This window comes from Ascaphus truei, unplaced genomic scaffold (genome assembly GCF_040206685.1).
Source record: "Ascaphus truei isolate aAscTru1 unplaced genomic scaffold, aAscTru1.hap1 HAP1_SCAFFOLD_1102, whole genome shotgun sequence".
In the NCBI taxonomy this organism is placed as follows: Eukaryota; Metazoa; Chordata; class Amphibia; order Anura; family Ascaphidae; genus Ascaphus; species Ascaphus truei.
The window spans coordinates 18,129-90,217 of NW_027453968.1; the positions used below are offsets into that span (position 1 = coordinate 18,129).

Below are 72,089 nucleotides of genomic sequence, written 5' to 3' on the forward strand. Positions count from 1 at the left end.
CACACACACACACACACACACACACACACACTGCACCTCTATACACACCCACACACACACACAACACTGCACCTCTATACACACACACACACACACACACACACACACACACACACACACACAACACTGCACCTCTATACACACACACACACACAACACTGCACCTCTATACACACACACACACACACACACACACTGCACCTCTATACACACACACACACACACACACACACACAACACTGCACCTCTATACACACACACACACACACACACACACACACTTCTTTGCAGTCTCTCCCCCCCCTCCCCCCCCCCCCCTCCCCCAATTCAACTGAATCTGCTCAGAAAATCTCAGTCAGCTCGGGAGGGGGAGGGGTCAAACCGTGGCTGATACTTTTTGACCAATCCCCTGCCATGTCTCAGAGCTTTTATTTAATTCAAACCAATCCCCTGCCCTGTCTCAGCTGTTCTGAAAGCTGATTGGCTGGAAATAAACAGATTGAACACTGCATTTTGCAAACTGCTGACATTCAGGGCATTACTGATTGGTTAAAATTCCGGGCATTATCCAATCAGAGAGCAGGGTTTTCAATAATGCCCTGAATTTTACTGCTTTAGCCTATAATATATATTATATACCGATATATCCCTGCATTATTATATAATGTGAAGCAATATATCACTGCGTTGTTATTATATTATATATCACTGTGTTATTATATATTATAGAGATATAAAAGGGGAGCACAGATAAAGGGACAAATAAATAAATCACCCCCTAAATGGGTTGGTATATGACCAGTGTACCACTGAGGTCAGACACAGTCAATGCATTCACACAGTGGTATAACGCGGGGTTAAACAGGTGACACGAGCATAGAATATGTGAATAAAAACTACTTACACGGCCATGTGTAAGTAAAGTGCGCTCAATGGTTTCTTGTCTTTGCCCTCTGTATAGAGGGGTGCTTTCCTATGCTCCCTGGCTGCACTGTGCTCCAGTCCCGGCTCAGGAGACTCCCCCAGAAATTAATGGGCAAACGTGGAGAGTGTATTAGGATAAAACACAGAGATTTATTCAATAGAAAATATACATACTCACATAATAATATTCCTCGGCAGTCCTGGCAGGGTTCGTCTTCCCCGCGCCAGACAGGTCCCTGCTACCGTGTCCGGTCTCCAGCTGAAACTACTGCTGGAACGCAAGCGAAACAGACAACTGCGGTGGCCGCCGAGTTCCAAAACTATCCAATGATTACAGCAACGCGTTTCACCGTATCAACGGCTTCCTCAGGCTCATAATGTCCTCCTATAGTCCTTTACTGGGTTTATATACCTTGCAGGAGATGGTGTAGGTAATTGAAACCTCCTCTTTTGGTTTATGGAGGGAAAGTTCATCACACTTCATGTAGCGCACATCGAGTCCGGCATAAATCAATGCACACCACAATGACTACGCTAAAAACATATCCTCCTCTGAGAACAGGACCCCAAACTCATACTAAAAACATCCCTGAGGATAAACAGGTGGAATGATAACAGGGATCCCCATAGGAAGGGACAGGGGTGCTGTGAGATGGGATTATATGAGGGGTGTTTTTATAACAGGGATCCCCCATAGGAAGGGACAGGGGTGCTGTGAGATGGGATTATATGAGGGGTGTTTTTATAACAGGGATCCCCCATAGGAAGGGACAGGGGTGCTGTGAGATGGGATTATATGAGGGGTGTTTTTATAACAGGGATCCCCCATAGGATGGGACAGGGGGACTGTGATATGGGATTATATGGGGGTGTTCTTAGAACAGGGATCCCCCCAAAGGAAGGGTGTGACGGTGAGTAAAAAAAGTAAAAGTATTCTGCCCGGTTTGGTGCCCCTGAGCTATATTGGGGAATTGCGAGTGTCAGCGCTTCAACCCAATTGTGGTATATGACTGCTTGTATAATAAAGATGTATGTGGTGTTACTGTTCCAGGAGTGCCAGCCAGCGGGATGTGCCAGCCAGCGGGATGTGCCAACCAGCGGGATGTGCCAGCCAGCGGGATGTGCCAACCAGCGGGATGTGCCAGCCAGCGGGATGCGTCAGGGGTGATTTTCCGGGAAAATGTTGTCAGGGTGTGTTTGGGTAGAAGGGGCCCATGTTGCGGGTAGCCCGAAACATGCACTCAGGAATCCCCCCAGATTCCTCAGGACATGAGGAACACAGACCACCGGATAAAATCCCCCCTAGAACGCAGGTTACAACTCACCGCCAAGTCCCCCTGCTTCAGCACAAACCAGAGCAGTACGACCGGGCAGGGAACTGGGTTACATTCCAGGTCCCGGGATATGCCCGAATCCCAGGACCCAGTGAGGGGTTCCGTAACCCTCTCCCCAGGGATAAGGTGGAGAGAGTTGTAGGGGCTAAATTTTAAGTTAAAGCGTAGAGTGTCAGCTCTGCAGCCAACTGCTGGCTGCAGTCCTGTGAAGGTATAAACTGTCTATATGCACCCTGCTATGAATAAGAGGGCCATATCACCGTATTAAGGGTTAATGAATACCCACAACCTACAAGGGGTTAACGTATATCCCCACACTCTACACAGGGTCCCTAGGATAAAGAGACCCGGCCCAAGTAATGCCCAGGTACCCTGAATCCAGTATAGGGGTTCAGGGGAAATCATATCATGTGTTAACTGTATGAATTATGGTAACAATGTTTTCTGAATAAGGGGGAAAAGAGAACAGGTTTTAACCATCCCCCAAGATTGATATGTTTGAAGTAAGGCCAGAGGAAGTCATTGAGCATGGCTAAGAACCCCATCTGTAGAGGAAGCAGAGGGAGCTGCTCCGCCTCTCAGCTTCAAAGAGTCAGTTCAAAGGCAAGGAAGTAGAGGTGTTGAACCTCTTGTTGGCACGCAGGGGTGAAGGAGACTGAGCGGCACCCGGTGAAAGAGCAGGATACCATATGCTAAGTGATAAGTGAGGGAAGATGGAGGTGGTCACCCATGCTCAGTGGCTATACTGAAGCCCTCCGTCAAGTTTTGCAGAGCCTAGCAAAACCTTGCCATAGGTGGGAGGTTTAGTTCCTACGCAGTGATTCGCTGCAGACTGAAAAGATAGGACATGTGAAAGTTTTAAACGTTTGTGCAGCCAGTGAGGAGTTGGTTCCATCAGGTAATAGATTCAGTTCCATCTTGTAAGAAGTTCCATCTGATTTATCTAAGCTACAGCGTGGGGTACAGAGACTATTTCATCGCAACTAAAGATTTGCATCCAGCTTCCAATATTTCTAAGGACTAAGTGTAGAGGGAGAAAGGGGGTGGCCCGGGATTAAAGGGGTTACACCCCATTTGGCCATCCCCTGACCTCACCAGGGAGACAAGGGGTTAACTGGGCTGAGGTCCAGAACTGTGATTTAACCCCTGTTATGACATGTAAATGTGTATTCCCCTGTTCCCCTGTTTTATTATAACATCTGGTTTAATCAGTGTCTGCATCACACACACACTAGGATCCATCCAGGAGCACAAGGGTTAATAGTTGTTTAGTGATTATAGCCCTTTGTGTAATTTTCCCGCCTTTTCAGCCACCATTTTGCAGGCTCCCATAGGCCGCCATTGAGGCTCCATGTGTTTCAATGGCGAATCTTGCTGTTGAGTCCTGTTTCCTGAGAAGACCAGCAGATGGCGTCCGAGAGGAAGAGCGGCGGTTTCCCATTGTAAGTCAATGGGCCCATTGACTTCAATGGAGAATCCTCGAAAGAGCTTTCCAGGAACGAGTTGGCTACCGTCCAAACCGCTTAACCGCAAAGCGGATACATTTTCAATAGGAGAGCTTTGATCACTTACAAGTCAAGTTCAACGACAAGTGGCGTGGGAATAAACAGTTCTAGAGCACCTAGAAATAAAATTCTTACTGCCCCTAGTTCCTAGACCTCCCCCCACTCGACCCCAACCGGGTCCCCGTATCCTGGACCCCCGATAAGGGTCGAACCGAGAAGAGCGGGTCGCGCCATAGGTTCCAATGGCGGCGGCAGAAACGGCTCAGGAAAACGGCTAAGTGTCAAAAGCTGAAATTTGGTAATCCATAGCTCCGGTTCCGGAGGGCCCAGAGGATCAGGGTTTGGGGTATCTGTAGCCACTGCTCCGGCATCGCTGCAGAACCATCCTTGACCCTCTTGGACCAACCCGACGGAGTATGGACCCCCTTGAAAGTTCGGGACTTTTCCCATAGACTCCAATGGCGGCCAATCTCCATTGACCGGCTACGGCGGAAAACCCCCATTGACTTCAACGGCGGCGTTGCCCCGTTGAAAGTCTATGGCGGCGGATTCCCATAGCCGCCAACGGCGGCGGTTTGCCATTGAAAGTCTATGGCGGCGGAGCCCGTTGTTTTCAATGGGGATTTAGTGAAAAACCGTGATTTAATTTACAGCGGAGATTTTTGTATTAAAATGTGAAACGGTTTTAAGTGTATTTGTGTATCTCCGGTTCCGAAGGTCGTTGCAAGTCGCAAATTGGACCATAGGGTGTCCCAGTTCCGGCATTGAGAACTGGGGAGTTTGGACCTGCTGGACCCAACTGAACCGGATATTTTAATATGTTCATGTTTTATCTTTCATACTGTGTTCCAAGGTATGGGTAAAACCCAGAGGAAATTCCTTTGCATACCAGGGTAGCATATGGCCAGAAAGGTGACCCAATGTCTAGGACTTAAGTATGGTTCAAAGGATTTTGTCACCTCCACTGTTTGCATGAGGGCGGAGATTACTCAAACCAGAGCAGTCTTCAAGTGTTCCATTTCACACCTCACAACAAAGAATATCCTGCCAGGAGTCCAATCTGGTAGACTAGCTGGCATTCCTGTTGCAGAGGGGTTACAGAAATGAGACCCCAGAGCTCTACTGCGCATGTACCAACAAGCAGGGGGGCATGTGTCAAAATGTGTTCCCACGTTAATGAGTGGCTAGAGTTAATTGAAGACCAATCCACTGTACTCAATGTTAAGGATAGGGCACAAAAGGTTTATAAACTGTGGTCCACCCTTTATCCTTGGTCTTCTGATATCATCTGAATTGTTACCTGATTGCGAGAGAATTGCTATGCTTCATACTTCTCATCCCCCAACCCCAAAGTAAGTGTACTTCTTGTCCGTTACTGTATTATTCGTGTGTTCACCTATCCAAAGGAATAAATATACTTTATTATATCTCAGCCTCGTTCAGTTCAACCCAGTGATTTGTGTAACCTTAATACCTGTGACAGGCTATCGTCACACTAAGGATTTGCTAGCTAATCCTGCATTGGGGGAACGAAAATATTACCTTCGGTGGATTAAGAGTGGTTGCAGGCAGTGCCACTAGCCAAGGACGGTTACACGGATCTTTTTGCGCATCACCCCGCGTTTGAGAATTGATGCCTAGAGACTTGATTTCTGTGGATTTAATTCCGTGGACATTTCATTTATTTTTGCCCCATCCCAGTAAGTGTTTATTTGTGATAATTTTGTAATTCAAGCTGTGTGTGTTCTTTCGGATAGCAAAACGACCTATAGCGCACAGGAGAGAAGAAAACAGAACACAGTGTCATCTGTAAGCACTAAATGTACATTCCTGCTATAAAGAAATGCACCACAAGATATCAATTTAATTAGGGCAAAAAGAAGATGGTCTCAGCTGGATATGTTCTTAAAATGAATCCACGCTTCCAATCTTCTTGTAAACTGGTGAGCTATGATAAGCTCCCAGATGGATATGATGAGATGGGATAAGGAAAAGAAAAAGAGAGAGAGAGAGACAGTGCTCTCAAGTACAAAACGTTGTACACAACATTTAGTTGTGCCGAGAGTCTTTCCATCAACGTAACATTATTTACTCTTTGAATTACCGTGCTCCTAGGGGGAGGGTTTATGTTTTTCCAAGCAGCTGCTATAGAGCAGCGGGCCACTGTGAATACAAAGGAAATCAGTCTACCCATAGGTGCCTGGAGACCGTCAACCGGTTTAGCTAAAAGATAGGTCAAGGCATCTATTGGTATCCTCAATTCTGTAACCTCAAATATCATGTTTTGTATCATGGTCCAAAACTTCTGTATGTGTGGGCATGCCCACCATATATGGACCCTGTCCCCTCTCATACCACATCCCCCCCAGCAGAGGTCTGGTGTTCCTGGAAAGATCTGGCTCAGCCTTCTCGGTGTTAGGTACCACTGAAATTATAGGATTTTATATATATTTTCTTTTGTGATTGTACAAATTGATGTTTTGGCTGCTGATTCCCAGATATCCCTCCAGTCGTCATTATCTATTTCTATATTGAGGTCTTCAGCCCACGTCAGCATGTAATTATGAGGTTGGGTAGTTGCATGAGATGCTATTCCCGTATATATGCCCAAGATTAAACCCCTCCTGTAGGCACCTTCCATGCACAATTTTTCAAATTTTGAGAGGTCTGTAAATTCTGCGTTTTGTGAGATCGTTTGTAAAAAATGTCGAATCTGAAGATAGCTGAATGTTTGTAAATCCTGTTTTTGTTTTTTTTTGTTTTAATTCCTGAAAGAAGAGGATCCTCCGCCCATCTATTAGATCTAACAGGGATCCCCCAAAGGAAGGGACAGGGGGGCTATGAGATGGGATTATATGGGGGGTGTTCTTATAACAGGGATCCCCCACGGGGTCAAAGCCGCCACGGGCCACAGATGCCACCAGGACACAGCCGCCACGGGGTCACTTCCGTCACAGGGTCACTGCCATTACGGGGTGCACAACTTCTTATTTAGCGCTCTATGGGAAATAGTGGGTCCCGAAACCAGGATAAAATATGGGGTGACGTTGCCCCAGTTCCCCGCCCTGTCTCTCTTCAGACATGATCTGCAGTAATAGGGCGTTTCTATAATCACACCCGCAAGCTGCCCCGGCCGCAGGGGGAGACTCTTCTGCTCCCACCACATTCCTTTTCCTGCATGGATCAGGTTTTACATTCAATGAGACCCCCAGATGAGAGCCTGGGACCTCCCATGTGCGAGAAATAACACTTAAAACTGTGTAACTCGTACCTTGGTGAAACCTCTGACACACGGGGGAATAAGGCCCAGAGGCAGACTATTGAGAATAGGGTGGGCAGTAAATACAGGGGAGTAGACTTGGATTTGGGGGATTCCTGCATTGCAGCAACCCCAGTGTATCTGCTGCTTCACTTGCCCTATACGGCCAACAGCACCCTCTGCAGGAGGCACCAAACCCACCACATTGCTCACAACTTTTCCTGTGCTCCCTGCTCTCCGACTCCCTGCTCTCCGACTCCCTGCTCTCCGACTCCCAGCTCTCCCTGTGCTCCCTGCTCTCTGACTCCCAGCTCTCCCTGTGCTCCCTGCTCTCCCTGTGCTCCCTGCTCTTCGATTCCCAGCTCTCCCTGTGCTCCCTGCTCTCCGACTCCCTGTGCTTCCTGTGCTCCCTGCTCTCCAACTTCCAGCTCGCCCTGTGCTCCCTGCTCTCCGACTCCCAGCTCTCCCTGTGCTCCCTGCTCTCCGATTCCCAGCTCTCCCTGTGCTTCCTGCTCTCCGACTCCCAGCTCTCCCTGTGCTCCCTGCTCTCCGCCTCCCAGCTCTCCCTGCTCTCCGACTCCCTGTGCTCCCTGCTCTCCGACTACCAGCTCTCCCTGTGCTTCCTGCTCTCCAACTTCCAGCTCTCCCTGCCCTATCTCTGTGCTCCCTGCGCTCCCTGCCCTCCGACTCCTAGCTCTCCCTGTGCTTGCTGCTCTCCGACTCCCTGCCCTCCGACTCCAAGCTCTCCCTGTGCTCCCTGCTCTCCAACTTCCAGCTCTCCCTGTGCTCCCTGCTCTCCCTGCCCTCTGACTCCCAGCTCTCCCTGTGCTCCCTGCTCTCCAACTTCCAGCTCTCCCTGCTCTCCCTGTGCTCCCTGCTCTCTGACTCCCATTGCTCCCTGCTCTCCCTGTGCTCCCTGCTCTCCGACTCCCTGCTCTCCCTGTGCTCCCTGCTCTCCAACTTCCAGCTCTCCCTGGGCTCCCTGCTCTCCCTGTGCTCCCTGCTCTCTGACTCCCTGCTCTCCCTGTGCTCCCTGCTCTCTGACTCCCTGCTCTCCCTGTGCTCCCTGCTCTCCGACTCCCTGCTCTCCCTGTGCTCCCTGCTCTCCGACTCCCAGCTCTCCCTGCCATCCGACTCCCAGCTCTCCCTGCCCTCCGACTCCCAGCTCTCTCTGTGCTCCCAGCTCTCCCTGCCCTCCGACTCCCTGCTCTCCCTGTGCTTCCTGCTCTCCCTGTGCTCCCTGCTTTCTGACTCCCTGCTCTCCCTGTGCTTCCTGCTCTCTGACTCCCTGCTCTCCCTGTGCTTCCTGCTCTCTGACTCCCTGCTCTTCCTGCTCTCTGACTCCCTGCTCTCCCTGTGCTTACTGCTCCCTGACTCCCTGCTCTCCCTGTGCTTCCTGCTCTCTGACTCCCTGATCTCTGACTCCCTGTGCTCCCTGCTCTCCGACTCCCTGCTCTCTGACTCCCTGATCTCTGACTCCCTGCTCTCCCTGTGCTTCCTGCTCTCTGACTCCCTGATCTCTGACTCCCTGCTCTCCCTGTGCTCCCTGCTCCCTGACTCCCTAATCTCTGACTCCCTGCTCTCCCTGCTCTCCCTGATCTCTGACTCCCTGATCTCTGACTCCCTGCTCTCCCTGGTCTCTGACTCCCTGATCTCTGACTCCCTGCTCTCCCTGTGCTTCCTGATCTCTGACTCCCTGCTCTCTGACTCCCTGATCTCTGACTCCCTGCTCTCCCTGTGATTCCTGCTCTCTGACTCCCTGATCTCTGACTCCCTGTTCTCTGACTCCCTGCTCTCCCTGTGCTTCCTGCTCTCTGACTCCCTGATCTCTGACTCCCTGATCTCCAACTCCCAGCTCTCCCTGATCTCTGACTCCCTGCTCTCCCTGTGCTCCCTGACTCCCTGCTCTCCCTGTGCTCCCTGCTCTCTGACTCCCTGCTCTCCCTGTGCTTCCTGCTCTCTGACTCCCTGCTCCCTGACTCCCTGCTCTCCCTGTGCTTCCTGCTCTCTGACTCCCTGCTCTCTGACTCCCTGCTCTCCCTGTGCTTCCTGCTCTCTGACTCCCTGCTCCCTGCTCTCCCTGTGCTTCCTGCTCTCTGACTCCCTGCTCCCTGACTCCCTGCTCTCCCTGTGCTTCCTGCTCTCTGACTCCCTGCTCTCTGACTCCCTGCTCTCCCTGTGCTTCCTGCTCTCTGACTCCCTGCTCCCTGCTCTCCCTGTGCATCCTGCTCTCTGACTCCTTGCTCTCCCTGTGCATCCTGCTCTTTGACTCCCTGCTCTCCCTGTGCTTCCTGCTCTCTGACTCCCTGCTCTCTGACTCCCTGCTCCCTGACTCCCTGCTCTCCCTGTGCTTCCTGCTCTCTGACTCCCTGCTCTCCCTGTGCTTCCTGCTCTCTGACTCCCTGCTCCCTGACTCCCTGCTCTCCCTGTGCATCCTGCTCCCTGACTCCCTGCTCTCCCTGTGCTTCCTGCTCTCTGACTCCTTGCTCTCCCTGTGCACTGCTCTCCCTGTGCTTCCTGCTCTCTGACTCCCTGCTCCCTGACTCCCTGCTCTCCCTGTGCTTCCTGCTCTCTGACTCCCTGCTCTCTGACTCCCTGCTCTCCCTGTGCTTCCTGCTCTCTGACTCCCTGCTCCCTGACTCCCTGCTCTCCCTGTGCATCCTGCTCTCTGACTCCCTGCTCTCCCTGTGCACTGCTCTTCTTGAGGAACTCAGCTCTTCTTGCTTACTCAGAATAATGCCCAGGGAGCAGCAGATACCTGCATATCTCTTCTGTGTGAGATCAGAGGTTAGGGTCAGTCAGGGTCTACATGCAGATGTGGTTAATGTTCTTGTGGACCCAACACAAGTTGTGAGAATCTGCAGGGACCCTCAAAACCGAGATTTCCATTAGAACAGTACCAATGCACACCCATCCCACTGCGCGCCCCTCCCACTGCGCGCCCCTCCCACTGCGTGCGCCCCTCCCACCGCGTGCCCTTCCCACCGCGCGCCCTTCCCACCGCGCACCCTTCCCACCACGCACCCTTCCCACCGCGCACCCTTCCCACCGCGCACCCTTCCCACCGCGCACCCCTCCCACTGCGCGCGCCCCTCCCACTGCACGCGCCCCTCCCACTGCGCGCGCCCTTCCCACCGTGCACCCTTCCCACCGCGTACCCTTCCCACCGCGCACCCTTCCCACCGCGCACCCTTCCCACCGCGCGCCCTTCCCACCGCGCGCCCTTCCCACCGCGCACCCTCCCCACCGCGCACCCTTCCCACCGCGCGCCCTTCCCACCGCACGCCCATCCCACTGCGCGCCCCTCCCACTGCGCGCCCCTCCCACTGCATGCGCCCCTCCCACTGCGTGCGCCCTTCCCACCGCGCACCCTTCCCACCACGCACCCTTCCCACCGCGCACCCCTCCCACTGCGCGCGCCCCTCCCACTGCGCGCACCCTTCCCACCGCGCGCCCTTCCCACCGCGCACCCTTCCCACCGCGCACCCTTCCCACCGCGCACCCTTCCCACCGTGCGCCCTTCCCACCGCGTGCCCATCCCACCGCGCGCCCATCCAACCGCGCGCCCATCCCACTGCGCGCCCATCCCACTGCGCGCCCATCCCACTGCGCGCGCCCTTCCCAACTCGCGCCCTTCCCACCGCGCACCCTTCCCACCGCGTACCCTTCCCACCGCGCACCCTTCCCACCGCGCACCCTTCCCACCGCGCACCCTCCCCACCGCGCACCCTTCCCACCGCGCACCCTTCCCACCACGCACCCTTCCCACCGCGCGCCCTTCCCACCGCGCGCCCTTCCCACCGCACGCCCATCCCACCGCGCGTCCATCCCACCGCGCGCCCATCCCACCGCGCACCCATCCCACTGCGCGCCCATCCCACTGCGCGCCCATCCCACTGCGCACCCATCCCACTGCGCGCCCATCCCACTGCGCGCCCATCCCACTGCGCGCGCATCCCACTGCGCGCCCATATAACATTCCAACCCTATTGCACGCACGTCCCTGACTGACTGTGACCATAGAACATCTCTGTGTACCAGCTACAGATAAAGGAGCCGGTCACCCTGGCAACAGTAGCCAGGGAACAGCTACGCATCATTATAGAGACATATATATATATATATAGATGTAGAGGTATCTGTACCGTGTTAGCCGAGCTTCATACACGCACCTTTTGTAAAGTGCTGTATACACTGTGGACACTTTATAAATGTATATTTTCTCTCTCTCTCTCTCATCAGTGTATCTCGAAAGCTCGCACAAATAAAAGCATTTAGTTAGCCACAGAACGGTAGAGTAGTACCCGTTGGTGATTATATATATATATAAAAAACAACATTACCATTCTCTCGTCCGGTGAAGAAAACGGGCACTCGGTTCAGAAATCATGAAAAACTGTATTGGGCATCTGAATAAAAAAGATAAGTCACCCAATCCTGGTGAACCGAGTGCCGTCTTTCTTTACCGGACGAGAGAATGGTAATGTTGTTTTTCTATTATTTGAGACTAGCACCTGTCTATATGAACCAGTACATTGAGTGCAAGCTGTGATGTTTGTTTTTATATATATATGCAAATATAACTGTATGCTCATCTGCATGTCTTAGGCAGGTCTGCAGCCCCTGCCTTTCCCCATTATCACCCAGCATACAGCACTTCCACTGCAGCAAGGGATTCTGGGAAATGACATGCAAATGAGCACACAGTGTCACTTTTGGTTTTACCTATCCCATAGCCTCTCTTGCATTCCCAGTAATATCAACCCCTCACTGATGAGACCCATCAAGGTCGAAACAGCTGTCTGTGGGTGGTTTTCTGGGTATGCACCTTAACCCTGGCTGTGCTCAAAGCTGTGACCATGCAGCAAGCTTAAGCCTATAGGGAACCATGTTAAAAATGGTTATTGAGGCAAAAAGTGACACTGTGTGCTCATTTGCATGTCATTTCCCAGAATCCCTTGCTGCAGTGGAAGTGCACAGTGTGCAAATAGATCAAAACGAACAGGCTAAGCTTACTGCACCATTTTCCTAAATAGGAGTTGGTGCTAGAGATATATTATGCAGACCTAAGGAAAAAGTAATGTCATTTCCCAGAATCCCTTGCTGCAGTGGAAGCACTGTATGCTGGGTGATAATGGTGAAAGGCAGGATGCAGACCTGTCTCTAAGGCCTCGGCCAGGCTCCCCGCTGGCGTGCTGAGGCGCGCTGAGGCTCAGGGAAAGCGGGTGCTTGCCCTGCGCGCTGTCAGTGGGCGGGCCGGGGGCGGGCGCGTTACTGGCCGGGGGCGGGCCAGTGGCGTCACGGAGCTGGTTCGCCCTCATTGGGCAAACCGCTCACGTGACCGGCCCTGCGCCGGCAAGCGGGGGAATTGTAAAATTCCCCTAAAACCTGCGCTTCCGCTCGAATTGCGGCTGTAGGGGCGCAGTGCTGAGCGGGAGCGCGCCTGGGCCCGCAAGCAGGGAACATGGCCGAGGCCTTAGGCATGTGAATGTGCTCACAAGTGATATTCTTTGTTGGATATATATATATATTATTGTAAATATGATCTTTATATATAGATCACAAGTCTTCTCACATATAACAGTTTAGAAATGCGAACTGTCAACTCCCAATATTTAATGTTTTGTCCTAAACCCTGTCCTGGTAGCATGGAGTCACCTCATGGGGTACGTGTCCCTGATGTCTGTGTATTAGGAGGGGGTGAGAGGTATGTGTCCCTGATGTCTGTGTATTAGGAGGGGGTGAGAGGTATGTGTCCCTGATGTCTGTGTATTAGGAGGGGGTGAGAGGTATGTGTCCCTGATGTCTGTGTATTAGGAGGGGGTGAGAGGTATGTGTCCCTGATGTCTGTATTAGGAGGTGGTACGGTATTTGTCCCTGTGTATTAGGAGTGGATGAAAGGTACGTGTTCCTGTGGTCTGTATATTAGGAGAGGAAGAGAGGTACATGTCCCTGATGTCTGTGTATTAGGAGTGGGTGAGGTATGCGTCCCTCATGTCTGTGTAGTAGGAGGGGGAAGGTATGAGTCCCTGTGTATTAGGAGGGGGTACAGTATGTGTCCCTGTGTATTAGGAGGGGGTGAGAGGTACGTGTCCCTGATGTCTGTGTATTAGGCGGGGACGGTACGTGTCCGTGTACACGGTGTGGTATATATGATGCTGTCACATTGCAGTATGGGGGAGGTACGGGTCCCTGTGTATTAGGAGGGGAGGTGCTCTCTGTTTCTCTGTAGAGCTGGGCTTCTCTTGCAGCAGCTTCTCACTCCCGGGCAGCCTCATTCTCCCAGGATGATGGGCCCCTGTGTCCTGCTGATGTCTGTCACCCTCTGTGTGTCTTTCATGAGGACTTTCAGCAAGGTACGTTTCCATCTCTCCATCCTGCATCTCTCTCCCTCTCCCTGTCTCTCTCCCTCTCCCTGTCTCTCCCTCTCCCTGTCTCTCCCTCTCCCTGTGTCTCTCCCTCTCCCTGTCTCTCTCCCTCTCCCTGTCTCTCCCTCTCCCTGTCTCTCTCCCTCTCCCTGTCTCTATCCCTCTCCCTGTCTCTCCCTCTCCCTGTGTCTCTCTCCCTCTCCGTGTCTCTCCCTCTCCCTGTGTCTCTCCCTCTCCCTGTGTCTCTCCCTCTCCCTGTCTCTATCCCTCTCCCTGTGTCTCTCCCTCTCCCTGTCTCTCCCTCTCCCTGTGTCTCTCCCTCTCCCTGTGTCTCTCCCTCTCCCTGTGTCTCTCCCTCTCCCTGTGTCTCTCCCTCTCCCTGTCTCTATCCCTCTCCCTGTGTCTCTCCCTCTCCCTGTGTCTCTCCCTCTCCCTGTGTCTCTCCCTCTCCCTGTGTCTCTCCCTCTCCCTGTGTCTCTCCCTCTCCCTGTCTCTATCCCTCTCCCTGTGTCTCTCCCTGTCTCTCCCTCTCCCTGTGTCTCTCCCTCTCCCTGTGTCTCTCCCTCTCCCTGTGTCTCTCCCTCTCCCTGTCTCTATCCCTCTCCCTGTGTCTCTCCCTCTCCCTGTCTCTCCCTCTCCCTGTGTCTCTCTCCCTCTCCGTGTCTCTCCCTCTCCCTGTGTCTCTCCCTCTCCCTGTGTCTCTCCCTCTCCCTGTCTCTCCCTCTCCCTGTCTCTCTCCCTCTCCCTGTGTCTCTCCCTCTCCCTGTGTCTCTCCCTCTCCCTGTGTCTCTTCCTCTCCCTGTGTCTCTCCCTCTCCCTGTGTCTCTCCCTCTCCCTGTCTCTCTCCCTCTCCCTGTCTCTGTCCCTCTCCCTGTGTCTCTCCCTCTCCCTGTCTCTCCCTCTCCCTGTCTCTCTCCCTCTCCCTGTGTCTCTCCCTGTGTCTCTTCCTCTCCCTGTGTCTCTCCCTCTCCCTGTGTCTCTCCCTCTCCCTGTCTCTGTCCCTCTCCCTGTGTCTCTCCCTCTCCCTGTCTCTCCCTCTCCCTGTGTCTCTCCCTCTCCCTGTGTCTCTCCCTGTGTCTCTCCCTCTCCCTGTCTCTCTCCCTGTCTCTCCCTCTCCCTGTGTCTCTCTCCCTCTCCCTGTGTCTCTCCCTCTCCCTGTGTCTCTCCCTCTCACTGTCTCTCTCCCTCTCCCTGTGTCTCTCTCCCTCTCCCTGTCTCTCTCCCTCTCCGTGTCTCTCCCTCTCCCTGTCTCTCCCTCTCCCTGTGTCTCTCTCCCTCTCCCTGTGTCTCTTCCTCTCCCTGTGTCCCTGTGTCTCACCCTTTTCCTGTGTCTCTCCCTATCCCTCTCTGTCACTCGCCCTCTCTGCGTCTCTCCCTCTATATGTGCGTCACTCTCCGTGTGTCGCTATACAGTGTGTGTCTTTCTCTCTGTGTCTCACTGTGTGAGTCTCTCTGTGTGTCTCTGTGTGCGTGTGTGTCTGTCTCTGTGTGTGTGTGTGGGTGTGTGTCTCTCTGTGGGTGTGTGTCTCTCTGTGGGTGGGTGTCTCTGTGTGTGTGTGTCTCTCTGTGTGTGTGTGTGTGTGTGTGTCTCTCTCTCTCTCTCTCTCTCTGTGTCTGTGTGTGTGTCTCTCTTTCTGTGTCTCTGTATCTGTGTGTCTGTCTGTGTCTCACTCTTTGTGTGTGTGTGTCTTTGTATCACTCTTTGTGTGTGTGTGTGTGTGCCACTGTGTGTGTGTGTGTGTCTCTTTGTGTGTGTCTTTGTATCACTCTTTGTGTGTGTGTGTGTGTGTGTGTGTGTGTGTGTGTGTGTGTGTGTGTGTGTGTGTGTGTGTGTGTGTGCCACTGTGTGTGTGTCTCTCTTTGCCTCTCCCTCTCTATCTGTTTTCAGCTCAATTTTCTGCCTCTATTTGTCAATCCCCCCTCTTTCTCTTCCTGTCTCCCCCTCTCTCTCCCCATCCCCCCTCTTTCTCTCCCCGTCCCCCCTCTTTCTCTCCCTGTCTCCCCCTCTCTCTCCCCGTCCCCCCTCTTTCTCTCCCCGTCTCCCCTCTCTCTCCCCGTCCCCCCTATCTCTCCCATCCCCTGTCTTTCTCTCACCATCCCCTTTCTCACTCTGTCCCCCCTTTCTCGCTCTTTCCACCCCCCTCGTCGTTCTCTCTGTCCCCTTCTTTCTCTCTCTGCCCCCCGCTTTCTCGCTGTCCCCCTCTGTCTCTCCCTGGCCCTCTATTTCTCTCTCTCCCCCATTTCTGCAGGTCCCCCCCACTGTACATTATCACAGAGTAGATGTCAGAGGCTTTCAGTGGATTCTGTTCCTTATTCAATCTGCCCAGTTTTCTGCGGCTTTGCTGCTGGACGATGTAATTAATGAATAATCCACCTCTGACCTCTTCCAGTTTACAGCTTAAATATATACGTACCCTTCCTACGGGAGGAACCCCTATATAAGAACACCTCCTCCCGGCCCTAACGTGCCCCTTCCTACGGGAGGAACCCCTATATAAGAACACCTCCTCACGGCCCTAACGTGCCCCTTCCTACGGGAGGAACCCCTATATAAGAACACCTCCTCACGGCCCTAACGTGCCCCTTCCTACGGGAGGAACCCCTATATAAGAACACCTCCTCCCGGCCCAAACGTGCCCCTTCCTACGGGAGGAACCCCTATATAAGAACACCTCCTCACGGCCCTAACGTGCCCCTTCCTACGGGAGGAACCCCTATATAAGAACACCTCCTCCCGGCCCTAACGTGCCCCTTCCTACGGGAGGAACCCCTATATAAGAACACCTCCTCACGGCCCTAACGTGCCCCTTCCTACGGGAGGAACCCCTATATAAGAACACCTCCTCACGGCCCTAACGTGCCCCTTCCTACGGGAGGAACCCCTATATAAGAACACCCCCTCACAGCCCTAACGTGCCCCTTCCTACGGGAGGAACCCCTATATAAGAACACCTCCTCCCGGCCCTAACGTGACCCTTCCTACGGGAGGAACCCCTATATAAGAACACCTCCTCACGGCCCTAACGTGCCCCTTCCTATGGGAGGAACCCCTATATAAGAACACCTCCTCCCGGCCCTAACGTGCCCCTTCCTACGGGAGGAACCCCTATATAAGAACACCTCCTCACTGCCCTAACGTGCCCCTTCCTACGGGAGGAACCCCTATATAAGAACACCCCCTCACGGCCCTAACGTGCCCCTTCCTACGGGAGGAACCCCTATATAAGAACACCTCCTCACGGCCCTAACGTGCCCCTTCCTACGGGAGGAACCCCTATATAAGAACACCCCCTCACAGCCCTAATGTGCCCCTTCCTACGGGAGGAACCCCTATATAAGAACACCCCCTCACAGCCCTAACGTGCCCCTTCCTACGGGATGAACCCCTATATAAGAACACCTCCTCCCGGCCCTAACGTGCCCCTTCCTACGGGAGGAACCCCTATATAAGAATACCTCCTCACGGCCCTAACGTGCCCCTTCCTACGGGAGGAACCCCTATATAAGAACACCTCCTCACGGCCCTAACGTGCCCCTTCCTACGGGAGGAACCCCTATATAAGAATACCTCCTCCCGGCCCTAACGTGCCCCTTCCTACGGGAGGAACCCCTATATAAGAACACCTCCTCACGGCCCTAACGTGCCCCTTCCTACGGGAGGAACCCCTATATAAGAACACCCCCTCACGGCCCTAACGTGCCCCTTCCTACGGGAGGATCCCCTATATAATAACACCCCCTCACAGCCCTAACGTGCCCCTTCCTACGGGAGGAACCCCTATATAAGAACACCCCCTCACGGCCCTAACGTGCCCCTTCCTACGGGAGGAACCCCTATATAAGAACACCTCCTCACGGCCCTAACGTGCCCCTTCCTACGGGAGGAACCCCTATATAAGAACACCTCCTCACGGCCCTAACGTGCCCCTTCCTACGGGAGGAACCCCTATATAAGAACACCTCCTCACGGCCCTAACGTGCCCCTTCCTACGGGAGGAACCCCTATATAAGAACACCTCCTCACGGCCCTAACGTGCCCCTTCCTACGGGAGGAACCCCTATATAAGAACACCTCCTCACAGCCCTAACGTGCCCCTTCCTACGGGAGGAACCCCTATATAAGAACACCTCCCGGCCCTAACGTGCCCCTTCCTACGGGAGGAACCCCTATATAAGAACACCCCCTCACAGCCCTAACGTGCCCCTTCCTACGGGAGGAACCCCTATATAAGAACACCTCCTCACGGCCCTAACGTGCCCCTTCCTACGGGAGGAACCCCTATATAAGAACACCTCCCGGCCCTAACGTGCCCCTTTCTACGGGAGGAACCCCTATATAAGAACACCCCCTCACAGCCCTAACGTGCCCCTTCCTACGGGAGGAACCCCTTTATAAGAACACCTCCTCCCGGCCCTAACGTGCCCCTTCCTACGGGAGGAACCCCTATATAAGAACACCTCCTCACGGCCCTAACGTGCCCCTTCCTACGGGAGGAACCCCTATATAAGAACACCCCCTCACAGCCCTAACGTGCCCCTTCCTACGGGAGGAACCCCTATATAAGAACACCTCCTCACGGCCCTAACGTGCCCCTTCCTACGGGAGGAACCCCTATATAAGAACACCTCCTCCCGGCCCTAACGTGACCCTTCCTATGGGAGGAACCCCTATATAAGAACACCTCACGGCCCAAACGTGCCCCTTCCTACGGGAGGAACCCCTATATAAGAACACCTCCTCACAGCCCTAACGTGCCCCTTCCTACGGGAGGAACCCCTATATAAGAACACCTCCTCACGGCCCTAACGTGCCCCTTCCTACGGGAGGAACCCCTATATAAGAACACCCCCTCACGGCCCTAACGTGCCCCTTCCTACGGGAGGAACCCCTATATAAGAACACCTCCTCCCGGCCCTAACGTGCCCCTTCCTACGGGAGGAACCCCTATATAAGAACACCTCCTCCCGGCCCTAACGTGCCCCTTCCTACGGGAGGAACCCCTATATAAGAACACCTCCTCACGGCCCTAACGTGCCCCTTCCTACGGGAGGAACCCCTATATAAGAACACCTCCCGGCCCTAACGTGCCCCTTCCTACGGGAGGAACCCCTGTATAAGAACACCTCCTCCCGGCCCTAACGTGCCCCTTCCTACGGGAGGAACCCCTATATAAGAACACCCCCTCACAGCCCTAACGTGCCCCTTCCTACGGGAGGAACCCCTATATAAGAACACCTCCTCACAGCCCTAACGTGCCCCTTCCTACGGGAGGAACCCCTGTATAAGAACACCTCCTCCCGGCCCTAACGTGCCCCTTCCTACGGGAGGAACCCCTATATAAGAACACCTCCTCACGGCCCTAACGTGCCCCTTCCTACGGGAGGAACCCCTATATAAGAACACCTCCTCACGGCCCTAACGTGCCCCTTCCTACGGGAGGAACCCCTATATAAGAACACCTCCTCACGGCCCTAACGTGCCCCTTCCTACGGGAGGAACCCCTATATAAGAACACCTCCTCCCGGCCCTAACGTGCCCCTTCCTACGGGAGGAACCCCTATATAAGAACACCTCCTCACGGCCCTAACGTGCCCCTTCCTACGGGAGGAACCCCTATATAAGAACACCCCCTCACGGCCCTAACGTGCCCCTTCCTACGGGAGGAACCCCTATATAAGAACACCTCCGGCCCTAACGTGCCCCTTCCTATGGGAGGAACCCCTGTATAAGAACACCTCCTCACAGCCCTAACGTGCCCCTTCCTACGGGAGGAACCCCTATATAAGAACACCTCCTCACGGCCCTAACGTGCCCCTTCCTACGGGAGGAACCCCTATATAAGAACACCTCCTCCCGGCCCCAACGTGCCCCTTCCTACGGGAGGAACCCCTATATAAGAACACCCCCTCACGGCCCTAACGTGCCCCTTCCTACGGGAGGAACCCCTGTATAAGAACAACTCACAGCCCTAACGTGCCCCTTCCTACGGGAGGAACCCCTATATAAGAACACCTCCTCACGGCCCTAACGTGCCCCTTCCTACGGGAGGAACCCCTATATAAGAACACCTCCTCACAGCCCTAACGTGCCCCTTCCTACGGGAGGAACCCCTATATAAGAACACCTCCTCACGGCCCTAACGTGCCCCTTCCCAAGGGAGGAACCCCTATATAAGAACACCCCTCACGGCCCTAACGTGCCCCTTCCTACGGGAGGAACCCCTATATAAGAACACCTCCTCACAGCCCTAACGTGCCCCTTCCTACGGGAGGAACCCCTATATAAGAACACCCCCTCACGGCCCTAACGTGCCCCTTCCTACGGGAGGAACCCCTATATAAGAACACCTCCTCACTGCCCTAACATGCCCCTTCCTACGGGAGGAACCCCTGTATAAGAACACCTCCTCACGGCCCTAACGTGCCCCTTCCTACGGGAGGAACCCCTATATAAGAACACCTCCTCCCGGCCCTAACGTGCCCCTTCCTACGGGAGGAACCCCTATATAAGAACACCTCCTCACAGCCCTAACGTGCCCCTTCCTACGGGAGGAACCCCTATATAAGAACACCTCCTCACTGCCCTAACGTGCCCCTTCCTACGGGAGGAACCCCTATATAAGAACACCCCTCACAGCCCTAATGTGCCCCTTCCTACGGGAGGAACCCCTATATAAGAACACCCCCTCACAGCCCTAACGTGCCCCTTCCTACGGGAGGAACCCCTATATAAGAACACCTCCTCTCGGCCCTAACGTGCCCCTTCCTACGGGAGGAACCCCTATATAAGAACACCTCCTCCCGGCCCTAACGTGCCCCTTCCTACGGGAGGAACCCCTATATAAGAACACCTCCTCACAGCCCTAACGTGCCCCTTCCTACGGGAGGAACCCCTATATAAGAACACCTCCTCACTGCCCTAACGTGCCCCTTCCTACGGGAGGAACCCCTATATAAGAACACCCCTCACAGCCCTAATGTGCCCCTTCCTACGGGAGGAACCCCTATATAAGAACACCTCCTCCCGGCCCTAACGTGCCCCTTCCTACGGGAGGAACCCCTATATAAGAACACCTCCTCTCGGCCCTAACGTGCCCCTTCCTACGGGAGGAACCCCTATATAAGAACACCTCCTCCCGGCCCTAACGTGCCCCTTCCTACGGGAGGAACCCCTGTATAAGAACACCTCCTCCCGGCCCTAACGTGCCCCTTCCTACGGGAGGAACCCCTGTATAAGAACACCCCCTCACAGCCCTAACGTGCCCCTTCCTACGGGAGGAACCCCTATATAAGAACACCTCCTCACGGCCCTAACGTGCCCCTTCCTACGGGAGGAACCCCTATATAAGAACACCTCCTCACGGCCCTAACGTGCCCCTTCCTACGGGAGGAACCCCTATATAAGAACACCTCCTCACGGCCCTAACGTGCCCCTTCCTACGGGAGGAACCCCTATATAAGAACACCTCCTCACGGCCCTAATGTGCCCCTTCCTACGGGAGGAACCCCTATATAAGAACACCCCCTCACGGCCCAAACGTGCCCCTTCCTACGGCAGGAACCCCTATGTAAGAACACCTCCTCACGGCCCAAACGTGCCCCTTCCTACGGGAGGAACCTCTATATAAGAACACCTCCTCCCGGCCCTAACGTGCCCCTTCCTACGGGAGGAACCCCTATATAAGAACACCTCCTCACGGCCCTAACGTGCCCCTTCCTACGGGAGGAACCCCTATATAAGAACACCTCCTCACGGCCCTAACGTGCCCCTTCCTACGGGAGGAACCCCTATATAAGAACACCTCCTCACGGCCCTAATGTGCCCCTTCCTACGGGAGGAACCCCTATATAAGAACACCCCCTCACGGCCCAAACGTGCCCCTTCCTACGGCAGGAACCCCTATGTAAGAACACCTCCTCACGGCCCAAACGTGCCCCTTCCTACGGGAGGAACCCCTATATAAGAACACCTCCTCCCGGCCCTAACGTGCCCCTTCCTACGGGAGGAACCCCTATATAAGAACACCTCCTCACTGCCCTAACGTGCCCCTTCCTACGGGAGGAACCCCTTTATAAGAACACCCCCTCACGGCCCTAACGTGCCCCTTCCTACGGGAGGAACCCCTGTATAAGAACACCTCACAGCCCTAACGTGCCCCTTCCTACGGGAGGAACCCCTATATAAGAACACCTCCTCACGGCCCTAACGTGCCCCTTCCTACGGGAGGAACCCCTATATAAGAACACCTCCTCACAGCCCTAACGTGCCCCTTCCTACGGGAGGAACCCCTATATAAGAACACCTCCTCACTGCCCTAACGTGCCCCCTCCTACGGGAGGAACCCCTATATAAGAACACCTCCTCCCGGCCCTAACGTGCCCCTTCCTACGGGAGGAACCCCTATATAAGAACACCCCCTCACGGCCCAAACGTGCCCCTTCCTACGGGAGGAACCCCTATATAAGAACACCTCCTCACGGCCCTAACGTGCCCCTTCCTACGGGAGGAACCCCTATATAAGAACACCTCCTCCCGGCCCTAACGTGCCCCTTCCTACGGGAGGAACCCCTATATAAGAACACCTCCTCTGTAACGAAGCATATGAGTAACACTGTGGCTAATACTATACACAATACATAAAGCTTGGCCCCCTGCAGACGCACTTACCAGAACTCCCTCCTACTGTCTCTGTACGTTCCCCCTACCTACCAATTAGACTGTAAGCTCCTCGGGGCAGGGACTCCTCTTCCTTAATGTTACTTTTATGTCTGAAGCTCTTATTCCCATGATCTGTTATTTATATTATCTGTTATTTGTTATTTATATGATTGTCACGTGTATTACCGCTGTGAAGCGCTATGTAATGTATTAATGGCGCTATATAAATAAAGACATACAAATAATTGCATGGTGTGTAGAGGAGCCGGGCTGTTGGGCGGGCAGATGTTTATCTTCACCCTCTTGTGCTCCACCACTGGCTTAGTTTTCCTTCTCGCTCCTCTGCAGCCTCTGGGAAGTTTGTCTCGTGTTGATCCTGGCGTCTCACGTCGGTTCCGCAGGAGCCTCCCAATGAACATTCCGTACGAGGCTGACATGACTTCCTACTCACCCTCGGAGCAGCTAAGTAACGAGGCTTTCTACCCTGAGATTAGCCAAGCGATGCTGGCCAGGCTGGCGGGATACCCCCAGGAGGAGCTGCTGGCTCAGGCCCTGGAGAGGATGGGGTCACCCCGCAGAATGGAGCAAGCTCAGGACACACTCTCCCTCCAGCAGCTAATTGAAGAAGGCCAGCGGAGAGATAAGGAGGCCATGTACCTCGCTAATCTCCTGCACCTGTGGAACCAAATCAACCAAGGCAGGGGATACCCTGAGCAACTGCAGGGGCTCAGAGGGCCTCTACAGGCAGAGGGGGGCTACCAGGGGCCATATCAGGACTACGATGAGACCAGTGCAGTCTCCAACCCCATCAGACCACAGGTCTCCAGGAACCAGATGTCACAAGCCCTGCAGGGTCGATATAGGCAGGATTTGGGGTTTGAGGGGCCTCCATCTCACCTGCAACTGGAGGAGCCAAATGAGGACGGGATGTCCATGGATGAAGAGTTGTTAAGGTAAGAGGAATTCACTTTCTTCACAGGAGTTATAAGATAGAAGAGATGGGAACAATCCCTCCTCGCTAGAGCCAAATAACACATTACTATTCCAGAAAACATACAGTAACCCACAGGCTGTCTGTCCTGTGCTAGGCAGTGACTGGGCTCTCATACACAGGCTGTGTCCTGTGCTAGGCAGTGACTGGGCTCTCATACACAGGCTCTGTCCTGTGCTAGGCAGTGACTGGGCTCTCATACACAGGCTGTGTGTCCTGTGCTAGGCAGTGACTGGGCTCTCATACACAGGCTGTGTCCTGTGCTAGGCAGTGACTGGGCTCTCATACACAGGCTCTGTCCTGTGCTAGGCAGTGACTGGGCTCTCATACACAGGCTCTGTCCTGTGCTAGGCAGTGACTGGGCTCTCACACACAGGCTCTGTCCTGTGCTAGGCAGTGACTGGGCTCTCATACACAGGCCCTGTCCTGTGCTAGGCAGTTACTGGGCTCTCTCATACACAGGCTCTGTCCTGTGCTAGGCAGTGACTGGGCTCTCATACACAGGCTCTGTCCTGTGCTAGGCAGTGACTGGGCTCTCATACACAGGCTGTGTCCTGTGCTAGGCAGTGACTGGGCTCTCATACACAGGCTGTGTCCTGTGCTAGGCAGTGACTGGGCTCTCTCATACACAGGCTCTGTCCTGTGCTTGGCAGTGACTGGGCTCTCATACACAGGCTCTGTCCTGTGCTAGGCAGTGACTGGGCTCTCTCACACACAGGCTCTGTCCTGTGCTAGGCAGTGACTGGGCTCTCATACACAGGCTGTGTGTCCTGTGCTAGGCAGTGACTGGGTTCTCATACACAGGCTGTGTCCTGTGCTAGGAAGTGACTGGGCTCTCATACACAGGCTCTGTCCTGTGCTAGGCAGTGACTGGGCTCTCTCATACACAGGCTGTGTCCTGTGCTAGGCAGTGACTGGGCTCTCATACATAGGCTGTGTCCTGTGCTAGGAGGTGACTGGGCTCTTTCATACACAGGCTGTGTCCTGTGCTATGCAGTGACTGGGATCTCATACACAGGCTGTGTCCTGTGCTAGGCAGTGACTGGGCTCTCATACACAGGCTGTGTCCTGTGCTATGCGGTGACTGGGCTCTCATACACAGGCTGTGTCCTGTGCTAGGCAGTGACTGGGCTCTCTCATACACAGGCTGTGTCCTGTGCTAGGCAGTGACTGGACTCTCATACACAGGCTGTGTCCTGTGCTAGGCAGTGACTGGGCTCTCACACACAGGCTCTGTCCTGTGCTAGGCAGTGACTGGGCTCTCATACACAGGCTCTGTCCTGTGCTAGGCAGTGATTGGGCTCTCATACACAGGCTGTGTTCTGTGCTAGGCGGTGACTGGGCTCTCATACACAGGCTGTGTCCTGTGCTAGGCAGTGACTGGGCTCTCATACACAGGCTCTGTCCTGTCCTAGGCAGTGACTGGGCTCTCATACACAGGCTGTGTCCTGTGCTAGGCAGTGACTGGGCTCTCTCATACACAGGCTGTGTCCTGAGCTAGGCAGTGACTGGGCTCTCATACACAGGCTCTGTCCTGTGCTAGGCAGTGACTGGGATCTCATACACAGGCTCTGTCCTGTGCTAGGCAGTGACTGGGCTCTCTCATACACAGGCTCTGTCCTGTGCTAGGCAGTGACTGGGCTCTCACACACAGGCTGTGTCCTGTGCTAGGCAGTGACTGGGCTCTCATACACAGGCTCTGTCCTGTGCTAGGCAGTGACTGGGCTCTCTCATACACAGGCTCTGTCCTGTGCTAGGCAGTGACTGGGCTCTCTCATACACAGGCTGTGTCCTGTGCTAGGCAGTGACTGGGCTCTCATACACAGGCTCTGTCCTGTGCTAGGCAGTGACTGGGCTCTCATACACAGGCTCTGTCCTGTGCTAGGCAGTGACTGGGCTCTCATACACAGGCTCTGTCCTGTGCTAGGCAGTGACTGGGCTCTCTCATACACAGGCTCTGTCCTGTGCTAGGCAGTGACTGGGCTCTCATACACAGGCTCTGTCCTGTGCTAGGCAGTGACTGGGCTCTCATACACAGGCTGTGTCCTGTGCTAGGCAGTGACTGGGCTCTCATACACAGGCTCTGTCCTGTGCTAGGCAGTGACTGGGCTCTCATACACAGGCTCTGTCCTGTGCTAGGCAGTGACTGGGCTCTCATACACAGGCTGTGTCCTGTGCTAGGCAGTGACTGGGCTCTCATACACAGGCTCTGTCCTGTGCTAAGCAGTGACTGGGCTCTCATACACAGGCTGTGTCCTGTGCTAGGCAGTGACTGGGCTCTCATACACAGGCTGTGTCCTGTGCTAGGCAGTGACTGGGCTCTCATACACAGGCTCTGTCCTGTGCTAAGCAGTGACTGGGCTCTCATACACAGGCTGTGTCCTGTGCTAGGCAGTGACTGGGCTCTCATACACAGGCTGTGTGTCCTGTGCTAGGCAGTGACTGGGCTCTCATACACAGGCTGTGTCCTGTGCTAGGCAGTGACTGGGCTCTCATACACAGGCTCTGTCCTGTGCTAGGCAGTGACTGGGCTCTCACACACAGGCTCTGTCCTGTGCTAGGCAGTGACTGGGCTCTCATACACAGGCTCTGTCCTGTGCTAGGCAGTGACTGGGCTCTCATACACAGGCTGTGTCCTGTGCTAGGCAGTGACTGGGCTCTCATACACAGGCTGTGTGTCCTGTGCTAGGCAGTGACTGGGCTCTCACACACAGGCTGTGTCCTGTGCTAGGCAGTGACTGGGCTCTCATACACAGGCTCTGTCCTGTGCTAGGCAGTGACTGGGCTCTCATACACAGGCTCTGTCCTGTGCTAGGCAGTGACTGGGCTCTCACACACAGGCTCTGTCCTGTGCTAGGCAGTGACTGGGCTCTCATACACAGGCTGTGTCCTGTGCTAGGCAGTGACGGGGCTCTCATACACAGGCTCTGTCCTGTGCTAGGCAGTGACTGGGCTCTCATACACAGGCTCTGTCCTGTGCTAGGCAGTGACTGGGCTCTCACACACAGGCTCTGTCCTGTGCTAGGCAGTGACTGGGCTCTCATACACAGGCTGTGTGTCCTGTGCTAGGCAGTGACTGGGCTCTCACACACAGGCTGTGTCCTGTGCTAGGCAGTGACTGGGCTCTCATACACAGGCTCTGTCCTGTGCTAGGCAGTGACTGGGCTCTCATACACAGGCTGTGTCCTGTGCTAGGCAGTGACTGGGCTCTCTCATACACAGGCTCTGTCCTGTGCTAGGCAGTGACTGGGCTCTCACACACAGGCTGTGTCCTGTGCTAGGCAGTGACTGGGCTCTCATACACAGGCTCTGTCCTGTGCTAGGCAGTGACTGGGCTCTCATACACAGGCTCTGTCCTGTGCTAGGCAGTGACTGGGCTCTCTCATACACAGGCTCTGTCCTGTGCTAGGCAGTGACTGGGCTCTCACACACAGGCTGTGTCCTGTGCTAGGCAGTGACTGGGCTCTCATACACAGGCTCTGTCCTGTGCTAGGCAGTGACTGGGCTCTCATACACAGGCTCTGTCCTGTGCTAGGCAGTGACTGGGCTCTCTCATACACAGGCTCTGTCCTGTGCTAGGCAGTGACTGGGCTCTCACACACAGGCTGTGTCCTGTGCTAGGCAGTGACTGGGCTCTCATACACAGGCTCTGTCCTGTGCTAGGCAGTGACTGGGCTCTCATACACAGGCTCTGTCCTGTGCTAGGCAGTGACTGGGCTCTCATACACAGGCTGTGTCCTGTGCTAGGCAGTGACTGGGCTCTCTCATACACAGGCTCTGTCCTGTGCTAGGCAGTGACTGGGCTCTCATACACAGGCTGTGTCCTGTGCTAGGCAGTGACTGGGCTCTCTCATACACAGGCTCTGTCCTGTGCTAGGCAGTGACTGGGCTCTCATACACAGGCTGTGTCCTGTGCTAGGCAGTGACTGGGCTCTCTCATACACAGGCTCTGTCCTGTGCTAGGCAGTGACTGGGCTCTCATACACAGGCTCTGTCCTGTGCTAGGCAGTGACTGGGCTCTCATACACAGGCTCTGTCCTGTGCTAGGCAGTTACTGGGCTCTCATACACAGGCTCTGTCCTGTGCTAGGCAGTGACTGGGCTCTCATACACAGGCTGTGTCCTGTGCTAGGCAGTGACTGGGCTCTCACACACAGGCTCTGTCCTGTGCTAGGCAGTGACTGGGCTCTCATACACAGGCTGTGTCCTGTGCTAGGCAGTGACTGGGCTCTCACACACAGGCTCTGTCCTGTGCTAGGCAGTGACTGGGCTTTCATACACAGGCTCTGTCCTGTGCTAGGCAGTGACTGGGCTCTCTCACACACAGGCTCTGTCCTGTGCTAGGCAGTGACTGGGCTCTCATACACAGGCTGTGTTCTGTGCTAGGCAGTGACTGGGCTCTCATACACAGGCTCTGTCCTGTGCTAGGCAGTGACTGGGCTCTCATACACAGGCTCTGTCCTGTGCTAGGCAGTGACTGGGCTCTCATACATAGGCTGTGTCCTGTGCTAGGCAGTGACTGGGCTCTCATACACAGGCTCTGTCCTGTGCTAGGCAGTGACTGGGCTCTCATACACAGGCTCTGTCCTGTGCTAGGCAGTGACTGGGCTCTCATATACAGGCTGTGTCCTGTGCTAGGCAGTGACTGGGCTCTCTCATACACAGGCTCTGTCCTGTGCTAGGCAGTGACTGGGCTCTCACACACAGGCTCTGTCCTGTGCTAGGCAGTGACTGGGCTCTCATACACAGGCTCTGTCCTGTGCTAGGCAGTGACTGGGCTCTCATACACAGGCTCTGTCCTGTGCTAGGCAGTGACTGGGCTCTCATACACAGGCTCTGTCCTGTGCTAGGCAGTGACTGGGCTCTCCTACACAGGCTCTGTCCTGTGCTAGGCAGTGACTGGGCTCTCATACACAGGCTCTGTCCTGTGCTAGGCAGTGACTGGGCTCTCATACACACAGGCTCTGTCCTGTGCTAGGCAGTGACTGGGCTCTCATACACAGGCTGTGTCCTGTGCAAGGCAGTGACTGGGCTCTCTCACACACAGGCTCTGTCCTGTGCTAGGCAGTGACTGGGCTCTCATACACAGGCTCTGTCCTGTGCTAGGCAGTGACTGGGCTCTCATACACAGGCTCTGTCCTGTGCTAGGCAGTGACTGGGCTCTCATACACAGGCTCTGTCCTGTGCTAGGCAGTGACTGGGCTCTCATACACAGGCTCTGTCCTGTGCTAGGCAGTGACTGGGCTCTCATACACAGGCTGTGTCCTGTGCTAGGCAGTGACTGGGCTCTCTCATACACAGGCTGTGTCCTGTGCTAGGCAGTGACTGGGCTCTCATACACAGGCTGTGTCCTGTGCTAGGCAGTGACTGGGCTCTCATACACAGGCTGTGTCCTGTGCTAGGCAGTGACTGGGCTCTCTCATACACAGGCTGTGTCCTGTGCTAGGCAGTGACTGGGCTCTCTCATACACAGGCTGTGTCCTGTGCTAGGCAGTGACTGGGCTCTCATACACAGGCTCTGTCCTGTGCTAGGCCGTGACTGGGCTCTCATACACAGGCTCTGTCCTGTGCTAGGCAGTGACTGGGCTCTCATACACAGGCTGTGTCCTGTGCTAGACAGTGACTGGGCTCTCACACACAGGCTCTGTCCTGTGCTAGGCAGTGACTGGGCTCTCATACACAGGCCCTGTCCTGTGCTAGGCAGTGACTGGGCTCTCATACACAGGCTCTGTCCTGTGCTAGGCAGTGACTGGGCTCTCTCACACACAGGCTCTGTCCTGTGCTAGGCAGTGACTGGGCTCTCATACACAGGCTCTGTCCTGTGCTAGGCAGTGACTGGGCTCTCATACGCACAGGCTCTGTCCTGTGCTAGGCAGTGACTGGGCTCTCATACACAGGCTCTGTCCTGTGCTAGGCAGTGACTGGGCTCTCATACACAGGCTCTGTCCTGTGCTAGGCAGTGACTGGGCTCTCACACACAGGCTCTGTCCTGTGCTAGGCAGTGACTGGGCTCTCATACACAGGCTCTGTCCTGTGCCAGGCAGTGACTGGGCTCTCATACACACAGGCTCTGTCCTGTGCTAGGCAGTGACTGGGCTCTCATACACAGGCTGTGTCCTGTGCTAGGCAGTGACTGGGCTCTCATACACAGGCTCTGTCCTGTGCTAGGCAGTGACTGGGCTCTCATACACAGGCTCTGTCCTGTGCAAGGCAGTGACTGGGCTCTCTCACACACAGGCTCTGTCCTGTGCTAGGCAGTGACTGGGCTCTCATACACAGGCTCTGTCCTGTGCTAGGCAGTGACTGGGCTCTCATACACAGGCTGTGTCCTGTGCTAGGCAGTGACTGGGCTCTCATACACAGGCTCTGTCCTGTGCTAGGCAGTGACTGGGCTCTCATACACAGGCTCTGTCCTGTGCTAGGCAGTGACTGGGCTCTCATACACAGGCTCTGTCCTGTGCTAGGCAGTGACTGGGCTCTCATACACAGGCTCTGTCCTGTGCTAGGCAGTGACTGGGCTCTCTCATACACAGGCTGTGTCCTGTGCTAGGCAGTGACTGGGCTCTCATACACAGGCTCTGTCCTGTGCTATGCAGTGACTGGGCTCTCATACACAGGCTGTGTCCTGTGCTAGGCAGTGACTGGGCTCTCACACACAGGCTCTGTCCTGTGCTAGGCAGTGACTGGGCTCTCATACACAGGCTCTGTCCTGTGCTAGGCAGTGACTGGGCTCTCATACACAGGCTCTGTCCTGTGAGAGGCAGTGACTGGGCTCTCATACACAGGCTGTGTCCTGTGCTAGGCAATGACTGGGCTCTCATACACAGGCTCTGTCCTGTGCTAGGCAGTGACTGGGCTCTCATACACAGGCTCTGTCCTGTGCTAGGCAGTGACTGGGCTCTCATACACAGGCTCTGTCCTGTGCTAGGCAGTGACTGGGCTCTCATACACAGGCTCTGTCCTGTGCTAGGCAGTGACTGGGCTCTCATACACAGGCTCTGTCCTGTGCTAGGCAGTGACTGGGCTCTCCTACACAGGCTCTGTCCTGTGCTAGGCAGTGACTGGGCTCTCATACACAGGCTCTGTCCTGTGCTAGGCAGTGACTGGGCTCTCATACACACAGGCTCTGTCCTGTGCTAGGCAGTGACTGGGCTCTCATACACAGGCTGTGTCCTGTGCAAGGCAGTGACTGGGCTCTCTCACACACAGGCTCTGTCCTGTGCTAGGCAGTGACTGGGCTCTCATACACAGGCTCTGTCCTGTGCTAGGCAGTGACTGGGCTCTCATACACAGGCTCTGTCCTGTGCTAGGCAGTGACTGGGCTCTCATACACAGGCTCTGTCCTGTGCTAGGCAGTGACTGGGCTCTCATACACAGGCTCTGTCCTGTGCTAGGCAGTGACTGGGCTCTCATACACAGGCTGTGTCCTGTGCTAGGCAGTGACTGGGCTCTCTCATACACAGGCTGTGTCCTGTGCTAGGCAGTGACTGGGCTCTCATACACAGGCTGTGTCCTGTGCTAGGCAGTGACTGGGCTCTCATACACAGGCTGTGTCCTGTGCTAGGCAGTGACTGGGCTCTCTCATACACAGGCTGTGTCCTGTGCTAGGCAGTGACTGGGCTCTCTCATACACAGGCTGTGTCCTGTGCTAGGCAGTGACTGGGCTCTCATACACAGGCTCTGTCCTGTGCTAGGCCGTGACTGGGCTCTCATACACAGGCTCTGTCCTGTGCTAGGCAGTGACTGGGCTCTCATACACAGGCTGTGTCCTGTGCTAGGCAGTGACTGGGCTCTCACACACAGGCTCTGTCCTGTGCTAGGCAGTGACTGGGCTCTCATACACAGGCCCTGTCCTGTGCTAGGCAGTGACTGGGCTCTCATACACAGGCTCTGTCCTGTGCTAGGCAGTGACTGGGCTCTCTCACACACAGGCTCTGTCCTGTGCTAGGCAGTGACTGGGCTCTCATACACAGGCTCTGTCCTGTGCTAGGCAGTGACTGGGCTCTCATACGCACAGGCTCTGTCCTGTGCTAGGCAGTGACTGGGCTCTCATACACAGGCTCTGTCCTGTGCTAGGCAGTGACTGGGCTCTCATACACAGGCTCTGTCCTGTGCTAGGCAGTGACTGGGCTCTCACACACAGGCTCTGTCCTGTGCTAGGCAGTGACTGGGCTCTCATACACAGGCTCTGTCCTGTGCCAGGCAGTGACTGGGCTCTCATACACACAGGCTCTGTCCTGTGCTAGGCAGTGACTGGGCTCTCATACACAGGCTGTGTCCTGTGCTAGGCAGTGACTGGGCTCTCATACACAGGCTCTGTCCTGTGCTAGGCAGTGACTGGGCTCTCATACACAGGCTCTGTCCTGTGCAAGGCAGTGACTGGGCTCTCTCACACACAGGCTCTGTCCTGTGCTAGGCAGTGACTGGGCTCTCATACACAGGCTCTGTCCTGTGCTAGGCAGTGACTGGGCTCTCATACACAGGCTGTGTCCTGTGCTAGGCAGTGACTGGGCTCTCATACACAGGCTCTGTCCTGTGCTAGGCAGTGACTGGGCTCTCATACACAGGCTCTGTCCTGTGCTAGGCAGTGACTGGGCTCTCATACACAGGCTCTGTCCTGTGCTAGGCAGTGACTGGGCTCTCATACACAGGCTCTGTCCTGTGCTAGGCAGTGACTGGGCTCTCTCATACACAGGCTGTGTCCTGTGCTAGGCAGTGACTGGGCTCTCATACACAGGCTCTGTCCTGTGCTATGCAGTGACTGGGCTCTCATACACAGGCTGTGTCCTGTGCTAGGCAGTGACTGGGCTCTCACACACAGGCTCTGTCCTGTGCTAGGCAGTGACTGGGCTCTCATACACAGGCTCTGTCCTGTGCTAGGCAGTGACTGGGCTCTCATACACAGGCTCTGTCCTGTGAGAGGCAGTGACTGGGCTCTCATACACAGGCTGTGTCCTGTGCTAGGCAATGACTGGGCTCTCATACACAGGCTCTGTCCTGTGCTAGGCAGTGACTGGGCTCTCATACACAGGCTCTGTCCTGTGCTAGGCAGTGACTGGGCTCTCATACACAGGCTCTGTCCTGTGCTAGGCAGTGACTGGGCTCTCATACACTGGCTCTGTCCTGTGCTAGGCAGTGACTGGGCTCTCATACACAGGCTGTGTCCTGTGCTAGGCAGTGACTGGGCTCTCATACACAGGCTGTGTCCTGTGCTAGGCAGTGACTGGGCTCTCATACACAGGCTGTGTCCTGTGCTAGACAGTGACTGGGCTCTCATACACAGGCTGTGTCCTGTGCTAGGCAGTGACTGGGCTCTCATACACAGGCTCTGTCCTGTGCTAGGCAGTGACTGGGCTCTCTCACACACAGGCTCTGTCCTGTGCTAGGCAGTGACTGGGCTCTCATACACAGGCTGTGTCCTGTGCTAGGCAGTGACTGGGCTCTCATACACAGGCTGTGTCCTGTGCTAGGCAGTGACTGGGCTCTCATACACAGGCTGTGTCCTGTGCTAGGCAGTGACTGGGCTCTCATACACAGGCTCTGTCCTGTGCTAGGCAGTGACTGGGCTCTCATACACAGGCTCTGTCCTGTGCTAGGCAGTGACTGGGCTCTCATACACAGGCTGTGTCCTGTGCTTGGCAGTGACTGGGCTCTCTCACACAGGCTCTGTCCTGTGCTAGGCAGTGACTGGGCTCTCTCATACACAGGCTCTGTCCTGTGCTAGGCAGTGACTGGGCTCTCATACACAGGCTCTGTCCTGTGCTAGGCAGTGACTGGGCTCTCATACACAGGCTGTGTCCTGTGCTAGGCAGTGACTGGGCTCTCATACACAGGCTCTGTCCTGTGCTAGGCAGTGACTGGGCTCTCATACACAGGCTGTGTCCTGTGCTAGGCAGTGACTGGGCTCTCACACACAGGCTCTGTCCTGTGCTAGGCAGTGACTGGGCTCTCATACACAGGCTCTGTCCTGTGCTAGGCAGTGACTGGGCTCTCATACACAGGCTCTGTCCTGTGCTAGGCAGTGACTGGGCTCTCATACACAGGCTCTGTCCTGTGCTAGGCAGTGACTGGGCTCTCATACACAGGCTCTGTCCTGTGCTAGGCAGTGACTGGGCTCTCATACACAGGCTCTGTCCTGTGCTAGGCAGTGACTGGGCTCTCATACACACAGGCTCTGTCCTGTGCTAGGCAGTGACTGGGCTCTCATACACAGGCTGTGTCCTGTGCAAGGCAGTGACTGGGCTCTCTCACACACAGGCTCTGTCCTGTGCTAGGCAGTGACTGGGCTCTCATACACAGGCTCTGTCCTGTGCTAGGCAGTGACTGGGCTCTCATACACAGGCTCTGTCCTGTGCTAGGCAGTGACTGCGCTCTCATACACAGGCTCTGTCCTGTGCTAGGCAGTGACTGGGCTCTCATACACAGGCTCTGTCCTGTGCTAGGCAGTGACTGGGCTCTCATACACAGGCTGTGTCCTGTGCTAGGCAGTGACTGGGCTCTCTCATACACAGGCTGTGTCCTGTGCTAGGCAGTGACTGGGCTCTCACACACAGGCTGTGTCCTGTGCTAGGCAGTGACTGGGCTCTCTCATACACAGGCTGTGTCCTGTGCTAGGCAGTGACTGGGCTCTCTCATACACAGGCTCTGTCCTGTGCTAGGCAGTGACTGGGCTCTCATACACAGGCTGTGTCCTGTGCTAGGCAGTGACTGGGCTCTCATACACAGGCTGTGTCCTGTGCTAGGCAGTGACTGGGCTCTCATACACAGGCTCTGTCCTGTGCTAGGCAGTGACTGGGCTCTCATACACAGGCTCTGTCCTGTGCTAGGCAGTGACTGGGCTCTCTCATACACAGGCTGTGTCCTGTGCTAGGCAGTGACTGGGCTCTCATACACAGGCTCTGTCCTGTGCTAGGCCGTGACTGGGCTCTCATACACAGGCTGTGTCCTGTGCTAGGCAGTGACTGGGCTCTCATACACAGGCTGTGTCCTGTGCTAGGCAGTGACTGGGCTCTCACACACAGGCTCTGTCCTGTGCTAGGCAGTGACTGGGCTCTCATACACAGGCCCTGTCCTGTGCTAGGCAGTGACTGGGCTCTCATACACAGGCTCTGTCCTGTGCTAGGCAGTGACTGGGCTCTCTCACACACAGGCTCTGTCCTGTGCTAGGCAGTGACTGGGCTCTCATACACAGGCTCTGTCCTGTGCTAGGCAGTGACTGGGCTCTCATACGCACAGGCTCTGTCCTGTGCTAGGCAGTGACTGGGCTCTCATACACAGGCTCTGTCCTGTGCTAGGCAGTGACTGGGCTCTCATACACAGGCTCTGTCCTGTGCTAGGCAGTGACTGGGCTCTCACACACAGGCTCTGTCCTGTGCTAGGCAGTGACTGGGCTCTCATACACAGGCTCTGTCCTGTGCCAGGCAGTGACTGGGCTCTCATACACACAGGCTCTGTCCTGTGCAAGGCAGTGACTGGGCTCTCATACACAGGCTGTGTCCTGTGCTAGGCAGTGACTGGGCTCTCATACACAGGCTCTGTCCTGTGCTAGGCAGTGACTGGGCTCTCATACACAGGCTCTGTCCTGTGCTAGGCAGTGACTGGGCTCTCTCACACACAGGCTCTGTCCTGTGCTAGGCAGTGACTGGGCTCTCATACACAGGCTCTGTCCTGTGCTAGGCAGTGACTGGGCTCTCATACACAGGCTGTGTCCTGTGCTAGGCAGTGACTGGGCTCTCATACACAGGCTGTGTCCTGTGCTAGGCAGTGACTGGGCTCTCATACACAGGCTCTGTCCTGTGCTAGGCAGTGACTGGGCTCTCATACACAGGCTCTGTCCTGTGCTAGGCAGTGACTGGGCTCTCATACACAGGCTCTGTCCTGTGCTAGGCAGTGACTGGGCTCTCTCATACACAGGCTGTGTCCTGTGCTAGGCAGTGACTGGGCTCTCATACACAGGCTCTCTGTCCTGTGCTATGCAGTGACTGGGCTCTCATACACAGGCTGTGTCCTGTGCTAGGCAGTGACTGGGCTCTCACACACAGGCTCTGTCCTGTGCTAGGCAGTGACTGGGCTCTCATACACAGGCTCTGTCCTGTGCTAGGCAGTGACTGGGCTCTCATACACAGGCTCTGTCCTGTGAGAGGCAGTGACTGGGCTCTCATACACAGGCTGTGTCCTGTGCTAGGCAATGACTGGGCTCTCATACACAGGCTCTGTCCTGTGCTAGGCAGTGACTGGGCTCTCATACACAGGCTCTGTCCTGTGCTAGGCAGTGACTGGGCTCTCATACACAGGCTCTGTCCTGTGCTAGGCAGTGACTGGGCTCTCATACACTGGCTCTGTCCTGTGCTAGGCAGTGACTGGGCTCTCATACACAGGCTGTGTCCTGTGCTAGGCAGTGACTGGGCTCTCATACACAGGCTGTGTCCTGTGCTAGGCAGTGACTGGGCTCTCATACACAGGCTGTGTCCTGTGCTAGGCAGTGACTGGGCTCTCATACACAGGCTGTGTCCTGTGCTAGGCAGTGACTGGGCTCTCATACACAGGCTCTGTCCTGTGCTAGGCAGTGACTGGGCTCTCTCACACACAGGCTCTGTCCTGTGCTAGGCAGTGACTGGGCTCTCATACACAGGCTGTGTCCTGTGCTAGGCAGTGACTGGGCTCTCATACACAGGCTGTGTCCTGTGCTAGGCAGTGACTGGGCTCTCATACACAGGCTGTGTCCTGTGCTAGGCAGTGACTGGGCTCTCATACACAGGCTCTGTCCTGTGCTAGGCAGTGACTGGGCTCTCATACACAGGCTCTGTCCTGTGCTAGGCAGTGACTGGGCTCTCATACACAGGCTGTGTCCTGTGCTAGGCAGTGACTGGGCTCTCTCACACAGGCTCTGTCCTGTGCTAGGCAGTGACTGGGCTCTCTCATACACAGGCTCTGTCCTGTGCTAGGCAGTGACTGGGCTCTCATACACAGGCTCTGTCCTGTGCTAGGCAGTGACTGGGCTCTCATACACAGGCTGTGTCCTGTGCTAGGCAGTGACTGGGCTCTCATACACAGGCTCTGTCCTGTGCTAGGCAGTGACTGGGCTCTCATACACAGGCTGTGTCCTGTGCTAGGCAGTGACTGGGCTCTCATACACAGGCTGTGACCTGTGCTAGGCAGTGACTGGGCTGTCATACACAGGCTCTGTCCTGTGCTAGGCAGTGACTGGGCTCTCATACACAGGCTCTGTCCTGTGCTAGGCAGTGACTGGGCTCTCTCATACACAGGCTCTGTCCTGTGCTAGGCAGTGACTGGGCTCTCATACACAGGCTCTGTCCTGTGCTAGGCAGTGACTGGGCTCTCTCATACACAGGCTGTGTCCTGTGCTAGGCAGTGACTGGGCTCTCACACACACAGGCTGTGTGTCCTGTGCTAGGCAGTGACTGGGCTCTCATACACAGGCTCTGTCCTGTGCTAGGCAGTGACTGGGCTCTCATACACAGGCTCTGTCCTGTGCTAGGCAGTGACTGGGCTCTCATACACAGGCTCTGTCCTGTGCTAGGCAGTGACTGGGCTCTCATACACAGGCTCAGTCCTGTGCTAGGCAGTGACTGGGCTCTCATACACAGGCTCTGTACTGTGCTAGGCAGTGACTGGGCTCTCTCATACACAGGCTCTGTCCTGTGCTAGGCAGTGACTGGGCTCTCATACACAGGCTGTGTCCTGTGCTAGGCAGTGACTGGGCTCTCATACACAGGCTCTGTCCTGTGCTAGGCAGTGACTGGGCTCTCTCATACACAGGCTCTGTCCTGTGCTAGGCAGTGACTGGGCTCTCATACACAGGCTCTGTCCTGTGCTAGGCAGTGACTGGGCTCTCATACACAGGCTGTGTCCTGTGCTAGGCAGTGACTGGGCTCTCATACACAGGCTCTGTCCTGTGCTAGGCAGTGACTGGGCTCTCATACACAGGCTGTGTCCTGTGCTAGGCAGTGACTGGGCTCTCACACACAGGCTCTGTCCTGTGCTAGGCAGTGACTGGGCTCTCATACACAGGCTCTGTCCTGTGCTAGGCAGTGACTGGGCTCTCATACACAGGCTCTGTCCTGTGCTAGGCAGTGACTGGGCTCTCATACACAGGCTCTGTCCTGTGCTAGGCAGTGACTGGGCTCTCATACACAGGCTCTGTCCTGTGCTAGGCAGTGACTGGGCTCTCATACACAGGCTCTGTCCTGTGCTAGGCAGTGACTGGGCTCTCATACACACAGGCTCTGTCCTGTGCTAGGCAGTGACTGGGCTCTCATACACAGGCTGTGTCCTGTGCAAAGCAGTGACTGGGCTCTCTCACACACAGGCTCTGTCCTGTGCTAGGCAGTGACTGGGCTCTCATACACAGGCTCTGTCCTGTGCTAGGCAGTGACTGGGCTCTCATACACAGGCTCTGTCCTGTGCTAGGCAGTGACTGGGCTCTCATACACAGGCTCTGTCCTGTGCTAGGCAGTGACTGGGCTCTCATACACAGGCTCTGTCCTGTGCTAGGCAGTGACTGGGCTCTCATACACAGGCTGTGTCCTGTGCTAGGCAGTGACTGGGCTCTCTCATACAGTACACAGGCTGTGTCCTGTGCTAGGCAGTGACTGGGCTCTCTCATACACAGGCTGTGTCCTGTGCTAGGCAGTGACTGGGCTCTCTCATACACAGGCTCTGTCCTGTGCTAGGCAGTGACTGGGCTCTCATACACAGGCTGTGTCCTGTGCTAGGCAGTGACTGGGCTCTCTCATACACAGGCTGTGTCCTGTGCTAGGCAGTGACTGGGCTCTCTCATACACAGGCTGTGTCCTGTGCTAGGCAGTGACTGGGCTCTCTCATACACAGGCTGTGTCCTGTGCTAGGCAGTGACTGGGCTCTCATACACAGGCTCTGTCCTGTGCTAGGCCGTGACTGGGCTCTCATACACAGGCTCTGTCCTGTGCTAGGCAGTGACTGGGCTCTCATACACAGGCTGTGTCCTGTGCTAGGCAGTGACTGGGCTCTCACACACAGGCTCTGTCCTGTGCTAGGCAGTGACTGGGCTCTCATACACAGGCCCTGTCCTGTGCTAGGCAGTGACTGGGCTCTCATACACAGGCTCTGTCCTGTGCTAGGCAGTGACTGGGCTCTCTCACACACAGGCTCTGTCCTGTGCTAGGCAGTGACTGGGCTCTCATACACAGGCTCTGTCCTGTGCTAGGCAGTGACTGGGCTCTCATACGCACAGGCTCTGTCCTGTGCTAGGCAGTGACTGGGCTCTCATACACAGGCTCTGTCCTGTGCTAGGCAGTGACTGGGCTCTCATACACAGGCTCTGTCCTGTGCTAGGCAGTGACTGGGCTCTCACACACAGGCTCTGTCCTGTGCTAGGCAGTGACTGGGCTCTCATACACAGGCTCTGTCCTGTGCCAGGCAGTGACTGGGCTCTCATACACACAGGCTCTGTCCTGTGCTAGGCAGTGACTGGGCTCTCATACACAGGCTGTGTCCTGTGCTAGGCAGTGACTGGGCTCTCATACACAGGCTCTGTCCTGTGCTAGGCAGTGACTGGGCTCTCATACATAGGCTCTGTCCTGTGCTAGGCAGTGACTGGGCTCTCTCACACACAGGCTCTGTCCTGTGCTAGGCAGTGACTGGGCTCTCATACACAGGCTCTGTCCTGTGCTAGGCAGTGACTGGGCTCTCATACACAGGCTGTGTCCTGTGCTAGGCAGTGACTGGGCTCTCATACACAGGCTCTGTCCTGTGCTAGGCAGTGACTGGGCTCTCATACACAGGCTCTGTCCTGTGCTAGGCAGTGACTGGGCTCTCATACACAGGCTCTGTCCTGTGCTAGGCAGTGACTGGGCTCTCATACACAGGCTCTGTCCTGTGCTAGGCAGTGACTGGGCTCTCTCATACACAGGCTGTGTCCTGTGCTAGGCAGTGACTGGGCTCTCATACACAGGCTCTGTCCTGTGCTATGCAGTGACTGGGCTCTCATACACAGGCTGTGTCCTGTGCTAGGCAGTGACTGGGCTCTCACACACAGGCTCTGTCCTGTGCTAGGCAGTGACTGGGCTCTCACACACAGGCTCTGTCCTGTGCTAGGCAGTGACTGGGCTCTCATACACAGGCTCTGTCCTGTGAGAGGCAGTGACTGGGCTCTCATACACAGGCTGTGTCCTGTGCTAGGCAATGACTGGGCTCTCATACACAGGCTCTGTCCTGTGCTAGGCAGTGACTGGGCTCTCATACACAGGCTCTGTCCTGTGCTAGGCAGTGACTGGGCTCTCATACACAGGCTCTGTCCTGTGCTAGGCAGTGACTGGGCTCTCATACACTGGCTCTGTCCTGTGCTAGGCAGTGACTGGGCTCTCATACACAGGCTGTGTCCTGTGCTAGGCAGTGACTGGGCTCTCATACACAGGCTGTGTCCTGTGCTAGGCAGTGACTGGGCTCTCATACACAGGCTGTGTCCTGTGCTAGGCAGTGACTGGGCTCTCATACACAGGCTGTGTCCTGTGCTAGGCAGTGACTGGGCTCTCATACACAGGCTCTGTCCTGTGCTAGGCAGTGACTGGGCTCTCTCACACACAGGCTCTGTCCTGTGCTAGGCAGTGACTGGGCTCTCATACACAGGCTGTGTCCTGTGCTAGGCAGTGACTGGGCTCTCATACACAGGCTGTGTCCTGTGCTAGGCAGTGACTGGGCTCTCATACACAGGCTGTGTCCTGTGCTAGGCAGTGACTGGGCTCTCATACACAGGCTCTGTCCTGTGCTAGGCAGTGACTGGGCTCTCATACACAGGCTCTGTCCTGTGCTAGGCAGTGACTGGGCTCTCATACACAGGCTGTGTCCTGTGCTAGGCAGTGACTGGGCTCTCTCACACAGGCTCTGTCCTGTGCTAGGCAGTGACTGGGCTCTCTCATACACAGGCTCTGTCCTGTGCTAGGCAGTGACTGGGCTCTCATACACAGGCTCTGTCCTGTGCTAGGCAGTGACTGGGCTCTCATACACAGGCTGTGTCCTGTGCTAGGCAGTGACTGGGCTCTCATACACAGGCTCTGTCCTGTGCTAGGCAGTGACTGGGCTCTCATACACAGGCTGTGTCCTGTGCTAGGCAGTGACTGGGCTCTCATACACAGGCTGTGACCTGTGCTAGGCAGTGACTGGGCTGTCATACACAGGCTCTGTCCTGTGCTAGGCAGTGACTGGGCTCTCATACACAGGCTCTGTCCTGTGCTAGGCAGTGACTGGGCTCTCTCATACACAGGCTCTGTCCTGTGCTAGGCAGTGACTGGGCTCTCATACACAGGCTCTGTCCTGTGCTAGGCAGTGACTGGGCTCTCTCATACACAGGCTGTGTCCTGTGCTAGGCAGTGACTGGGCTCTCACACACACAGGCTGTGTGTCCTGTGCTAGGCAGTGACTGGGCTCTCATACACAGGCTCTGTCCTGTGCTAGGCAGTGACTGGGCTCTCTCATACACAGGCTCTGTCCTGTGCTAGGCAGTGACTGGGCTCTCATACACAGGCTCTGTCCTGTGCTAGGCAGTGACTGGGCTCTCATACACAGGCTCAGTCCTGTGCTAGGCAGTGACTGGGCTCTCATACACAGGCTCTGTACTGTGCTAGGCAGTGACTGGGCTCTCTCATACACAGGCTCTGTCCTGTGCTAGGCAGTGACTGGGCTCTCATACACAGGCTGTGTCCTGTGCTAGGCAGTGACTGGGCTCTCATACACAGGCTCTGTCCTGTGCTAGGCAGTGACTGGGCTCTCTCATACACAGGCTCTGTCCTGTGCTAGGCAGTGACTGGGCTCTCATACACAGGCTCTGTCCTGTGCTAGGCAGTGACTGGGCTCTCATACACAGGCTCTGTCCTGTGCTTTGCAGTGACTGGGCTCTCATACACAGGCTCTGTCCTGTGCTAGGCAGTGACTGGGCTCTCATACACAGGCTCTGTCCTGTGCTAGGCAGTGACTGGGCTCTCATACACAGGCTCTGTCCTGTGCTAGGCAGTGACTGGGCTGTCTCATACACAGGCTCTGTCCTGTGCTATGCAGTGACTGGGCTCTCATACACAGGCTCTGTCCTGTGCTAGGCAGTGACTGGGCTCTCATACACAGGCTGTGTCCTGTGCTAGGCAGTGACTGGGCTCTCATACACAGGCTCTGTCCTGTGCTAGGCAGTGACTGGGCTCTCATACACAGGCTCTGTCCTGTGCTAGGCAGTGACTGGGCTCTCATACACAGGCTCTGTCCTGTGCTAGGCAGTGACTGGGCTCTCATACACAGGCTCTGTCCTGTGCTAGGCAGTGACTGGGCTCTCATACACAGGCTCTGTCCTGTGCTAGGTAGTGACTGGGCTCTCATACACAGGCTCTGTCCTGTGCTAGGCAGTGACTGGGCTCTCATACACAGGCTGTGTCCTGTGCTAGGCAGTGACTGGGCTCTCATACACAGGCTGTGTCCTGTGCTAGGCAGTGACTGGGCTCTCATACACAGGCTCTGTCCTGTGCTAGGCAGTGACTGGGCTCTCTCATACACAGGCTCTGTCCTAGTCCTAGTCAGGATATAGTCAGGACTATCTATACAACCAGGGTTTCTGGGAGAACTTAGGCTGTTGCTAGGCAACAGACAAACCAGAGAGGGAAGGATACATTTGTTGCAATGTTACACTGAACAGTGACCGGAATCACATCACAGGGAGAAATGTACAACTAGTTTCAGGGCAAGTGTGCCGGCATCCAGAGTGCAGAGAAAAAAAGATAATCCTGTTCCAGGACAAACGCCTTGTATTCTCTCGCTTGCTCCATTTTCTCACCACCTATTCTCTCCTAGACCCTCTACAATCTGGCTTCCGCACTGCTCACTCCACTGAAACAGCCCTCACTAAAATAACTGACGACCTCCATGCTGCCAAAGACAGAGGTCATTACACTCTGCTCATATTACTCAACCTCTCTGCAGCATTTGACACCGTGGACCACCCTCTTCTCCTCCACATTCTCCATACTCTTGGTATTCGGAACAAAGCTCTATCCTGGATCTCATCCTACCTCTCCCATCGTACTTTCAGTGTCTCTTCTGCTAACACCTCCTCCTCTATCAATCTCTCTGAGGGGGTACCCCAGGGCTCTATCCTGGGACCTCTTCTCTTTTCACACACGCTCCAGGTGACCTAATCACATCTCTTGGGTTCAAATATCTATCTCTATGCTGATGACACACAAATTTACTTTTCAACCCCTGACCTTACACCTGCTGTACAGACCAAAGTTTCTGAATGTCTCTCTGGAATATCATCCTGGATGGCCCTCCGACGCCTTAAACTTAACATGGCAAAACAGAGCTCCTCATACTTCCTCCCAAACCTGGCCCTACTACCTCCTTCCACATTACTGTTGGAAGTACGATCATTCACCCAGTAACACAAGCACGCTGCCTAGGGGTCACAATCGACTCCTCTCTCACATTCAAAAGGTAGCTTAAACCTGTCGTTTTTTCCTCCGCAATATCACAAAGATACCCCCTTTTCTCTGTTGTTCGACTGCTAAAACTCTGACTCAGGCCCTCATTCTCTCCCGCCTCGATTACTGTAACCTCCTGCTGTTCGGCCTTCCTGCCTCTCACCTGTCTCCCCTACAATCTATCCTAAATGCTGCTGCCAGAATCACTCTACTCTTTCCTAGATCGGTCACAGCATCTCCCCTCCTGAAATCCCTCTCCTGGCTTCCGATCAAATCCCGCATCTCACACTCCATTCTTCTCCTCACTTTTAAAGCTTTACACTCTTCTGCCCCTCCTTACATCTCAGCCCTAATTTCTCGTTATGCACCACCCCGACTCTTGCGTTCCACTCAAGGATGTCTTCTCTCTACCCCCTTTGTATCTAAAGCCCTCTCCCACCTTAAACCTTTCTCACTGACTGCCCCACACCTCTGGAATGCCCTTTCCCTCAATATCCGACTAGCACCCTCTCTATCCACCTTTAAGACCCACCTTAAGACACACTTGCTTAACGAGGCATATGAATAGCACTGTGGCTATCACACCTGATACATAAACCTTGACCCCCTGCAGACGCACTTACTAGAACACTCTCCTACTGTCTCTGTACGTTTTACCTACCAACCAATTAGACTGTAAGCTCTTCGGAGCATTGACTCCTTTTCCTAAATGTTACTTTTTATGTCTGAAGCACTTATTCCTATTACCTGTTATTTATATTATCTGTTATTTATATGATTGTCACGTGTATTACTGCTGTGAAGCGCTATGTACATTAATGGCGCTATATAAATAAAGACATACATACTCAGTGGAGATTAGTAGGGGCTCAGGAACGATTTGGTGATGGTTACTTCTGGTTTAAGAACAGTTGTGTACACATGATGGTGGTTAGTGACAGATGGTTTAGTGGCGGTTACCGTTGAAGAGGGAGTTAGTGACGTCCCTCACTGTGTGTCTGGATATGACGCGTCACATTATCTTGCAGGTACCTGGTGACACGTGTCCTCTCGGGAATAAATGAAGCGGAGATCCCACAGCATCTCTCGCCCTCACCCACCCGCCGCCTACGCCGCTCCCTGGAGGAGGAGCGTCTGGGAGAACACCCCAACCTCCTACGAGTCAAACAACTGGAGGATGGCAACGAAAACATAGACTCCGACTACGCCCCGCCCCCCTCTGGCCTGCTCCGCATGAAGCGAATCGGCAGACCTGTGAGGGAGGAGCTTACTCTTCCTACCCACCCCAAGCGCTATGTCCATCCCAGGGTCACAGAGCAGCTTCTGAAATACCTCCCTGAGTAACATATACTGTGTATATATATATACAGACACACACAGACACACACAGACACACACAGACACACACACAGACACACACACACACACACACACAGACACACACACACACACACACACACACACAGACACACACAGACACACACACACAGACACACATACACAGACACACACACACACACACACAGCGACATATACAGGAGAGAGAGAGCGAACGAGCGCACGGGCACATAGCGTGATACTGTTTGGCTTTAATAGTATATATATATATATATTTATATAAACGGAAATAGCCGTGTTAGTCCAGTTGTGATAGTGCAGAATAAATGAGTTCTTAGGAGTAACCCCTGCTTTAGCCATAGTTTCCTTTGTTAATCAGTATTACCGACCTGAGGAAGAGAGAACTCTCGAAAGCTTGTCCTATGATATAAATTATTAGTCCAATAAAAAAGGTATCACCTAATACTGAAGAACTCATTTATTCTGCAGAACTCATTTATACACACAGTATACACACACACACATATATATATATATACTGTATATATATATATAAAAAATATATTACTGTAACACAAACAATGGAGTAGCGCTGCACATGTGCCCTAACTATGTGCGATAGTGATAGGCATTGCAGGTGATGCAAATTAAAAAGCTATTATATTGGTACAAAAATCAATGGAGTGAGCAGATTTGGAATATGTGTAACGGCCCACTGATATTATAAATCTATATGAACCTATAACTTGTCGCACATAATTATAATGTAATTAAATGGAAAATATTGTTCAAACCAAACGATGAACTGGTATGTAGAAAGTCCAATAGAAAAAGCAATGTTGAATCCGACCAGGAGCAGGTTGCAGCTTCAATAATGGCGTTGCCACACCGGTAATACCTAACAAAGAAAAGAAAGAAAGAAGCGCAGGCTCCATAGTGTGATACCGTAGAGATAATTTAATCAATATAGAAAAATAATAAAAAAGGTCCCTTGGACATGCACTCACGAGATAAGCATCTCCCCTGCTGAAATCCCTCTCCTGGCTTCCGATCAAATCCCACATCTCACACTCCATTCTCCTCCTCGCTTTAAAAGCTTTACATTCTTCTGCCCCTCCTTACATCTCAGCCCTAATTTCTTGTTATGCACCTTCCCGACTCTTGCGTTCTGCTCAAGGATGTCTTCTCTCTACCCCCTTTGTATCTAAAGCCCTCTCCCACCTTAAACCTTTCTCACTGACTGCCCCACACCTCTGGAATACCCTTCCCCTCAATACCCGACTAGCAGTGCAGGAGGAGGGAGGAATGAGGCAGGGTGATGAGGGATTGGGGGAATCACACTGACCACAGCTGTGCTGGTATAACGCGCAGTTCAGGCTCCCTCACCAGTCACCACACCGCAGATGAACACACGGATAAGAGTCCCTGCTTCCTGAAATGGTTAACAGCCTCCGTATACCGCTGAATACCTCCTGTAGAGATTTGTGCCAGCACTCAGTTCTCTTATCCGTGTGTTCATCTGCGGTGTGGTGACTGGTGTGGGAGCCTAAACTGCGCGTTATACCAGCACAGCGGTGGTCAGTGGGACTCACCCAGTCCCTCATCTCCCGGCCTCATTCCTCCCTCCTCCTGCACTGTTAGACTTTCAACATCTTGCCTGCTCACAACACTGGGATTAACCCCCTGCACGCTGACAGACTGTTGCATACCCAGGCAGTGACGTATCCCACGATTGAGATTTATCTCACATATGCTGATTTTTATCTGATCTCTTGTGAGTGCATGTCCAAGGGACCTTTTTTATTATTTTTCTATATTGATTAAATTATCTCTACGGTATCACGCTATGGAGCCTGCGCTTCTTTCTTTCTTTTCTTTGTTACAAATATATATATATATATATATATATAAAAACACACACACACGCACACACCACACACACCACAATAGAAAGCAGGCCCACTTTAAACAGTCAATCCTGCAGGTGCCATCCCCCTGCAAGCGCTCCCCTCCCCCTGCAAGTGCTCCCCCCCTTACAAGCGCTCCCCTCCCCCTGAAAGCACTTGCCCCCCACTGCAAGCACCCCCCCTTCCCAAGCGCGCCCCTCCCCCTGCAAACGCTCCCCTCCCCCTGCAAGCGCTCTCACTGTGCTGCATCTAGCTAGAAGTTGTTCAGCTTTATATATACACATTGCACTACATACAAATATACATGATTCTGCATCAAAATGTATATTGCTCTGCCTACAGATATATAAAGCTCTGCATATATACATCTTGCTCTGTAATGTACAATGCACTTAACCCCATCACTGCCTGAGACACACTGCAGAGGAATGTATATCTGTATATAATACATGGTAATGTGCTGCTGAAACTGCCAGCAGTGGAGGGGTTAATAATATCTCACCCTTCAGGGGTGTGAGATAAACTGGGTGTTTATCACAAGCGTAAAATGGGCTTCACATCCAGGCAGAGACAGAATGTTCAGCCCGAGCGCCCCCGTCTCTGAGTGTCATTGTGCGACTCCGGGTGTTATTGTGTCATTGTGTGACTCTGGGTATCATTGTGTCATTGTGTGACTTCTAGTGTTATTATAACCGGATCATTAAATTCTCTCTCGGGTTCTCACTTTTCTCCCCAATTCTTTCATGGAAAAAGTCTCTGCGTCTGAGGTCTCCTCTGGGGTTATCTCTGTGTGTCACAGCTAAGTGACCACTTAGCCGCCCGGTGTCCTGGGCATCGCTTTATAAACCAGCAGAAAACTTGTTCTCTAAAGGGATGTAGAATTAACAGGACTGACTTTTGGGTTTGGGTGAAAATCTTTCATCTGCGCAGCGGAGGGGGGGGGATAGTTCTGTGCATGGGGAGGGGACAGGCAGCATGTCCCTGTGTGTGTGTGTGCAGTGACAGGAGGGGACAGGCTGCGTGTCCCTGTGTGTGTGTGTGCAGTGACAGGAGGGGACAGGCTGCGTGTCCCTGTGTGTGTGTGCAGTGACAGGAGGGAACAGGCAGCATGTCCCTGTGTGTGTGTGTGCAGTGACAGGAGGGGACAGGCTGCGTGTCCCTGTGTGTGTGTGCAGTGACAGGAGGGGACAGGCTGCGTGTTCCTGTGTGTGTGTGCAGTGACAGGAGGGAACAGGCAGCATGTCCCTGTGTGTGTGTGTGCAGTGACAGGAGAGGACAGGCTGCGTGTCCCTGTGTGTGCAGTGACAGGAGGGGACAGGCTGCGTGTCCCTGTGTGTGTGTGCAGTGACAGGAGGGGACAGGTTGCGTGTCCCTGTGTGTGTGTGTGCAGTGACAGGAGGGGACAGGCTGCGTGTCCCTGTGTGTGTGTGTGCAGTGACAGGAGGGGACAGGCAGCATGTCCCTGTGTGTGTGTGTGCAGTGACAGGAGGGGACAGGCTGCATGTCCCTGTGTGTGCAGTGACAGGAGGGGACAGGCTGCGTGTCCCTGTGTGTGCAGTGACAGGAGGGGACAGGCTGCGTGTCCCTGTGTGTGCAGTGACAGGAGGGGACAGGCTGCGTGTTCCTGTGTGTGTGTGCAGTGACAGGAGGGAACAGGCAGCATGTCCCTATGTGTGTGTGTGCAGTGACAGGAGAGGACAGGCTGCGTGTCCCTGTGTGTGCAGTGACAGGAGGGGACAGGCTGCGTGTCCCTGTGTGTGTGTGCAGTGACAGGAGGGGACAGGTTGCGTGTCCCTGTGTGTGTGTGTGCAGTGACAGGAGGGGACAGGCTACGTGTCCCTGTGTGTGTGTGTGCAGTGACAGGAGGGGACAGGCTGCGTGTCCCTGTGTGTGCAGTGACAGGAGGGGACAGGCTGCGTGTCCCTGTGTCTGCAGTGACAGGAGGGGACAGGCTGCGTGTCCCTGTGTGTGCAGTGACAGGAGGGGACAGGCTGCGTGTCCCTGTGAGTATTTTAAAAGTCTAGGGTTTCAATTCTTATCTGCACCAATTTTCCAATAAAAAAAGAAACAAATATAATGTGGAAAAAACAAACAAGCTGAAACTTTATTACAATATAATAATAATAATAATAATAATAGCGTGTTCTTGTATAGCGCGGCTAGTTTTACGCAGCGCTTTACAGAGACATTTTGCAGGCACAGTCCCTGCCCCGTGGAGCTTACAATCTATGTTTTTGGTGCCTGAGGCACAGGGAGATAAAGTGACTTGCCCAAGGTCACAAGGAGCCGACACCGGGAATTGAACCAGGCTCCCCTGCTACTCAGTGCCAGTCAGTGTCTTTTTCACTGAGCCGCTCCTTCTCCCAGGTTCGCCTGCTTCACACTCAGTGCCAGTCAGTGTCTTTTTCACTGAGCCGCTCCTTCTCCCCAATATTGAGATTGAAGTGAACAGAGAACAGCGAGCAGCAATCCGAAAGCAGAGAGCAGAGACCAGTGATCACAAAGTGCACAAGCAGACAGCAGAGAGTGGCGAGCTCACGAGGAGACAGCAGAGACCGCACGAGCAGAGAGCAGAGAGCAGTGATCACAAAGTGCACAAGCAGACAGCAGAGAGTGGCGAGCTCACGAGGAGACAGCAGAGAGCAGAGAGCGCACGAGCAGAGAGCATCGAGCCGCTCCTTCTCCCCAATATTGAGATTGAAGTGAACAGAGAACAGCGAGCAGCAATCCGAAAGCAGAGAGCAGAGACCAGTGATCACAAAGTGCACAAGCAGACAGCAGAGAGTGGCGAGCTCACAAGGAGACAGCAGAGAATGCACGAGCAGAGAGCAGAGACCAGTGATCACAAAGTGCACAAGCAGACAGCAGAGAGTGGCGAGCTCACGAGGAGACAGCAGAGAGCAGAGAGCGCACGAGCAGAGAGCATCGAGCACATCAGCAGAGAGCAGCAAGAACATGAGCAGAGAGCAGTGAGTGCATGAGCAGAGAATGCATAAGTAGTGAGCAGCGATTGTGCAAGCAGAGAGCAGAGCACATGAGCAGAGAGCAGCGATCACACAAGCAGACAGTAGAGAGCAGCGAGCGCACGAGTGAAGATAGGCATGAAATCTTCCTAAAATATTAATTATGCTGCATTCTCTATACACATATACATTCAGCATGTAACTAGTTAATTTAATATTAAGTTAGAATTTATATTGGAAAATGATTAGCTGACTCTGCAATGATAAGAAGTTTAAGACAGCCAGGTGTTTATATGTTTAAAACCTTTTATGTTTAATGTCTGTTGAGTTGAATAGTATATTGTTTTGAGTTTGAATTCAAAGGTTAATTAAATAGATAAAGGTTAGTTAGTAAGAGAATACAATAGTGAGGTCTTAAAAGATTAAGAACATAGGATTAACTACAATAACTTAGTGACAGAACAAAGAGTTTCTTTTATGTCCCAGTAAATATTGCTAAATGGAGAAACAGTTTTCTAATGTTTTCTAAGAATATTTTGAGCTGACACTGAGAAAAACAGGAGATTGCTATGTTTAGACTGTTTGAGAGAAATGAATAAGGATTGCAGTTTAGTTTATAGAATAAAGAACCCCTTACCGCCAATCTAAGAACAACGAAGCTAACGAGTCTCCATTCTATAACTGCATTCTATACACCTGAATGATGAAACCTGATGACTGAAATGATGCTGTAAAAGATGTTTTCTATTTTGTCTCTGATTAAATTAAGAAAATAACTGTGCTGTGGACTATTTGATATATATTGAAAGGTGGGACATTCATTAGCACCTGTTTAATGAAGAAAATCTTAATTTGGCGAACCAGCGAGTCCAGCAAGACTCATTTTTAACGAGTAGAGAGCAGCGAGCGCACGAGCAGAGAGTAGGTATCGCACAAGCAGACATCAGCGAGCAGAGAGCAGTGAGCGCACAAGAAGAGAGCAGTGAGCACACAAGCAGACATAGCGAGCAGAGAGTAGCGGGCACACAAGCAGAGAAGCGATCGCGCGAGCAGAGAGCAGTGATCGCACAAATGGAGAGCAACGAGCGCACGAGCAGAGCAGCGAGCGTATGAGCAGCGAGCAGCGTGTGCATGAGCAGAGAGTAGCTTGCGCACGAGCAGAGAGCAGCGAGCGTATAAGCAGCGAGCAGCGTGTGCATGAGCAGAGAGCAGAGAGCAGCGAGTGCATGAGCAGAGGAGGGATTGCACAAGCAGACATCAGCGAGCAGAGAGCAGTGAGCGCACAAGCAGAGAGCAGTGAGCACACAAGCAGAGAGCAGTGAGCACACAAGCAGACATAGCGAGCAGAGAATAGCGGGCGCACAAGCAGAGTAGCGATCGCGCGAGCAGAGAGCAGTGATCGCACAAACAGAGGGTAGCGATCGCTCGAGCAGAGAACAGCGAGCGCACGAGCAGAGCAGCAAGCGTATGAGCAGAGCAGCGAGCGTATGAGCAGCGAGCAGCGTGTGCATGAGCAGAGAGCAGCGTGCAGCATGTGCAGAGAGCAGCGAGCGCATGAGCAGAGAGCAGCATGTGCATGAGCAGAGAGCAGCGAGCGCATGAGCAGAGAGCAGCGTGCAGCATGTGCATGAGCAGAGAGCAGTGAGCGCATGAGCAGAGAGCAGAGAGCAGCTTGCAGCATGTGCATGAGCAGAGAGCAGAGAGCAGCGAGCAGCTTGCGCACGAGCGAGAGAGCAGCGAGCGTATGAGCAGCGAGCAGCGAGCGCATGAGCAGAGAGCAGCGAGCGCATGAGCAGAGAGCAGCGAGCGCATGAGCAGAGAGCAGCGAGCGCATGAGCAGAGAGCAGCGAGCGCATGAGCAGAGAGCAGAGAGCACATCCAGTCAAACATCAGGTGAGGACCAAGGAGGAGAAACCTAAAAATACAGAAGGAGAAAAAAAGGAAAATCAAAAGGAAAAACCGAGAGATCAGCATATCGGGGACACTGTCCAAGGTGCTGAACCTTACACCCTGAGATCTGCACTATGTATACTGAGAGCTCAGCATCTCGGGGACACTGTCCAAGGTGCTGAACCTTACACCCTGAGATCTGCACTATGTATACTGAGAGATCAGCATCTCGGGGACACTGTCCAAGGTGCTGAACCTTACACCCTGAGATCTGCACTATGTATACTGAGAGATCAGCATCTCGGGGACACTGTCCAAGGTGCTGAACCTTACACCCTGAGATCTGCACTATGTATACTGAGAGATCAGCATCTCGGTGACACGGTCCAAGGTGCTGAACCTTACACCCTGAGATCTGCACTATGTATACTGAGAGATCAGCATCTCGGGGACACTGTCCAAAGTGCTGAACCTTACACCCTGTATACCAGGGCTGCACAACATGCGGCCCGCGGGCCGCATGCGGCCCCCCTGGCCTCTCTGTGTGGCCCGCGGTGACTCCGGCCGGGCGCCAGTTAATTAATTAAATAAATAATTTTTTATTTTTTATTTTTTTTAAAGTTTAAAAAAATGGCGGCGATTCATCCCCCCCCTCCTCCCCCCCCTCCTCCCCCGCCCCCCCCCCTCCACCCCCGCCCCCCCCCTCCTCCCCCGCCCCCCCCCCCCTCCTCCCCCGCCCCCGGGTTTTGCAGTGCGCGGGGGCAGAAGCAGCATGAGGAGGATGCAGGATGCCGGGGAGGTCAGAGCATGCTGGGGGCGGGGCTTAGTGCCGGGGAGAGGATGTGCTGATCTAAAAGAGGTAGAGGTGTGTGTGTGTCTGTGTGTCTGTGTGTCTGTGTGTCTGTGTGTGAGAGAAAAACGGGCAGGTGGGGGGTGGGTGTGAAAAACGGGCTGGTGCAGAGGTGGGGGGTGGGCTGCTGACATGTGAGGGGGGGTGGGCTGTTGACATGTGAGGGGGTGGGGTGGGCTGCTGGCATGTGAGGGGGGGCTGCTGGCATGTGAGGGGGGCTGCTGGCATGTGGGGAGGCTGCTGACATGTGAGGTGCAGGTGGGGGAAGTGATGTGACGTGCAGGGGGTGTATGATGTGAGTTGCAGGGGGGGAGAGAGTGTCATATTGAGGAGAGGGGGAAAGAGTGTCATTGAGAGGAGGGGGAGAGAGTGTCATTTAAGGGAGGGGGAGAGTGTCATATTGAAGAGAGGGAGAGAGAGAGTGTCATATTGAGGAGAGAGAGTGTCATATTGAGGGGAGGGGGAGAGAGTGTTATATTGAGGGGAGGGGGAGAGTGTGTCATATTGAGGGGGGAGGGGGAGTGTGTCATATTGAGGGGGAGGGGGAGTGTGTCATATTGAGGGGAGGGGGAGAGTGTCTTATTGAGGGGAGGGGGAGAGTGTGTCATATTGAGGGGGGATGGGGAGTGTGTCATATTGAGGGGAGGGAGAGAGTGTCATATTGAGGGGCGGGAGAGAGAGAGTGTCATATTGAGGGGAGGGAGAGAGAGAGAGTGTCATATTGAGGGGAGGGGGAGAGAGTGTCATATTGAGGGGAGGGGAAGAGTGTCATATTGAGGGGAGGGGGAGAGAGTCATATTGAGAGGAGGGGGAGAGGGTGTGATTTAGGGGAGGGGGAGAGTGTGTCATATTGAGGGGAGGGGGAGAGAGTGTCATATGGAGGGGAGGGGGAGAGTGTCATATTGAGTGGAGGGGGAGAGAGTGTCATATTGAGGGGAGGGGGAGAGTGTGTCATATTGAGGGGAGGGGGAGAGTGTCATTGAGAGGAGGGGGAGAGAGTGTCATTTAGGGGAGGGGGAGAGTGTCATATTGAGGGGAGGGAGAGAGTGTCATATTGAGGGGAAGGAGAGAGAGAGTGTCATATTGAGGGGAGGGAGAGAGAGTGTCATATTGAGGGGAGGGGGAGAGAGTGTCATATTGAGGGGAGGGGAAGAGTGTCATATTGAGGGGAGGGGGAGAGTGTGTCATATTGAGGGGAGGGGGAGAGAGTCATATTGAGAGGAGGGGGAGAGGGTATGATTTAGGGGAGGGGGAGAGTGTGTCATATTGAGGGGAGGGGGAGAGTGTCATATTGAGGGGAGGGGGAGAGAGTGTCATATGGAGGGGAGGGGGAGAGAGTGTCATATTGAGTGGAGGGGGAGAGAGTGTCATATTGAGGGGAGGGGGAGAGTGTGTCATATTGAGGGGAGGGGGAGAGTGTCATTGAGAGGAGGGGGAGAGGGTGTGATTTAGGGGAGGGGGAGAGAGTGTTATATTGAGGGATGAGAGACATGGGGGGGATGCTGACTTGGGGGGGGGCTGCTGACATGGAATGGGCTGGGGGGATGTGGAGGGGGTATTGTGTTTTTGATGTGGAGGGTGGTGTTGTGTGGGTGAGGGGGAGAGATGGGGGTATGAGAGAGATATGAGGATGATGATGATGGAGAGGTGCTGGAGGAGAGATGATGATGATGATGATGATTTAACCCGTGCGGCCCAAATTTTTTTTCCTTGGAGCAGTTCTCACTTTACGAGTTGGGCAGGCCTGATGTATACTGAGAGATCAGCATCTCGGGGACACTGTCCAAGGTGCTGAACCTTACACCCAGAGATCTGCACTATGTATACTGAGAGATCAGCATCTCGGGGACACAGTCCAAGGTGCTGAACCTTACACCCTGAGATCTGCACTATGTATACTGAGAGATCAGCATCTCGGTGACACAGTCCAAGGTGCTGAACCTTACACCCTGAGATCTGCACTATGTATACTGAGAGATCAGGAGATCAGCATCTCGGGGACACTGTCCAAGGTGCTGAACCTTACACCCTGAGATCTGCACTATGTATACTGAGAGATCAGCATCTCGGGGACACTGTCCAAGGTGCTGAACCTTACACCCTGAAATCTGCACTATGTATACTGAGAGATCAGCATCTCGGGGACACTGTCCAAGGTGCTGAACCTTACACCCTGAGATCTGCACTATGTATACTGAGAGATCAGCATCTCGGGGACACTGTCCAAGGTGCTGAACCTTACACTCCGAGATCTGCACTATGTATACTGAGAGATCAGCATCTCGGGGACACTGTCCAAGGTGCTGAACCTTACACCCTGAGAGCTGCACTATGTATACTGAGAGATCAGCATCTCGGTGACACTGTCCAAGGTGCTGAACCTTACACCCTGAGATCTGCACTATGTATACTGAGAGATCAGCATCTCGGGGACACTGTCCAAGGTGCTGAACCTTACACCCTGAGATCTGCACTATGTATACTGAGAGATCAGCATCTCGGGGACACTGTCCAAGGTGCTGAACCTTACACCCTGAGATCTGCACTATGTATACTGAGAGATCAGCATCTCGGGGACACAGTCCAAGGTGCTGAACCTTACACCCTGAGATCTGCACTATGTATACTGAGAGATCAGCATCTCGGTGACACTGTCCAAGGTGCTGAACCTTACACCCTGAGATCTGCACTATGTATACTGAGAGATCAGCATCTCGGGGACACTGTCCAAGGTGCTGAACCTTACACCCTGAGATCTGCACTATGTATACTGAGAGATCAGCATCTCGGTGACACTGTCCAAGGTGCTGAACCTTACACTCCGAGATCTGCACTATGTATACTGAGAGATCAGCATCTCGGGGACACTGTCCAAGGTGCTGAACCTTACACCCTGAGATCTGCACTATGTATACTGAGAGATCAGCATCTCGGGGACACTGTCCAAGGTGCTGAACCTTACACCCTGAGATCTGCACTATGTATACTGAGAGATCAGCATCTCGGGGACACTGTCCAAGGTTCTAAACCTTACACCCTGAGATCTGCACTATGCATACTGAGAGATCAGCATCTCGGGGACACTGTCCAAGGTGCTGAACCTTACATCCTGAGATCTGCACTATGTATACTGAGAGATCAGCATCTCGGTGACACTGTCCAAGGTGCTGAACCTTACACCCTGAGATCTGCACTATGTATACTGAGAGATCAGCATCTCGGTGACACAGTCCAAGGTGCTGAACCTTACACCCTGAGATCTGCACTATGTATACTGAGAGATCAGCATCTCGGTGACACAGTCCAAGGTGCTGAACCTTACACCCTGAGATCTGCACAATGTATACTGAGATCAGCATCTCGGGGACACTGTCCAAGGTGCTGAACCTTACACCCTGAGATATCAGCATCTCGGGGACACTGTCCAAGGTGCTGAACCTTACACCCTGAGATCTGCACTATGTATACTGAGAGATCAGCATCTCGGGGACAGTGTCCAAGGTGCTGAACCTTACACCCTGATATCTGCACTATGTATACTGAGAGATCAGCATCTCGGGGACACTGTCCAAGGTGCTGAACCTTACACCCTGAGAGCTGCACTATGTATACTGAGAGATCAGCATCTCGGAGACACTGTCCAAGGTGCTGAACCTTACACCCTGAGAGCTGCACTATGTATACTGAGAGATCAGCATCTCGGTGACACTGTCCAAGGTGCTGAACCTTACACCCTGAGATCTGCACTATGTATACTGAGAGATCAGCATCTCGGGGACACTGTCCAAGGTGCTGAACCTTACACCCTGAGATCTGCACTATGTATACTGAGAGATCAGCATCTCGGGGACACTGTCCAAGGTGCTGAACCTTACACCCTGAGATCTGCACTATGTATACTGAGAGATCAGCATCTCGGGGACACTGTCCAAGGTGCTGAACCTTACACCCTGAGATCTGCACTATGTATACTGAGAGATCAGCATCTCGGTGACACGGTCCAAGGTGCTGTACCTTACACTCCGAGATCTGCACTATGTATACTGAGAGATCAGCATCTCGGGGACACTGTCCAAAGTGCTGAACCTTACACTCTGAGAGCTGCACTATGTATACTGAGAGATCAGCATCTCAGTGACACTGTCCAAGATGCTGAACCTTACACCCTGAGATCTGCACTATGTATACTGAGAGATCAGCATCTCGGTGACACTGTCCAAGGTGCTGAACCTTACACCCTGAGATCTGCACTATGTATACTGAGAGATCAGCATCTCGGTGACACTGTCCAAGGTGCTGAACCTTACACCCTGAGATCTGCACTATGTATACTGAGAGATCAGCATCTCGGTGACACTGTCCAAGGTGCTGAACCTTACACCCTGAGATCTGCACTATGTATACTGAGAGATCAGCATCTCGGTGACACAGTCCAAGGTGCTGAACCTTACACCCTGAGATCTGCACTATGTATACTGAGATCAGCATCTCGGGGACACTGTCCAAGGTGCTGAACCTTACACCCTGAGATCTCCACTATGTATACTGAGAGATCAGCATCTCGGGGACACTGTCCAAGGTGCTGAACCTTACACCCTGAGATCTGCACTATGTATACTGAGAGATCAGCATCTCGGGGACACTGTCCAAGGTGCTGAACCTTACACCCTGAGATCTGCACTATGTATACTGAGAGATCAGCATCTCGGGGACACTGTCCAAGGTGCTGAACCTTACACCCTGAGATCTGCACTATGTATACTGAGAGATCAGCATCTCGGGGACACTGTCCAAGGTGCTGAACCTTACACCCTGAGATCTGCACTATGTATACTGAGAGATCAGCATCTCGGAGACACTGTCCAAGGTGCTGAACCTTACACCCTGAGAGCAGCACTATGTATACTGAGAGATCAGCATCTCGGTGACACTGTCCAAGGTGCTGAACCTTACACCCTGAGAGCAGCACTATGTATACTGAGAGATCAGCATCTCGGTGACACTGTCCAAGGTGCTGAACCTTACACCCTGAGATCTGCACTATGTATACTGAGAGATCAGCATCTCGGGGACACTGTCCAAGGTGCTGAACCTTACACCCTGAGATCTGCACTATGTATACTGAGATCAGCATCTCGGGGACACTGTCCAAGGTGCTGAACCTTACACCCTGAGATCTGCCCTATGTATACTGAGAGATCAGCATCTCGGGGACACTGTCCAAGGTGCTGAACCTTACACCCTGAGATCTGCACTATGTATACTGAGAGATCAGCATCTCGGGGACACAGTCCAAGGTGCTGAACCTTACACCCTGAGATCTGCACTATGTATACTGAGAGATCAGCATCTCGGGGACACTGTCCAAGGTGCTGAACCTTACACCCTGAGATCTGCACTATGTATACTGAGAGATCAGCATCTCGGGGACACTGTCCAAGGTGCTGAACCTTACACCCTGAGATCTGCACTATGTATACTGAGAGATCAGCATCTCGGGGACACAGTCCAAGGTGCTGAACCTTACACCCTGAGATCTGCACTATGTATACTGAGAGATCAGCATCTCGGGGACACTGTCCAAGGTGCTGAACCTTACACCCTGAGATCTGCACTATGTATACTGAGAGATCAGCATCTCGGGGACACTGTCCAAGGTGCTGAACCTTACACCCTGAGATCTGCACTATGTATACTGAGAGATCAGCATCTCGGGGACACTGTCCAAGGTGCTGAACCTTACACCCTGAGAGCTGCACTATGTATACTGAGAGATCAGCATCTCGGAGACACTGTCCAAGGTGCTGAACCTTACACCCTGAGAGCTGCACTATGAATACTGAGAGATCAGCATCTCGGTGACACTGTCCAAGGTGCTGAACCTTACACCCTGAGATCTGCACTATGTATACTGAGAGATCAGCATCTCGGTGACACTGTCCAAGGTGCTGAACCTTACACCCTGAGATCTGCACTATGTATACTGAGAGATCAGCATCTCGGGGACACTGTCCAAGGTGCTGAACCGTACACCCTGAGATCTGCACTATGTATACTGAGAGATCAGCATCTCGGGGACACTGTCCAAGGTGCTGAACCTTACACCCTGAGATCTGCACTATGTATACTGAGAGATCAGCATCTCGGGGACACTGTCCAAGGTGCTGAACCTTACACCCTGAGATCTGCACTATGTATACTGAGAGATCAGCATCTCGGGGACACTGTCCAAGGTGCTGAACCTTACACCCTGAGATCTGCACTATGTATACTGAGAGATCAGCATCTCGGTGACACGGTCCAAGGTGCTGAACCTTACACTCCGAGATCTGCACTATGTATACTGAGAGATCAGCATCTCGGGGACACTGTCCAAAGTGCTGAACCTTACACTCCGAGAGCTGCACTATGTATACTGAGAGATCAGCATCTCGGTGACACTGTCCAAGATGCTGAACCTTACACCCCGAGATCTGCACTATGTATACTGAGAGATCAGCATCTCGGGGACACTGTCCAAGGTGCTGAACCTTACACCCTGAAATCTGCACTATGTATACTGAGAGATCAGCATCTCGGAGACACTGTCCAGGGTGCTGAACCTTACACCCTGAGAGCAGCACTATGTATACTGAGAGATCAGCATCTCGGTGACACTGTCCAAGGTGCTGAACCTTACACCCTGAGAGCAGCACTATGTATACTGAGAGATCAGCATCTCGGTGACACTGTCCAAGGTGCTGAACCTTACACCCTGAGATCTGCACTATGTATACTGAGAGATCAGCATCTCGGGGACACTGTCCAAGGTGCTGAACCTTACACCCTGAGATCTGCACTATGTATACTGAGAGATCAGCATCTCGGGGACACTGTCCAAGGTGCTGAACCTTACACCCTGAGATCTGCACTATGTATACTGAGAGATCAGCATCTCGGGGACACTGTCCAAGGTGCTGAACCTTACACCCTGAGATCTGCACTATGTATACTGAGAGATCAGCATCTCGGGGACACTGTCCAAGGTGCTGAACCTTACACCCTGAGATCTGCACTATGTATACTGAGAGATCAGCATCTCGGGGACACTGTCCAAGGTGCTGAACCTTACACCCTGAGATCTGCACTATGTATACTGAGAGATCAGCATCTCGGGGACACTGTCCAAGGTGCTGAACCTTACACCCTGAGATCTGCACTATGTATACTGAGAGATCAGCATCTCGGAGACACTGTCCAAGGTGCTGAACCTTACACCCTGAGAGCAGCACTATGTATACTGAGAGATCAGCATCTCGGTGACACTGTCCAAGGTGCTGAACCTTACACCCTGAGATCTGCACTATGTATACTGAGAGATCAGCATCTCGGGGACACTGTCCAAGGTGCTGAACCTTACACCCTGAGATCTGCACTATGTATACTGAGAGATCAGCATCTCGGGGACACTGTCCAAGGTGCTGAACCTTACACCCTGAGATCTGCACTATGTATACTGAGAGATCAGCATCTCGGTGACACGGTCCAAGGTGCTGAACCTTACACTCCGAGATCTGCACTATGTATACTGAGAGATCAGCATCTCGGGGACACTATCCAAAGTGCTGAACCTTACACTCTGAGAGCTGCACTATGTATACTGAGAGATCAGCATCTCGGTGACACTGTCCAAGGTGCTGAACCTTACACCCTGAGATCTGCACTATGTATACTGAGAGATCAGCATCTCGGTGACACTGTCCAAGGTGCTGAACCTTACACCCTGAGATCTGCACTATGTATACTGAGAGATCAGCATCTCGGTGACACAGTCCAAGGTGCTGAACCTTACACCCTGAGATCTGCACTATGTATACTGAGAGATCAGCATCTCGGGGACACTGTCCAAGGTGCTGAACCTTACACCCTGAGATCTGCACTATGTATACTGAGAGATCAGCATCTCGGTGACACGGTCCAAGGTGCTGAACCTTACACTCCGAGATCTGCACTATGTATACTGAGAGATCAGCATCTCGGGGACACTATCCAAAGTGCTGAACCTTACACTCTGAGAGCTGCACTATGTATACTGAGAGATCAGCATCTCGGTGACACTGTCCAAGGTGCTGAACCTTACACCCTGAGATCTGCACTATGTATACTGAGAGATCAGCATCTCGGTGACACTGTCCAAGGTGCTGAACCTTACACCCTGAGATCTGCACTATGTATACTGAGAGATCAGCATCTCGGTGACACAGTCCAAGGTGCTGAACCTTACACCCTGAGATCTGCACTATGTATACTGAGAGATCAGCATCTCGGGGACACTGTCCAAGGTGCTGAACCTTACACCCTGAGAGCTGCACTATGTATACTGAGAGATCAGCATCTCGGAGACATTGTCCAAGGTGCTGAACCTTACACCCTGAGAGCAGCACTATGTATACTGAGAGATCAGCATCTCGGTGACACTGTCCAAGGTGCTGAACCTTACACCCTGAGATCTGCACTATGTATACTGAGAGATCAGCATCTCGGTGACACTGTCCAAGGTGCTGAACCTTACACCCTGAGATCTGCACTATGTATACTGAGAGATCAGCATATCGGGGACACTGTCCAAGGTGCTGAACCTTACACCCTGAGATCTGCACTATGTATACTGAGAGATCAGCATCTCGGTGACACTGTCCAAGGTGCTGAACCTTACACCCTGAGATCTGCACTATGTATACTGAGAGATCAGCATCTCGGGGACACTGTCCAAGGTGCTGAACCTTACACCCTGAGATCTGCACTATGTATACTGAGAGATCAGCATCTCGGGGACACTGTCCAAGGTGCTGAACCTTACACCCTGAGATCTGCACTATGTATACTGAGAGATCAGCATCTCGGGGACACTGTCCAAGGTGCTGAACCTTACACCCTGAGAGCTGCACTATGTATACTGAGAGATCAGCATCTCGGGGACACTGTCCAAGGTGCTGAACCTTACACCCTGAGAGCTGCACTATGTATACTGAGAGATCAGCATCTCGGGGACACTGTCCAAGGTGCTGAACCTTACACCCTGAGATCTGCACTATGTATACTGAGAGATCAGCATCTCGGGGACACTGTCCAAGGTGCTGAACCTTACACCCTGAGATCTGCACTATGTATACTGAGAGATCAGCATCTCGTGGACACTGTCCAAGGTGCTGAACCTTACACCCTGAGATCTGCACTATGTATACTGAGAGATCAGCATCTCGGTGACACGGTCCAAGGTGCTGAACCTTACACTCCGAGATCTGCACTATGTATACTGAGAGATCAGCATCTCGGTGACACGGTCCAAGGTGCTGAACCTTACACTCCGAGATCTGCACTATGTATACTGAGAGATCAGCATCTCGGGGACACTGTCCAAAGTGCTGAACCTTACACTCTGAGATCTGCACTATGTATACTGAGAGATCAGCATCTCGGGGACACTGTCCAAGGTGCTGAACCTTACACCCTGAGAGCTGCACTATGTATACTGAGAGATCAGCATCTCGGGGACACTGTCCAAGGTGCTGAACCTTACACCCTGAGAGCTGCACTATGTATACTGAGAGATCAGCATCTCGGTGACACTGTCCAAGGTGCTGAACCTTACACCCTGAGATCTGCCCTATGTATACTGAGAGATCAGCATCTCGGGGACACTGTCCAAGGTGCTGAACCTTACACCCTGAGATCTGCACTATGTATACTGAGAGATCAGCATCTCGGGGACACAGTCCAAGGTGCTGAACCTTACACCCTGAGATCTGCACTATGTATACTGAGAGATCAGCATCTCGGGGACACTGTCCAAGGTGCTGAACCTTACACCCTGAGATCTGCACTATGTATACTGAGAGATCAGCATCTCGGGGACACTGTCCAAGGTGCTGAACCTTACACCCTGAGATCTGCACTATGTATACTGAGAGATCAGCATCTCGGGGACACAGTCCAAGGTGCTGAACCTTACACCCTGAGATCTGCACTATGTATACTGAGAGATCAGCATCTCGGGGACACTGTCCAAGGTGCTGAACCTTACACCCTGAGATCTGCACTATGTATACTGAGAGATCAGCATCTCGGGGACACTGTCCAAGGTGCTGAACCTTACACCCTGAGATCTGCACTATGTATACTGAGAGATCAGCATCTCGGTGACACAGTCCAAGGTGCTGAACCTTACACCCTGAGATCTGCACAATGTATACTGAGATCAGCATCTCGGGGACACTGTCCAAGGTGCTGAACCTTACACCCTGAGATATCAGCATCTCGGGGACACTGTCCAAGGTGCTGAACCTTACACCCTGAGATCTGCACTATGTATACTGAGAGATCAGCATCTCGGGGACAGTGTCCAAGGTGCTGAACCTTACACCCTGATATCTGCACTATGTATACTGAGAGATCAGCATCTCGGGGACACTGTCCAAGGTGCTGAACCTTACACCCTGAGAGCTGCACTATGTATACTGAGAGATCAGCATCTCGGAGACACTGTCCAAGGTGCTGAACCTTACACCCTGAGAGCTGCACTATGTATACTGAGAGATCAGCATCTCGGTGACACTGTCCAAGGTGCTGAACCTTACACCCTGAGATCTGCACTATGTATACTGAGAGATCAGCATCTCGGGGACACTGTCCAAGGTGCTGAACCTTACACCCTGAGATCTGCACTATGTATACTGAGAGATCAGCATCTCGGGGACACTGTCCAAGGTGCTGAACCTTACACCCTGAGATCTGCACTATGTATACTGAGAGATCAGCATCTCGGGGACACTGTCCAAGGTGCTGAACCTTACACCCTGAGATCTGCACTATGTATACTGAGAGATCAGCATCTCGGTGACACGGTCCAAGGTGCTGTACCTTACACTCCGAGATCTGCACTATGTATACTGAGAGATCAGCATCTCGGGGACACTGTCCAAAGTGCTGAACCTTACACTCTGAGAGCTGCACTATGTATACTGAGAGATCAGCATCTCAGTGACACTGTCCAAGATGCTGAACCTTACACCCTGAGATCTGCACTATGTATACTGAGAGATCAGCATCTCGGTGACACTGTCCAAGGTGCTGAACCTTACACCCTGAGATCTGCACTATGTATACTGAGAGATCAGCATCTCGGTGACACTGTCCAAGGTGCTGAACCTTACACCCTGAGATCTGCACTATGTATACTGAGAGATCAGCATCTCGGGGACACTGTCCAAAGTGCTGAACCTTACACTCTGAGAGCTGCACTATGTATACTGAGAGATCAGCATCTCAGTGACACTGTCCAAGATGCTGAACCTTACACCCTGAGATCTGCACTATGTATACTGAGAGATCAGCATCTCGGTGACACTGTCCAAGGTGCTGAACCTTACACCCTGAGATCTGCACTATGTATACTGAGAGATCAGCATCTCGGTGACACAGTCCAAGGTGCTGAACCTTACACCCTGAGATCTGCACTATGTATACTGAGATCAGCATCTCGGGGACACTGTCCAAGGTGCTGAACCTTACACCCTGAGATCTCCACTATGTATACTGAGAGATCAGCATCTCGGGGACACTGTCCAAGGTGCTGAACCTTACACCCTGAGATCTGCACTATGTATACTGAGAGATCAGCATCTCGGGGACACTGTCCAAGGTGCTGAACCTTACACCCTGAGATCTGCACTATGTATACTGAGAGATCAGCATCTCGGGGACACTGTCCAAGGTGCTGAACCTTACACCCTGAGATCTGCACTATGTATACTGAGAGATCAGCATCTCGGGGACACTGTCCAAGGTGCTGAACCTTACACCCTGAGATCTGCACTATGTATACTGAGAGATCAGCATCTCGGAGACACTGTCCAAGGTGCTGAACCTTACACCCTGAGAGCAGCACTATGTATACTGAGAGATCAGCATCTCGGTGACACTGTCCAAGGTGCTGAACCTTACACCCTGAGAGCAGCACTATGTATACTGAGAGATCAGCATCTCGGTGACACTGTCCAAGGTGCTGAACCTTACACCCTGAGATCTGCACTATGTATACTGAGAGATCAGCATCTCGGGGACACTGTCCAAGGTGCTGAACCTTACACCCTGAGATCTGCACTATGTATACTGAGATCAGCATCTCGGGGACACTGTCCAAGGTGCTGAACCTTACACCCTGAGATCTGCCCTATGTATACTGAGAGATCAGCATCTCGGGGACACTGTCCAAGGTGCTGAACCTTACACCCTGAGATCTGCACTATGTATACTGAGAGATCAGCATCTCGGGGACACAGTCCAAGGTGCTGAACCTTACACCCTGAGATCTGCACTATGTATACTGAGAGATCAGCATCTCGGGGACACTGTCCAAGGTGCTGAACCTTACACCCTGAGATCTGCACTATGTATACTGAGAGATCAGCATCTCGGGGACACTGTCCAAGGTGCTGAACCTTACACCCTGAGATCTGCACTATGTATACTGAGAGATCAGCATCTCGGGGACACAGTCCAAGGTGCTGAACCTTACACCCTGAGATCTGCACTATGTATACTGAGAGATCAGCATCTCGGGGACACTGTCCAAGGTGCTGAACCTTACACCCTGAGATCTGCACTATGTATACTGAGAGATCAGCATCTCGGGGACACTGTCCAAGGTGCTGAACCTTACACCCTGAGATCTGCACTATGTATACTGAGAGATCAGCATCTCGGGGACACTGTCCAAGGTGCTGAACCTTACACCCTGAGAGCTGCACTATGTATACTGAGAGATCAGCATCTCGGAGACACTGTCCAAGGTGCTGAACCTTACACCGAGAGCTGCACTATGAATACTGAGAGATCAGCATCTCGGTGACACTGTCCAAGGTGCTGAACCTTACACCCTGAGATCTGCACTATGTATACTGAGAGATCAGCATCTCGGTGACACTGTCCAAGGTGCTGAACCTTACACCCTGAGATCTGCACTATGTATACTGAGAGATCAGCATCTCGGGGACACTGTCCAAGGTGCTGAACCGTACACCCTGAGATCTGCACTATGTATACTGAGAGATCAGCATCTCGGGGACACTGTCCAAGGTGCTGAACCTTACACCCTGAGATCTGCACTATGTATACTGAGAGATCAGCATCTCGGGGACACTGTCCAAGGTGCTGAACCTTACACCCTGAGATCTGCACTATGTATACTGAGAGATCAGCATCTCGGGGACACTGTCCAAGGTGCTGAACCTTACACCCTGAGATCTGCACTATGTATACTGAGAGATCAGCATCTCGGTGACACGGTCCAAGGTGCTGAACCTTACACTCCGAGATCTGCACTATGTATACTGAGAGATCAGCATCTCGGGGACACTGTCCAAAGTGCTGAACCTTACACTCCGAGAGCTGCACTATGTATACTGAGAGATCAGCATCTCGGTGACACTGTCCAAGATGCTGAACCTTACACCCTGAGATCTGCACTATGTATACTGAGAGATCAGCATCTCGGTGACACTGTCCAAGGTGCTGAACCTTACAACCTGAGATCTGCACTATGTATACTGAGAGATCAGCATCTCGGGGACACTGTCCAAGGTGCTGAACCTTACACCCTGAAATCTGCACTATGTATACTGAGAGATCAGCATCTCGGAGACACTGTCCAGGGTGCTGAACCTTACACCCTGAGAGCAGCACTATGTATACTGAGAGATCAGCATCTCGGTGACACTGTCCAAGGTGCTGAACCTTACACCCTGAGAGCAGCACTATGTATACTGAGAGATCAGCATCTCGGTGACACTGTCCAAGGTGCTGAACCTTACACCCTGAGATCTGCACTATGTATACTGAGAGATCAGCATCTCGGGGACACTGTCCAAGGTGCTGAACCTTACACCCTGAGATCTGCACTATGTATACTGAGAGATCAGCATCTCGGGGACACTGTCCAAGGTGCTGAACCTTACACCCTGAGATCTGCACTATGTATACTGAGAGATCAGCATCTCGGGGACACTGTCCAAGGTGCTGAACCTTACACCCTGAGATCTGCACTATGTATACTGAGAGATCAGCATCTCGGGGACACTGTCCAAGGTGCTGAACCTTACACCCTGAGATCTGCACTATGTATACTGAGAGATCAGCATCTCGGGGACACTGTCCAAGGTGCTGAACCTTACACCCTGAGATCTGCACTATGTATACTGAGAGATCAGCATCTCGGGGACACTGTCCAAGGTGCTGAACCTTACACCCTGAGATCTGCACTATGTATACTGAGAGATCAGCATCTCGGAGACACTGTCCAAGGTGCTGAACCTTACACCCTGAGAGCAGCACTATGTATACTGAGAGATCAGCATCTCGGTGACACTGTCCAAGGTGCTGAACCTTACACCCTGAGATCTGCACTATGTATACTGAGAGATCAGCATCTCGGGGACACTGTCCAAGGTGCTGAACCTTACACCCTGAGATCTGCACTATGTATACTGAGAGATCAGCATCTCGGGGACACTGTCCAAGGTGCTGAACCTTACACCCTGAGATCTGCACTATGTATACTGAGAGATCAGCATCTCGGTGACACGGTCCAAGGTGCTGAACCTTACACTCCGAGATCTGCACTATGTATACTGAGAGATCAGCATCTCGGGGACACTATCCAAAGTGCTGAACCTTACACTCTGAGAGCTGCACTATGTATACTGAGAGATCAGCATCTCGGTGACACTGTCCAAGGTGCTGAACCTTACACCCTGAGATCTGCACTATGTATACTGAGAGATCAGCATCTCGGTGACACTGTCCAAGGTGCTGAACCTTACACCCTGAGATCTGCACTATGTATACTGAGAGATCAGCATCTCGGTGACACAGTCCAAGGTGCTGAACCTTACACCCTGAGATCTGCACTATGTATACTGAGAGATCAGCATCTCGGGGACACTGTCCAAGGTGCTGAACCTTACACCCTGAGAGCTGCACTATGTATACTGAGAGATCAGCATCTCGGAGACATTGTCCAAGGTGCTGAACCTTACACCCTGAGAGCAGCACTATGTATACTGAGAGATCAGCATCTCGGTGACACTGTCCAAGGTGCTGAACCTTACACCCTGAGATCTGCACTATGTATACTGAGAGATCAGCATCTCGGTGACACTGTCCAAGGTGCTGAACCTTACACCCTGAGATCTGCACTATGTATACTGAGAGATCAGCATATCGGGGACACTGTCCAAGGTGCTGAACCTTACACCCTGAGATCTGCACTATGTATACTGAGAGATCAGCATCTCGGTGACACTGTCCAAGGTGCTGAACCTTACACCCTGAGATCTGCACTATGTATACTGAGAGATCAGCATCTCGGGGACACTGTCCAAGGTGCTGAACCTTACACCCTGAGATCTGCACTATGTATACTGAGAGATCAGCATCTCGGGGACACTGTCCAAGGTGCTGAACCTTACACCCTGAGATCTGCACTATGTATACTGAGAGATCAGCATCTCGGGGACACTGTCCAAGGTGCTGAACCTTACACCCTGAGAGCTGCACTATGTATACTGAGAGATCAGCATCTCGGGGACACTGTCCAAGGTGCTGAACCTTACACCCTGAGAACTGCACTATGTATACTGAGAGATCAGCATCTCGGGGACACTGTCCAAGGTGCTGAACCTTACACCCTGAGATCTGCACTATGTATACTGAGAGATCAGCATCTCGGGGACACTGTCCAAGGTGCTGAACCTTACACCCTGAGATCTGCACTATGTATACTGAGAGATCAGCATCTCGGGGACACTGTCCAAGGTGCTGAACCTTACACCCTGAGATCTGCACTATGTATACTGAGAGATCAGCATCTCGGTGACACGGTCCAAGGTGCTGAACCTTACACTCCGAGATCTGCACTATGTATACTGAGAGATCAGCATCTCGGTGACACGGTCCAAGGTGCTGAACCTTACACTCCGAGATCTGCACTATGTATACTGAGAGATCAGCATCTCGGGGACACTGTCCAAAGTGCTGAACCTTACACTCTGAGATCTGCACTATGTATACTGAGAGATCAGCATCTCGGGGACACTGTCCAAGGTGCTGAACCTTACACCCTGAGAGCTGCACTATGTATACTGAGAGATCAGCATCTCGGGGACACTGTCCAAGGTGCTGAACCTTACACCCTGAGAGCTGCACTATGTATACTGAGAGATCAGCATCTCGGTGACACTGTCCAAGGTGCTGAACCTTACACCCTGAGATCTGCACTATGTATACTGAGAGATCAGCATCTCGGGGACACTGTCCAAGGTGCTGAACCTTACACCCTGAGATCTGCACTATGTATACTGAGAGATCAGCATCTCGGGGACACAGTCCAAGGTGCTGAACCTTACACCCTGAGATCTGCACTATGTATACTGAGAGATCAGCATCTCGGTGACACTGTCCAAGGTGCTGAACCTTACACCCTGAGATCTGCACTATGTATACTGAGAGATCAGCATCTCGGGGACACTGTCCAAGGTGCTGAACCTTACACCCTGAGATCTGCACTATGTATACTGAGAGATCAGCATCTCGGTGACACTGTCCAAGGTGCTGAACCTTACACTCCGAGATCTGCACTATGTATACTGAGAGATCAGCATCTCGGGGACACTGTCCAAGGTGCTGAACCTTACACCCTGAGATCTGCACTATGTATACTGAGAGATCAGCATCTCGGGGACACTGTCCAAGGTGCTGAACCTTACACCCTGAGATCTGCACTATGTATACTGAGAGATCAGCATCTCGGGGACACTGTCCAAGGTTCTAAACCTTACACCCTGAGATCTGCACTATGCATACTGAGAGATCAGCATCTCGGGGACACTGTCCAAGGTGCTGAACCTTACATCCTGAGATCTGCACTATGTATACTGAGAGATCAGCATCTCGGTGACACTGTCCAAGGTGCTGAACCTTACACCCTGAGATCTGCACTATGTATACTGAGAGATCAGCATCTCGGTGACACAGTCCAAGGTGCTGAACCTTACACCCTGAGATCTGCACTATGTATACTGAGAGATCAGCATCTCGGTGACACAGTCCAAGGTGCTGAACCTTACACCCTGAGATCTGCACAATGTATACTGAGATCAGCATCTCGGGGACACTGTCCAAGGTGCTGAACCTTACACCCTGAGATATCAGCATCTCGGGGACACTGTCCAAGGTGCTGAACCTTACACCCTGAGATCTGCACTATGTATACTGAGAGATCAGCATCTCGGGGACAGTGTCCAAGGTGCTGAACCTTACACCCTGAGATCTGCACTATGTATACTGAGAGATCAGCATCTCGGGGACACTGTCCAAGGTGCTGAACCTTACACCCTGAGAGCTGCACTATGTATACTGAGAGATCAGCATCTCGGAGACACTGTCCAAGGTGCTGAACCTTACACCCTGAGAGCTGCACTATGTATACTGAGAGATCAGCATCTCGGTGACACTGTCCAAGGTGCTGAACCTTACACCCTGAGATCTGCACTATGTATACTGAGAGATCAGCATCTCGGGGACACTGTCCAAGGTGCTGAACCTTACACCCTGAGATCTGCACTATGTATACTGAGAGATCAGCATCTCGGGGACACTGTCCAAGGTGCTGAACCTTACACCCTGAGATCTGCACTATGTATACTGAGAGATCAGCATCTCGGGGACACTGTCCAAGGTGCTGAACCTTACACCCTGAGATCTGCACTATGTATACTGAGAGATCAGCATCTCGGTGACACGGTCCAAGGTGCTGTACCTTACACTCCGAGATCTGCACTATGTATACTGAGAGATCAGCATCTCGGGGACACTGTCCAAAGTGCTGAACCTTACACTCTGAGAGCTGCACTATGTATACTGAGAGATCAGCATCTCAGTGACACTGTCCAAGATGCTGAACCTTACACCCTGAGATCTGCACTATGTATACTGAGAGATCAGCATCTCGGTGACACTGTCCAAGGTGCTGAACCTTACACCCTGAGATCTGCACTATGTATACTGAGAGATCAGCATCTCGGTGACACTGTCCAAGGTGCTGAACCTTACACCCTGAGATCTGCACTATGTATACTGAGAGATCAGCATCTCGGTGACACTGTCCAAGGTGCTGAACCTTACACCCTGAGATCTGCACTATGTATACTGAGAGATCAGCATCTCGGTGACACAGTCCAAGGTGCTGAACCTTACACCCTGAGATCTGCACTATGTATACTGAGATCAGCATCTCGGGGACACTGTCCAAGGTGCTGAACCTTACACCCTGAGATCTCCACTATGTATACTGAGAGATCAGCATCTCGGGGACACTGTCCAAGGTGCTGAACCTTACACCCTGAGATCTGCACTATGTATACTGAGAGATCAGCATCTCGGGGACACTGTCCAAGGTGCTGAACCTTACACCCTGAGATCTGCACTATGTATACTGAGAGATCAGCATCTCGGGGACACTGTCCAAGGTGCTGAACCTTACACCCTGAGATCTGCACTATGTATACTGAGAGATCAGCATCTCGGGGACACTGTCCAAGGTGCTGAACCTTACACCCTGAGATCTGCACTATGTATACTGAGAGATCAGCATCTCGGAGACACTGTCCAAGGTGCTGAACCTTACACCCTGAGAGCAGCACTATGTATACTGAGAGATCAGCATCTCGGTGACACTGTCCAAGGTGCTGAACCTTACACCCTGAGAGCAGCACTATGTATACTGAGAGATCAGCATCTCGGTGACACTGTCCAAGGTGCTGAACCTTACACCCTGAGATCTGCACTATGTATACTGAGAGATCAGCATCTCGGGGACACTGTCCAAGGTGCTGAACCTTACACCCTGAGATCTGCACTATGTATACTGAGATCAGCATCTCGGGGACACTGTCCAAGGTGCTGAACCTTACACCCTGAGATCTGCCCTATGTATACTGAGAGATCAGCATCTCGGGGACACTGTCCAAGGTGCTGAACCTTACACCCTGAGATCTGCACTATGTATACTGAGAGATCAGCATCTCGGGGACACAGTCCAAGGTGCTGAACCTTACACCCTGAGATCTGCACTATGTATACTGAGAGATCAGCATCTCGGGGACACTGTCCAAGGTGCTGAACCTTACACCCTGAGATCTGCACTATGTATACTGAGAGATCAGCATCTCGGGGACACTGTCCAAGGTGCTGAACCTTACACCCTGAGATCTGCACTATGTATACTGAGAGATCAGCATCTCGGGGACACAGTCCAAGGTGCTGAACCTTACACCCTGAGATCTGCACTATGTATACTGAGAGATCAGCATCTCGGGGACACTGTCCAAGGTGCTGAACCTTACACCCTGAGATCTGCACTATGTATACTGAGAGATCAGCATCTCGGGGACACTGTCCAAGGTGCTGAACCTTACACCCTGAGATCTGCACTATGTATACTGAGAGATCAGCATCTCGGGGACACTGTCCAAGGTGCTGAACCTTACACCCTGAGAGCTGCACTATGTATACTGAGAGATCAGCATCTCGGAGACACTGTCCAAGGTGCTGAACCTTACACCCTGAGAGCTGCACTATGAATACTGAGAGATCAGCATCTCGGTGACACTGTCCAAGGTGCTGAACCTTACACCCTGAGATCTGCACTATGTATACTGAGAGATCAGCATCTCGGTGACACTGTCCAAGGTGCTGAACCTTACACCCTGAGATCTGCACTATGTATACTGAGAGATCAGCATCTCGGGGACACTGTCCAAGGTGCTGAACCTTACACCCTGAGATCTGCACTATGTATACTGAGAGATCAGCATCTCGGGGACACTGTCCAAGGTGCTGAACCTTACACCCTGAGATCTGCACTATGTATACTGAGAGATCAGCATCTCGGGGACACTGTCCAAGGTGCTGAACCTTACACCCTGAGATCTGCACTATGTATACTGAGAGATCAGCATCTCGGGGACACTGTCCAAGGTGCTGAACCTTACACCCTGAGATCTGCACTATGTATACTGAGAGATCAGCATCTCGGTGACACGGTCCAAGGTGCTGAACCTTACACTCCGAGATCTGCACTATGTATACTGAGAGATCAGCATCTCGGGGACACTGTCCAAAGTGCTGAACCTTACACTCCGAGAGCTGCACTATGTATACTGAGAGATCAGCATCTCGGTGACACTGTCCAAGATGCTGAACCTTACACCCTGAGATCTGCACTATGTATACTGAGAGATCAGCATCTCGGTGACACTGTCCAAGGTGCTGAACCTTACAACCTGAGATCTGCACTATGTATACTGAGAGATCAGCATCTCGGGGACACTGTCCAAGGTGCTGAACCTTACACCCTGAAATCTGCACTATGTATACTGAGAGATCAGCATCTCGGAGACACTGTCCAGGGTGCTGAACCTTACACCCTGAGAGCAGCACTATGTATACTGAGAGATCAGCATCTCGGTGACACTGTCCAAGGTGCTGAACCTTACACCCTGAGAGCAGCACTATGTATACTGAGAGATCAGCATCTCGGTGACACTGTC

At 53.0% G+C, this 72,089-nt stretch overlaps 1 protein-coding gene across 1 annotated transcript; it reads left to right on the forward strand.

The window, feature by feature from the left end:
• The first annotated feature begins 13,203 nt into the window (after nt 1-13,203).
• LOC142475201 (uncharacterized) lies at nt 13,204-46,464 on the forward strand. The gene is made up of 3 exons (XM_075581176.1): nt 13,204-13,378; nt 22,398-23,002; nt 43,525-46,464. Exons 1-3 carry the CDS (start codon nt 13,310-13,312, stop codon nt 43,838-43,840), a joined length of 990 nt encoding a protein of 329 aa, XP_075437291.1. The 5' UTR covers nt 13,204-13,309; the 3' UTR covers nt 43,841-46,464.
• The last annotated feature ends 25,625 nt before the right edge of the window (nt 46,465-72,089 follow it).

Excerpts from the sequence above, each read along its gene's own strand:
- LOC142475201 (XM_075581176.1), top strand. The coding sequence starts at position 13,310 with ATGATGGGCCCCTGTGTCCTGCTGATGTCTGTCACCCTCTGTGTGTCT. Across the intron at positions 13,379-22,397 it reads TCATGAGGACTTTCAGCAAG|CCTCTGGGAAGTTTGTCTCG; the intron begins GTACGTTTCCAT and ends GCTCCTCTGCAG. Across the intron at positions 23,003-43,524 it reads ATGGATGAAGAGTTGTTAAG|GTACCTGGTGACACGTGTCC; the intron begins GTAAGAGGAATT and ends ATTATCTTGCAG.